General features: G+C 39.2%; 5 protein-coding genes across 8 annotated transcripts; 2 read left to right on the top strand and 3 right to left on the bottom strand.

The window, feature by feature from the left end:
* Window positions 1-35564: 35564 nt before the first annotated feature.
* LOC113306512 (factor of DNA methylation 1-like) lies at window positions 35565-37007 on the top strand. Its single transcript, XM_026555442.1, has 2 exons — window positions 35565-36462; window positions 36546-37007. Exons 1-2 carry the CDS (start codon window positions 35997-35999, stop codon window positions 36548-36550), a joined length of 471 nt encoding a protein of 156 aa, XP_026411227.1. The 5' UTR covers window positions 35565-35996; the 3' UTR covers window positions 36551-37007.
* A 186-nt stretch (window positions 37008-37193) lies between these two features.
* LOC113302867 (F-box/kelch-repeat protein At3g27150-like) lies at window positions 37194-39430 on the bottom strand. The gene is made up of 2 exons (XM_026551828.1): window positions 38970-39430; window positions 37194-38811 (listed from the first exon to the last, which is right to left on the bottom strand). The coding sequence occupies exon 2, from the start codon at window positions 38683-38685 to the stop codon at window positions 37441-37443; it is 1245 nt and encodes a 414-aa protein (XP_026407613.1). The 5' UTR covers window positions 38686-38811; window positions 38970-39430; the 3' UTR covers window positions 37194-37440.
* A 3861-nt stretch (window positions 39431-43291) lies between these two features.
* Window positions 43292-46931, bottom strand: LOC113302866 (UPF0235 protein At5g63440). 2 transcript variants are annotated; one of them, XM_026551826.1, is made up of 7 exons: window positions 46741-46931; window positions 45439-45553; window positions 45151-45304; window positions 44967-45063; window positions 44168-44256; window positions 43969-44037; window positions 43292-43680 (listed from the first exon to the last, which is right to left on the bottom strand). In XM_026551826.1, the coding sequence occupies exons 1-7, from the start codon at window positions 46853-46855 to the stop codon at window positions 43621-43623; spliced, it is 699 nt and encodes a 232-aa protein (XP_026407611.1). In that variant the 5' UTR covers window positions 46856-46931; the 3' UTR covers window positions 43292-43620. The 2 variants fall into 2 exon arrangements, with proteins under 2 accessions (XP_026407611.1, XP_026407612.1); XM_026551827.1 differs by having other exon boundaries at window positions 45439-45545; window positions 46741-46879.
* A 162-nt stretch (window positions 46932-47093) lies between these two features.
* LOC113302865 (probable signal peptidase complex subunit 1) lies at window positions 47094-47652 on the top strand. The gene is made up of 2 exons (XM_026551825.1): window positions 47094-47169; window positions 47268-47652. The coding sequence occupies exon 2, from the start codon at window positions 47268-47270 to the stop codon at window positions 47547-47549; it is 282 nt and encodes a 93-aa protein (XP_026407610.1). The 5' UTR covers window positions 47094-47169; the 3' UTR covers window positions 47550-47652.
* Window positions 47653-47779: 127 nt separating this feature from the next.
* Window positions 47780-49862, bottom strand: LOC113302864 (protein NRT1/ PTR FAMILY 5.6-like). 3 transcript variants are annotated; one of them, XM_026551824.1, is made up of 5 exons: window positions 49709-49862; window positions 49387-49604; window positions 48759-49276; window positions 48262-48672; window positions 47987-48166 (listed from the first exon to the last, which is right to left on the bottom strand). In XM_026551824.1, the coding sequence occupies exons 1-5, from the start codon at window positions 49785-49787 to the stop codon at window positions 48106-48108; spliced, it is 1287 nt and encodes a 428-aa protein (XP_026407609.1). In that variant the 5' UTR covers window positions 49788-49862; the 3' UTR covers window positions 47987-48105. The 3 variants fall into 3 exon arrangements, with proteins under 3 accessions (XP_026407607.1, XP_026407608.1, XP_026407609.1); XM_026551822.1 differs by having other exon boundaries at window positions 47780-48672; XM_026551823.1 differs by having other exon boundaries at window positions 47780-48672; window positions 49387-49587; window positions 49709-49756.
* Between the last annotated feature and the right edge of the window lie 22227 nt (window positions 49863-72089).

The raw sequence follows: 72089 nt of genomic DNA, 5'->3' as shown, positions 1-72089 counted from the left end.
AACCAGGTTAACGACTTAAAGACTTCATTGGGATTGTGAAGCCAGATCGATACTAATTTTCTTGTAGTTGTGTGATCTGATCTTGCTGTTTCTATCGTACGAGTACAATTGTAATAATTGTCTTGAGATTTATATCTTCGATAGGCAAGATAAAAATTAATCACAAACATCTTCATCTCATCGTTTGTGATCCCACAATATCTTTTTCTTTGCGTCGATTAAGACTATTATGAGGTGATTGATAATACTAGGCTGTTCTTCGGGAATATAATTCCGGATTATCAATTGGTTCATGTTCACCTTGATTTATCAAAAGACGGAACAAAACTCATAGGTATATTCGTGGGAGACGGATTTATCTATTATCATAGACTTTTCTGTGTGATACAAATTTATTTATTAAAGTCTTCGACTTTGGGTTGTAGCAACTCTTAGTTGTGGGTGAGATCAGCTAAGGGAATCAAGTACGTAGTATCCTGCTTGTTAGAGCATTACTCGGTTGAACCCACCAAGCGTTGGTATGTCAAGTTTGGTTGTCATATTTTAGTGAATCAAAACTCATGTTAAGAGTCGCTTGATTATGTACTAGAGTTAAACTTCGTATAGGTTAGCTTGAAAGTATTAGGATATGAGACATTACAAGTATTTCGAAGTATTGAAGATGTGAAGAAGCAAGGAGCTACAACGACAACAATCATCCTTCCACTTGAAGTTAGTGATATTTGACTTGAACTGTTTCATTCCCTAACGTATCTTTCAAGTCGTGCACATTGAAAACATAAATGCGAAGCATATATGAACTCTAGATAGACATATTATTAAGGAATACAATACGAGGTTTATTGCTTAACCATTAAACTTTGTAGATAAAACATCGCCATAATCATTTGAATGCTATTCTGATTATGTATGGTATGAGGTGAGGATTTCATCCTAGGGAACAATGTTTACATGTGTTCTAAGGAAGTAAGTTCATCAACTTGTTTGTGAACCGAAAAGGAAATTGCCAGGAGTTATTTGTTTTGTTATTCATTGCATATCTTATGAACAACCAATATGCATGATAAAGTATAACCGCTCACAACTTGTCATGTTCTTGGTAGAACTATTCACAAAGTCTTGACTTATGTATTGGTATTAGTAAACCCAATCTTAAGTAATCACCCATGGTATGATCGGATTATGTCTGACCTTGGGGAAAGAGAACCGATCTTAGTAAGGGAAAGGGAACCGATCCTGGTAAGGGAACCAATCCTTGTAAGGGGTGCACTACATCAAGGGGAACCGATCCTTGTATGGGGTGCATCAAGGTTTATAACAGAAAGGGGAACCGATCCTATGGACATGTGCAACACATATAAGTTAGATACCATATATATGTGGGGAACCGATCCTAGTACCTAGTCAACCGAATCTTTGGGAAGCTAGTGTGACCATGCGTAGTACTCACATGGAGGTAGAACCGAAACTTGTTTTGGTAGAACCGTTAAACCCATGATTGTTATTGAATGTTGGTTTGATCAATCACATAGTTCTTGAAAGTCAGATGAACCAATTCTAAACTTGTTTAGAAGTGTGGAAAATCGGTTTCAAGGTTGTAAGTGTGAAAGAGAACTTACAAAGTAAAGATGTCGACGAACTTTGAACACGTGCTATGAATGTTTATTTCTATAATTGTTCAAAGATATTCCTTAACGACTAAGGGAAGTAATCGCAGGATCGAAACATAAGTAAGTTAAGATCTTTTAATTAAGGTTATTAATTTCACTTTTGTAGGGAAATTACAGAATTAGTAATGTGCATTTTCTAATTAGATTTTCCGAGAGATTTCGACCGTTATTATTGGATAGAGCATTTCCAGGAATTATGGAAACCGAATTTGTGCTTTAATGAATATATTGAGAATATTTTCGGTTTTATAAATTCCTTGGTGTCCAAACTTCCTTGTCTATAAATACACCAAGTTTTCCTTTCTAGCAAACTAATCCTTCGTAACAACAAATTTACTCTTTTGTTGTTGTTACTAGTGTAGCCGCCCATCGGAGAGGAGAGTAATCTAATTAGGTGAAATCTCTTACGGCCGCTCATTTTAAAGTCTTCTTTTGGATTGAGAAGCTCTAGCGCGACTGTTGGTGGGAAACTAGATAATTGCGGTTTATCTTTGTTTTCGATTGATTTGATTGACTAATGGTGGTTGAAATATGATTGCACCTAGTTTGTTTATTCTTGAGAATCTTCTCTTCTGATATAAGATTCACTCAAACTAGTTCAGAGTTTCGACAAGGATATTTAGACTGTTGTTAGTTCTAAAGACGATCTTGTGATAATCCATTGTTAACAGACTCCGTTCTGTGCGTGATTGATCACAAGAGATTCAAGTGATTGTGTGCAGGTTTTTAGTGAAGATTTAAAGACAAAGAATATGTTGAATATCTGACTTGGGTTTTACAATCTTTGGTGTGCACAATACTTGTTTCGGTAAAAGAGGATCCAATTAATAATCGGTTTATCCTTGTGGTAGATTGGATTGATTAATTGAGTAGATCGGCATCAACACGGTTCTTCGGATTAAAGGTGTTGTTAGATTAATCTTAATCGATTACCTTTGGGTGATTGAACATAGGATAGATCTAGACCTGACGAAGGAGTTTATGTTGAGATAAACGGAAGAGCCTTTGTCCGAATCATATCACTTGGTTGAATAGAGTTGATACCAAACAGATTTCTTGTTCCTTTACTGTTTGGAATATGAACCAAAGGGATTGATCCAAGTACGTGACTTATTTATAAGTTGGAGGCGTGGGAATACAGACGGAACTAGGTGAACTATAGGGTTAGTTACTTGGTCTCAACTATACGAAGTTAGTGTAATTTTGTGTAGCGGCTTAATCCTGAGAGTATTCAATTCTGGACTAGGTCCCGGGGTTTTTCTGCATTTGCAGTTTCCTCGTCAACAAAATCTTGCTGTGTCATTTACTTTTATTTTTCGCATTATAATTGTTTTATTATAATTAAAGTAAATTACACAAACGTTAATTCCTATTTACTTGATAAGAAATCCTATTGTGTTTGGTTAAATCCGAACCCTTGTATCAAGTAAACATATTTCGTTGTTGTATTGTCTTGATCTCGTATCCATAGACGATCACACGAAGTGTGAACCAATTAGTTGTATTGTCTCGACTCAGTCCATAAACAATCACTTTCGGAGAAAGGACTTATAGTTAGGAAAAGTTTTAGCTTGAGGTATATTTGGGTACCCTCTCCTTTTCAATTGGTATCAGAGCAGGCAAACACGAAAAGATCTAACAATATGTGTTTGATGCGATCCAATCTATAAGATATGGGCCAAGGAAAATTTAAGCGAGAGCGAAGACTTAAGAAAGGCTCAGTTAACGTATCACAAGACTTTGAAAGTTTTGATTTTTAGAAATGTTTAAAAGGAGTTTCTTCAATAAGTTCTACTTTCTCTTCTGAGGATAAGTCTGAAGGTTCTCTAGAGGAAATTAAGTTAAGCGCTGTATTTGCAATCAATGATTCAGACTCCGAAAAATCTCTTTTTGATAACAAGATATCCTTAAGTTCTATACTGGAGATTTCTGACGAAAGATCAAGTGTAAAAACATCTGAACTAAAGGAATTGAACAAACAATTTATTATTTGTTCTAATGGTATTCATTAAACACTTGAAAGAGAACGAGATTTAACTTTAAAGTTTGAAAATCTCAATGAAGAGCATAACTTGCTGGAAGAAGAATACTCACAACAATTGCTTATTTACAAAAATATACTTGAAGAAAATCAGGATGATTTTAAAGCAATTAAAATTGAATATGAAAGGATGTATCAAATTCACAAGAAGTTTAGGGAAGATACTTCTAAACAAATACAGGGTGTTGAAGAAAAACTTGCTGATCTGATGCAAGTATTATCTCTCAACAAAAGAGTTTTGAAGAGAAAGAAGGTGTATATCTCTCACGAGGAAAACACCTTGAGGCTGATCTAGCCGGTGCTCTTGATAAGATCAAGATGTTGGAAGAATAAAATTTGGAACTGAAAAAATCCAATGAAAGCTCAAACAAGTTAACCTCAATGTTAGAAGCAAGTAGAAATCATCGTGATGCACGAGGATTGGGCTATAAGGGAATAGATGCTTCAAATATTAGCAAAGAGGTAAAATTTGTTAAAGCTACAAATTCTTCTCAATCAGAGGCTTCCACTGATGACAAAGATGCTCCTATTTATTGTAAAAAAGAAAAGTCTGTCAAGACTAAGAATAGTGTTCAACCAGCAGTAATCAAAGAGAGCACTTCTTCTAATGTCAAGAAAGCAACAACGTTGAACAAGGATAAGAAGAAGAAGAAGAAAACTCGTCGTGGTCCAATGAAAGAAGATCCACAAAAAGGTAACACTAAAACTCATACGTCGTATATTTATACTAAGCATTGTTATTATTGTGGTAATAAAGGACATTTGCAATGGGGATGCAAAGTTCGTAAGATGCAAGATGCACTTTCTTTTGCATCAAACGAATTGGATAAGATCGGTATAAGAATTATTACAATGATAGTTCAAATTTTGCGTATCACTCAACAAGGTCATTTCATAAAAGACCCAATTATCGAAAGACAGATAACTTTTTAAATGCAAAAACAAGATCTGATGTTCCAAATTGGAGAAAAGGTGTTTCGCAAAATATTCAAAAGGACAATGATCCTAATGGTATGAAGGAGAAAGCTGCTCCTGCGAAATTCGACTCTAAATGGGTCCCTAAGTCCTGCATAGCCAAGAAGGGACCAAAAGTTAGTCACAATAATGACTCTCAGCTGTTAATTTTTGGTGAAAATAATTACAAAAGTCTTCTTGAAAGGCTAAAGAATGACATTATGTCTGAAATCTCTTGTTCTAGTAAAGATTGTGATAATGACACTCTACATCACAAGTCAAATAAGAAAAACAAGAGATGGAACAAGAGAAAACAAACCAAGCAAGAGGTCAAGAATGATGATTCCGTCTTAGTCACTCGTGACGAATAAGACAAGGATCAACTCAACACAACCTAGTTGTATTAGAATGTGCATGCTCACCATTAGTGCTCAATATTTTTAAAAGGTGAGGAAGCACATGAAAAAATGAGTACATGATCTCTAGGTTATTATATGACTAATTAACATCTTTAGGAGATTTCTTTTCTTTTCTTCTATACTCATACTCTTTCTATCTCTATTTGAGGTTTTGATAAAAACGGTAATTGTGAGTTTATGATGTTTATATCTACTGATCATATATGTGTAGTTGTTGTTTTTATAGTTAAAACGAGCCAAAAATCACTGAATTCGGACATCGTATGCAAAAGATATGTCGAAAACAGTTTAGTGTTGTGATCTGTCACAAGTAACACTTGGGAACCGATCCTAGTACCCTGTCATAGTGAGGGAACCGATCCTAGTGGGAGGTCCCCTTACGAAGAAGTGTATAAACTGTTTTGCGCATAACTTCTTCGTCCGAACTCGGAATTACCTCATTATTTTTGCGTTGTTTTCGCAATTCAATTCTTTGCAAGATAGAGGTAATTGAAATACTTGATTTCATGTTGAATATTTATGGTGTATTGCAAATTGGTTTATAGGATGTTTGATCTCGGTTTTACTACCTTGATATTCTATCTCATATATTGTGAACCTTTATGGTTTGGGTGACTTTTTGATTTAGCGGGATTAATTTCTTGACCTAGTAGGTAGGCTTTATCAAAGGATCATGAGGGGTTATAATAGAAACAGTATGTGAAAAAGTCATAATATGTTGAATCGATTTTGGTTTAGCATAAAAGCATATGTGTTTCGACGGTTTTCAACTTTTGCTTGCAATTGTTAAAACCGGTTTTCAACCTTTCTCTGGTAAAGGTTGAGGTGTGTTGTTATTCTTTTGTTCATGCATAAGGATGACAACGTGGTGATATTTCTATATCAATTCTCCCTGGACGAAGATGCTATCATATTCGAGAAGTGGATGCGAAATCTGAGATAACAATCTTGTTAGTTAATTGTTTTCTTGTTTAAGAAAAGCCTGAGTTTATATTATATATATTTGTTGCTTTTGCTTAACAAAATTTAGGTTCAATTGATATTTATTCCATAATGTGTGTGTGGATGTGTGTTTCAATTGGTTCCTTCTAATAAAAACTATTGTTATCTTGCTTTATTGTGTGGTATCAATCGTTTAGGCTTACAAAATTTCGGTATAATTGATGTGTGTGTGATTCAATTGGTTCCAGTTAAGAAAAACTATTGTTATCTTGCTTTTGTATGGTATCAATTGTTTAGGCTTACAAAATTACGGTGCTTTTAATGTCTATGTTGTTTCAATTGCTTCCGGTTGAGGTGAATAATTATGCAAGTTGATTTATTTTGGTTTGTATGAATTATTTATGGCTTAACGAAATAATATGTGTACGGGATGAGTTGTTTAGTCCAATTCGATTCCGGATAAGAAACTAAGTTAATTCCGATCTTAACTTGTCTTATCAAAGTGAGGTTTCGGTTATTCAAGTATAATCGAATGACTAAACAAGGAAATGCTAGTTAGCTAACCTAGTGTTTGTCTTGTTTAAAATTGAAAGGTATAAATTTATGGATAATTAGAACCTGATGAGAAAAATGGAGTTTATCTTTATTTTGGTCTTATCGAATTAAGCGGTTGTTTTTGAACAATCGGTTTAGCAAAGGGACTAATGTGATTAGTTGTTTTTGGTTTGCTAAACTAAATGGGAAAAATTGTTTCGGACAATTGTTTCCTTGGTAACATATCAAAATAAGACTACTTGTAGTTTCGGTTTTGATAGTGGTTATCAGAACGTGATGTGTGGAACCCTCGTGCCTAACTCTACAGGTTTGCAAGTCTATTCTGAGATTTGTAAGATTCTTTTCGTGTTGTCCTTTATGTTTTCGTTTCTTTGTCATTTTTGTTACAAAAAGGGGGAGAAATATATGGAGTAAACAGGTGGTGCTGGTATTGATTTTATATTGATTGGCATCGCTAGGGAAAGAACATTGGTACTCGAATGTTTTATCTAACGAAAGAGTGAAAGCACAGACTAAGGGGGAGTAACATGTCATATTGACTGGCATAACAAAGACGTGCGAATTGAATATATACCTATCTTCCTTAGGGGGAGTATTTGATTTGTTATTATAATGTCAACAACGGCATTTTCAAGGATTGAATGTAAGCAGTTTTACTGTGCTGTTGAATCGGGAATCAAGCGGAGTGTAATGAATTCTTGTAATTTGTTTATCCATATGATGTAAGAGTTTTGTCACTAAAATTGACAAATGGGGAGATTGTTAGAGCATTGTTCGGTTGAACCCACCAAGCGTTCGTATGTCAAGTTTGGTTGTCATATTTTAGTGAATCAAAACTCATGTTAAGAGTCGCTTGATTATGTACTAGAGTTAAACTTCGTATAGGTTAGCTTGAAAGTATTAGGATATGAGACATTACAAGTATTGCGAAGTCTTGAAGATGTGAAGAAGCAAGGATCTACAACGACAACAATCATCCTTCCGCTTGAGGTTAGTGATATTTGACTTGAACTGTTTCATTCCCTAACGTATCTTTCAAGTCGTGCATATTGGAAACATAACTGCGAAGCATATATGAACTCTAGATAGACATAGTATTAAGGAATACAATACGAGATTTATTGCTTAACCATTAAACTTTGTAGATAAGACATCGCCATAATCATTTGAATGCTACTGTGATTATGTATGGGTATGAGGTGAGGATTTCATCCTAGGGAACAATGTTTACATGTGTTCTAAGGAAGTAAGTTCATAAACTTGTTTGTGAACTGAAAAGGAAATTGCCAGGAGTTATTGGTTTTGTTATTCATTGCATATCTTATGAACAACCAATATGTGTGATAGAGTATAACCGCTCACAACTTGTTGTGTTCTTGGTAGAACTATTCACAAAGTCCTGACTTATTGTGGTTACCGTCGAAATCAGTTAGGATCACTCAATATCCAAAATGGAAATACACAAGGAAATTATTATTATAGAAGTCGCCACCCAACTTAGGGAGTTGGGACTCAAAAGTAGCACTGATCCAATATTCAGAGAAAGGTCCAGAAATCAAGTTACGGGTTAGGAAGGTGTGAGGCACCCGGCCCGTCCAACCCGAAGATTGAACTCTACTTTATAATTGGGATTTTAGGTTTTGATTGCAAAAAAAAATATAAATAAAGAAACCAATTTTAATAACTTCATAAAATTATAACCTACAAAAATATCCAAAACATTAGATATCCCCAACTAAATAATTTAATCAAATCCTTAAAAAGAAATTATTATTATTATTAAAACTATTATGGAAATTCAATTATTATTATTATCGATTATAATTATGCGGAACAAAATTCTAGCCAACCAGTTTGAATGTCCTGATGCAGAAATCTGAGCTATCAACCAAACAAGCCTTACTGTGGCAATCAAAGTAAACTAAGCAACAACTAAACTCTTCTCTATTTATTCATGCAAACCACCCGACATCTAACTATAGAACCTTATGACTTGTAGCACATGATGAACACAGTGACTACCAAGAACTATGAATGGATCAAATTAATTATCAATTAATGAACACAATAAACACCAAAAGCTTGCCGTATCAGACCAGAGAAATAATCAAATTTTATTTGTCGTTCAAGCATTCAATACATCACATCAGTAAAATTAAAAGAAATTCTGTTTAGCCAAACCTGTTTCGCCTCCATTATTTGAAAATATTACTTACAGTAATTAATTAAGAAAACCAACAATAACGCAGCTGCCGCAAAACCGTATCCAATTGAATCCGATGACCTCTCTTGGTTCTTTAACAAATTTCTCTCCTAAAACTTGCTTCTCTATTTTTAGGATCGACCAGAATTTCCTCCCTACTGATTTTCTATTGAATTGTCCAACTTTTCTGATTTCTATCGGTTTTCCCTCCCCCTTTTGACACCAAAGCTAGCTCCCTATTTATATTGTTTCTCCATTAGCTACGACCCTAGGATTAAACGATTTTAATCGAACCGCTCATATTTAAAACCTAAATATAATTTCCAAATTAATAAATATTATTTTATATTTTAAAAATTATTTTATTTCATTTACTATAATTGCAAAATATATCATTTAGTCCTTGGATTTTGTCTAACATAGAAAGACTTGCGAACAAAGCTAGAAATGTGCCGACATACTACTCTTGGGAGAGAAGGCTAGCTTAATTATTAGTGCATAGGAAATGGACGGGACTTTGTGTACTAGTGGGCTAGAACATTTAGCTAGTGTATTACAAGCTCTGCTTACATTTTTGGACTTAATGGGTCTCGGCTTACTGGCCACTAGTTTAATCCACTAGTCGGACTTAGTGGACGTTTCATGAAATGGATTTGTTAAGTCCACTGGCTATCTAAAAACGGTGGTCACCTAGCATTGATCTTTAGGTCTGCAAAAGACTTACTTCTCATGACTATTTTGGATACGATTTGGCGGTATACTCTCGTGACCGTGTAAAATTGGGGTGTCTACAGTTGCCCCTCTTTGGCAGAGGTTTGCGTGCAACTGAATGTCAAAAACATACACACCAATTTTGCACATTTATTTTATCGGATTCCTCACTTATAATTATCCGGGATGACACTTGAAAGTTCACCCGAATTATTTCTAAGAATTTTGATTTTGCACGAGTACACATCCTCGTGATATAGAGATCACGACGAAGCGGTACTCGTGCCATACCAACTATTGCGAAAACAGGCGGCTTATTTATTTACAATGATTCTTCTAGCAAAATGCTACGTCATCTCGATTGCAATGTCTGAGTAGAATCTCCACAATCTGAAATCATCTCTGATCCTTGCTACGATCTATTAGGAGCTAGGGATATACGAATCGCCCCATGCATACTTGACTGCCACAATCCTTATGAAGAAATCACACTTTCACTTTCACTTCCTCTTTGAGCTTGGGTCCAAAATCTGGGGAAACCCTGTAATTGATGACCTCGTGAAAGAGCTATCAGTAGCACATGTTCCTTATAAATACTATTTTATTTATTTTTGATTATATTTTTGAGATTGGTTGGGTTCAACTACAGTCCAGACTGAAAAAGCGGGGGTCTAACAACCACACCCAATATTTCGTTTGGCAATCTGAATAGACAAACTCCAATATACTTTCAAGAGAATCAACTAGACAGTTAGACTCAATCTATAAAAAGTATATCAAAGAGTTTTATATCTTTATCTCTTGATTCAATCCGCAATCAGCAAATAGGGATTTGCGAGCCCGACTGAATATAAGAGGATTAACTTAGATGGTACCAAAGACCAATGTTTAAGTGTCAATCAATTCACTCAACAACCCTAAGGCCGGATACAAGAACTGATTTATCTTAACGTACAACCTGTGATATTTCTATTATATAAATAAAATATAATGCGGAAAAGAAATAACACATACAACAGAATTTTGTTAACGAGGAAACCGCAAATGCAGAAAAACCCCGAAACCTAGTCCAGAATAAACACACACTGATTATAAGCTTGTTGATGGTGGCTTTTAGATTAGGGTTAAAATCGTAAAAACCGTACATCTGACATGACGTCACTACGACCACTAGCGCATTTATTGAATCATTCAACATGCGTACGTAAGAATTACCAGGGTACCTTTTTTTTATACATGTGTCATGTTCCACGGCAGAACCCTTAGTATTGACCGACATCATCTTCGTATATACCAAACCCTAATTATCATACTACCGTGCCAATGGAAAACCATGCCATCCATGTCTCCGCGCCAAGGCAAGCCAACCATGCCGGCCGCGCCACCGTGCCAAGGCATGCAAACCATGCCAGCCGCGCCACCGTGCCAATGGAAAACCGTGCCAGCCACGTCTCCGCGCCAAGGCATGCCAACCATGCCAGCCGCGCCACCGTGTGAATGGAAAACCATGCCAGCCACGTCTTCGCGCCAAGGCATACCAACCATGCCAGCCGCGCCACCGTGCCAATGGCTAACCAGGCCAGCCGCGCCACCGTGCCAATGGAAAACCAGGCCAGCCACATCTCAGCGCCAAGGCATGCCAACCATGCCAGCCGCGCCCGTGCCAATGGAAAACCATGCCAGCCACGTCTCTGCGCCAAGGCATGCCAACCATGCAAGCCGCGCCACCGTGCCAATGACAAACCATGCCAGCCCCGTCTCCGCGCCAAGGCATGCCAACCATGCCAGCCGCGCCATCGCGCCAATGGAAAACCATGCCAGCCACGTCTCCGCACCAAGGAATGCCAACCATGCCAGCCGCGCCACCGTGCCAATGGCAAACCATGCCAGCCACGTCTCCGCGCCCAGGCATGCCAACCATGCCAGCCGCGCAACCGTGCCAATGGAAAACTATGCCAGCCACGTCTCCGCGCCAAGGCATGCCAACCATGCCATCCGCGCCACCGCGCCAATTGCAAACCATGCCAGCCACTTCTCCTCACCAAGGCATGCCAACCATGCCAGCCGCGCCACCGTGCCAATGGAAAACCATGCCAGCCACGTCTCCGTGCCAAGGCATGCCAACCATGCCAGCCGCGCCACCGTGCCAATGGCAAACCACGCCAGCCACGTCTCCGTGCCAAGGCATGTCGGCCATGCCAGCCGCGCCACCGTGCCAATGGCAACCCATGCCAGCCACGCCTTTATGCCAAAGCCATGCCGGTCCTACTACATGCCGATGGCTGCCAAAACGAAGGGTTGCAATGATCAACGGTCACCCTTCCATCTGAGATGCAGATCTTAGTCGTCCAAGGTCGCCAGCTAACGCATGGTAACCTTTGGCCCAACGCCAAACCCTAGTTCTTGGCCGCGCCTAAACTATGCCAAAATCCTAGCTTGGCCACGCCTAACCATGTTAAAGCCATGCCGGCCATGCTTTCATGCCGCTGGCTACCAAATGAAGGGGTGCAATAATCAACGGCCACCCTTCTTCTCTAGATGCAAAATCTCGACCGTCGAGGGTCACCACCGAGTCGGCAAGTCTCCCAAGCTCAACTTGCCAAACAGCAGCAACATGCTACAAGTTTTCCACGAAAACACTCGAGACATCAGCATATGTCACAAATTGGGGGATGCTCATTAGGGTATTGATTTGGCAGTTTACAACGTGCGGCGTACACTACGCCCGTTACAAGATAGTGTAATAAGAATGAGGCGGTTATTAAATACAGGGAGTAATGGTTAAACGCTTTCCTTCATTATGGAACATCAATTCCAGGCGTTACCGGTTACCACCTCCTCCCATTTACTCATCCGTTTATATTTCTTACGAGACCAGAGTACGTTTCACTTGGACTTGTATAAATAGGTCTTACCTATTTCCACCGAACAACAAGTTTTTGTTAGGAGCATACAACACTCAGAAATCACCTGTTAGCTTTCTCATCTGTTAGCTTACGCTTTCTGATACAAGTCAAAACAACTACTCTTCTAGAATCAACTATTCTGGTTTCAACATTCTCTTCGCTTCCCTCCCCAAAACCAACCCTTCTCCTTCACTTTGTGACCGAAGTAAGTCTGGAACGACCATTTCTTGGTTTAGGCCGGATCTATACAGATTGATCTTTCGAATCTAAAGTACTCCCTTGTAGTACATTGTTTAGGGTTTAGACTCGTTTCTCACCCACAACATACGAAATTACTGAAACCAGCAGAAACTGTTTTCACCCTCAAACAATTGGCGACTACAGTGGGAGATTAATCTCTCGGTTACAATATCAATTTTCAATTCCCGATTTCATTATTCAACCCAGTTTCTAAGATGGTGAAGGCAAACGATCCGCTCGGGGATCAATGGCTCAGTCACCAAACGACTCAGTTACCAGGCGGCCCAGTTACCAGTCATAACACGACAAGGGGTGATTGGGGACTTCCAAGATGGTCGAAGCAACAGATCCGCACAGGGATCAATGACTCGATTATCATATGACTCAGGGACGACTTGGGACTTTCCACGATCACGATGACGCTTCCCACAAAACTCAGATTTGCACCCGGAAGATCCATTTTTCGTTAGGAGATCCCAAAAACCGAGTAAGTATTGCTAGACAAAATACATGGTCAACTACTTCAAATCTTCACAGAGATGATAAAAACGATAGCCATATTGTTCCCATGTTTAATTTCATGCTTTCTACTGTAGCACAACATTCACAATTCCATGGCTTTCCTGAGATACTTATGCTACTTATAGTCATAACCAAAACAACATTATTCTAAAACAATTCATTCCAAAAGAATAATCCAAAACCCTCATAGATAACAATTATCTATCAATTCAAATCAAACAATAAACCAAGCGCTTTGTTTGCCTTAAAAAAAAAAACAGTCACCTACCCGTACGTGCCTAGTTTGCATAATAATGATTACCCGTCACTATTCATGAGGTAGCCGACGTTACTACAGTGATATTCGAAGAGGAATTGTTTATTATGAAGTATTTCTACAAGTATATGAAAGGCATACCCATGGCTAGGGTTTACACCAGTTCAGAAGAAAAATATTTCTACAGATTTATGGAAGGCATACCTATGGATATGGTTTGCGCCAACACAAGAAGACAAGAAAACAAATTGAAAGAGAAACGCTGGAGTACATAGCTGGAATATGCTTGCCCACTTTATTGCTACCACGCTACAGCTAACACCAGGACGTAATAACAAAGATACGAGATAAAAAGGAGAGCCAATCCCTTTCATAGGCATAACACTTTTGGAATTTGAATAAGGAAAGGATTTCCTGTTTGAGCTAAGTATGGAAAGAGGCAACTGGGCCCGCAAGAACAAGTCCGCTCCACGCCAAGCCAACGCCGTGCCAAGCCAACAGTCCGCGCCATGCCCAGCCAACAGTCCGCGCCATACCAAATCCAAGCCAGCGCCCATTCCAAGCCGATCCAGCGCTAACAACTTGCATCTTTCCAGCGCTAACATCTTCATCCTTCCAGCGCTAACAGCTTGCATCTTTACAGCAACTTGCATCTTTCCAGCGCCAGCACCTTGAATCCTTTCCAGCACTAACAGCTTGCATCCTTCCAGCGCTAACAACTTGCATCTTTATAGCAGCTTGCATCTTTCCAGCGCTAACAACTTGTATCTACCTAGCGCCAGCAGCTTGCATCCTTCCAGCGTTTCTCTTGAACACCCAGTAGAAAGGAAACAATAATATAATTTCATCACACATAAATATCAGGAACGACTTCTCCAAAATCGAAGCAAAGAAAATCAGCAACCCCCCTGAGTTCACAAAGACTCTTTTCCTGTCAGGAGATGCATGATTTCTGGGGACTTCACCCGCAAAATCATGCAGTCTATGATGAAACATTTATTTGAGATTCCATATTTACCCAAGGCATAACGTCAAGACATATTTGCAGCCCTCAACCACACTGCATCAGGAAAGCAGCCCTCAACCGCACTGCATCAAGAAAGCAGCTGTCTCCAGCCAGGAAGTCGTTCCCAAACCCCAACCTCTCTTGGAAAGCACGATTGATAGATGGAACTGGGGACTCATAACCACTGTTTGCTTGAAGGGTGTCCAGTTTGACATCACACTGATTGACGCAGCCTCTCCGCTTCAACGTCCTCCAGCAGCGGCTCCGCTTTAACGTTCGCTTCAGCATCCGCTCTGCTTTAACGTTCGCTACAGCAGCCGCTCCGCTTCAGCGTTCGCTCCGTAAGATGCTCCAGGATCCGAAGACGAAGCTTTAGCATTTTTCTCTATAAGTTTCAACGTCCTCTCCAAGAACCGAAGCCGCTTCAACGCCTCCTTCCCGCCAAAGCTCGTGGTCATGGACAGTTTTTCTCGCTTACGCATCTGTTGATGGTGGATTTTAGTTCAAGGCTAAAATTGTAAAACCAAATTTAATGCGCTGACATCCTGCAAAGGGTAAATTCGTTTGATAAGTGATGAGTACCTCTTCGCTTTATTCGAAGCGATTCAATAAGTACATGAAATTCACCCAGAATGGTGCATGTAGCAACAATCCCAAATATTCTGTGATTTTTTTTTTAACATTATTAATTAATGCATGATTAGCCTAGTATTTCATATGTTGTTCCTTGCCGAACTCTCATTACTAGCATGACATGATGACTGAGTGCTCACTCTCAGCAGAGTAGCATGAATCTCCGTGCCAATATTGAGACATGCATGAAATACCCACATAGGCTACACCACTCTCTGACAGAGAGAGTCTCGCATCGACGCGCTTTGGTTAGCCCAATCGAGCATGCTTAATTTCCTTAAGGGAAATATGGGCTGTCCATATTAGTCTCAGAAACGATCACGGCCATGCAGGTTGACCGCATGATTTAACCAGCCTAGACGAACCCTAGCAGGAGCAGGCTATCACCGTGATGACCACTGGCGGGCTTATTTATTCCCTAGTTGGTCGAACATTACACTCTACTTCCCAACAAGCTAAAACTACAGCCCCAAAGTAGGGTAGCCGCGCTGCTTTGGAAGAAGCTCGAATGAGAAATACTGCTTAAGACAGTCTCAAAATGATCGTGACCGTCCAACTTCACTAGCCTGATTGGACGGCTTAGATCGCACCATGAAAGATGGAGGAGGTACTAGCACACACATTAACGGGCTCACTCTATCCCTACCTGATCGGTTTGCTCACGGCGTGGTCATGCATCCACGATCGCATGCCCGAAACATGGCTGGTGTGATGCTTTGCAAGCGTTGCGAAAATTCCACTAATGTCTTAAATTAATCACAACCATCCAACTTCACCAGCATATTTGGATGGCTTAGATCGTACCTAAGACCGTTAGAGAAGTGCACGCGTGTTCACAATCATCCCAATGTGGGCCCCACACAATCGGTCCCTCCAAAAGAGGAGCATAACTTGCCAAACCGTTTGGTGGAAGTCGTGTGTGCGTGGCTGTTTTGAAACCCTAATTAGGGTTTGCGGCGCTGCATAACTGTCGTAGTTCGATCACGACCATCCATCTTCGCAAGCTTGGATGGAGGGTGTAGATATAGACTTAAAAGGTCCCAAGCATGTCAACATGATCACTGTGGGACCATCTTTGCATGGAGATGGTCGGCCTAGGTAGACTAGGACTCGACGACCTCGAAACGCGCTCCCGAAAGTGGCATGCTGAGCGGCTTCCAAATCCTATGCGGCAATGGATTTCTGCCGCAAATCGATCTCGAACACTCACCTTTGCCGGTCAAATTAAGTGGCGTAGATCGCACCTTCATGAGACAAAGAGGTATGGGCATATACACCGGCAGGCCGTCTACACGCATGCCTGGTCGACCCCACCAAAACGTGTGACCAAGATCGGGTTTGGTCAAGCATAGGAGTGATGCTCGCGCACCTCCTAATACCTTAAAAATCCATCAACGGTCTCAGATGAGGGTATTAAACCATCTCGTCCGTCCAACTTCACTAGCTTGGTCGAACAGCCAAGGTTGAAAGCTATACGACCAGTGAGGCATCCCGATGATCACCATATGCCACTCTTCCACAGGGAGTGATCAGCCAGGAGATGGCTCGCCCATGCATCCTCCAAACGATCACTCGAAGATGGTTGGATGTGATGCTATTTTAAGACGCTTGGTCCGCGACTTACCCGGTCAGGCTTTAAAACATCGATGCTTCATACATGCTGATTGTCTGCGATGCATTACATGCATTGAGCATACACGATATTTCATAAATATCAAATCCTTAGTTATTTTAGCATCACATGCTACTTCCTACAGTGGGTTCCACGATCCACTCATTCGAGACATCAAACATGTCACAAACTAGGGGATACTTACTGGGGTATCAGTCTGGCGGTTTACAGCGTGCAACGCGCCATTACAAGAACATGTTAGGAAAAGGTGGACAATTAGCAGTGATGAGGGAAGTGGGAAAAGGTGTGATCGTGTGACAATCACCACTCCTACACGACCCCTCTACTCCATCACTTCACCTCCTCCACTTCCTACGATATGAGAGGTTCCGCTCAATGACTTGTATAAATAGGTCCATCACCTATTTCCAAATAATACAGGAAAGCACATAAAACCAAGTGTTGTCATCCGTATCCAGAAAACACAAGAACTGATAGCTTATATTATTTCAAGCCAGTTCTTCTTTCTGATACAAGTCATAAACAACCAACATCTCCACAATCTCAACAACTTCTTTGATTCCCTCCCTAAGATCAACCCCATCTCCTTCACTTTGTGACCGAAGCAAGTCTGGAACGTCCATTTCTTGGTTTAGGCCAGAATTGTATAGATTGATCTCTCGAATCAAAAAGCACTCCCGTGCAGTGCATTTGTTTAAGGTTTACATTCGTTTGTCATCCAAACACACCCAAATTTACCAAAAACAGCAGAAACAGTTTTCACCCATAAACAACATCCAGCCAACCTACTTTCTTCCCATGACATGTTGTCTCTTTTGATCACATCTGCTGCCGAGAACCAGTGCCGCTCGTTTGTTGATACCAGCGAGAGCTTCACCAAAGCACGATCACTACAAAGATGGAAACATGTAAACCACATTTGGGGACTAAGGATATACACGGAACCCCTTCATTGTCAAAGCTCAGAAGACACGGTCAACCAAAAGGTTATAGTCACGACGAGGTCATTTACTCTTCAAAGGTGCAGCATAATAATATCATCACCTCTCTGTCTAAAAGACGCCTGCAACACTTTACAAGGCCGCGTGGATCCCAAGCCTGCTCAGAAGAAACAACTTCAGAAACTAAAGAAAAGTGCGACCGGGGACTGCTCATCGCAGTCCATCCCGATGACCATCAAAGATTCATGAGATAACCCCAGAGACGTAGCTGAAATATTTTTCTGAAGAAGCAGAGGGAGCAACGATAAACAACATAACTCTCTCATTTTTACCACTTTACAATCCAGAGTATTTCATCCATGTGATATTTTGAGCATCCCAGCGTCAAATATAGAAGCGTATAATTAGCTTGTATCAAATCCCGTAGACGTGGATTCAAGGCGATGCAATGAAAGTAGGCTACACATGGGGACTACCAGCACGGGGCGCTTTCACCCCCCTCAACCAGGTTATTTCTGATTTCAACATCATCACTGTCAAAGTTTTACGAGCCGCAGTAATTTCTCAACGCGAAGCCGTGCATGTGCATCGAAGACTCCAAAAGCACGCCACAGAGATACATTCACATGTTCGGCCGTGCCATCGGATCTAACAGAAATGTAACTGGGGACTGCTCACCGCATCCCATTCCATACGATAGTCCAAGATTCAGAAGATGGTTCAAAGGATGTCTCTTGTAACAAAGTCATTGAAGACTTGATAGCAGCACATCGACAACGAAACGTCTCCCAACTCATCTATTTCATCCAGTGGCTCCGGAAGATTTCGACCATACAAGCATCCACAACATACTGTCATCGCGATCAGAAGGTCCAGGCACTGAACAACCTAAAATCAAGGATGGACCGACAACGCAACCACATCCATCCGTCCCAAGAATGCATTGAAGTTTGGTAAATTTTGGAATCCACTGGAGAGACACTGCAGACAAAAGCACGGATCCAGACGAGCAACAGAAAACAGAAGAAGGTCAATACCTCTTTTCATATGGACGGAGTTTATAGAGTTTGCACAGAATAAAATTTTCTTTTTGCTCCATGAACGGGAGTAGATGACTCGGCGCGACTATGCTACCCCGGGCCCGCAACATCCCTCCTAAATTCTGTTTGAGTTTCACTGTCGGGCCGTTTTCATCTCCTAAACGAGCTCAAAACCTAAATATTCCCGCTTAGGAAAATAAGAAATTCTTTTCCGATTAAAATGGAGGGGAGGACCGTCAAAATCCGAGTTCGTACGAGAATTCTACAACGATTCTAGTAAGGGGCGCTAATTAGGGTTTCAGCATGCTAAACCCTAATTTAGACAAAGTTTCCATTATCCCATGGAACTGAAGCAAGTTGTTATCTTCCCAAAGCCGTCGTCACCTTCCCGCGGAACTGAAGAAAGTTGTTATCTTCCCGAAGCCAGTCGTCACCTTCCCACGGAACTGAAGCAAGTTGTTATCTTCCCGAAGCCGTCGTCACCTTCCCACGGAACTGAAGCAAGTTACTATCTTCCCGAAGCCAACGCTCACGCCATGTCAGGCCAACAGATCAGCGCCCGCTCCAAATTTACGCTAGCGGCTCCAATTCAAAGACGATCCAGTGCTAACGTCTCCTTTCCAAGCCGCACGATACATGCGACTCCCATTCCAAGACGACCAATGCTGACGGCTCGTTCCAAGCCAATCCAACGATCGCAGCTCCTTTCCAAGCCGCACGGTACCTGCGGCTCCCTGGTCCAAGCCGATACTACGCTGGCGGCTTCATTCCAAGCCGCACAATGCCTACGGCTCCTATTCCAATCCGACCATCGCCAACAACTCGCTAAGCCAGCACCTCCGCGTTCCCTAACCCAGCCAAGATGACGCGTGACCAAGCCAAGCCGACAGTCCACATCTCACCACTTCACGGTCTAACCAGCAACACCACGAGTAGAATTTATGCAAGGCCGCCAACATGAGAATCACGGACTCTCTTTACCTCTCGAAAAAGGTTAGCCGGGTCTTCTTCACCATTTCTTTCATGAATTTACATTTCGATTTCGTCCTTGCCTGTCATCATCTTATGCTTACCTCGCAAAAATGATCTTGTTCCGAGCTAAGCAGGGGACTTAATGTTGACGGTGGCTTTTAGCTTAGGGTTAAAATCGTAAAAACTGTGCATCTGACATGACGTCACTAAGACCACTAGCGCATTTATTGAATCATTCAACACGCCTACGTAATAATTACCAGGGTACCTTTTTTTTATACATGTGTCATGTTCCACGACAGAACCCTTAGTATTAACCGACATCATCTTCGTATATACCAAACCCTAATTCTCATACTACCGTGCCAATGTCAAACCATGCCAGCCACGTCTCCGCACCAAGGCATGCCAACCATGCCATCCGAGCCACCGTGCCAGCCACATCTCCGCCCCAAGGCATGCAAACCATACCAGACGCGCCACTGTGCCAATGGCAAACCATGCCATCCACGTCTCCGCGCCAAGGCATGCCAACCACGCCAGCCGCGCCACCGTGCCAATGGCAAACCATGCCAGCCACGTCTTCGCGCCAAGGCATGCCAACCATGCCAGCCGCGTCACCTTGCCAATAGAAAATCATGTCAGCCACGTCTCCGCGCCAAGGCATACCAACCATGCCAACCGCGCTACCGTGCCAATGGCAAACCATGCCAGCCCCGTCTCCGCGCCAAGGCATGCCAACCATGCCAGCCACGTCTCCGCACCAAGGCATTCCAATCATGCCAGCCGCGCCACCGTTCAAATGGAAAACCATGCCAGCCACGTCTCCGCGCCAAAGCATGCCAACCATGCCAGCCGCGCCACCGTGCCAATGGCAAACCATGCCATCCACGTCTCCGCGCCAAGGCATGCCAGCCTCGCCAACGTGCCAACGGCAAACCATGCCAGCCACGTCTCTGCACCAAGGCATGCCAACCATGCCAACCGCGCCACCGTGCCAATGGCAATCCATGCCAGCCACGTCTCCACACCAAGGCATGCCTACCATGCCAGCCGCGCCACCGTGCCAATGGAAAACCATGCCAGCCACGTCTCCGCGCCAAGGCATGCCAGCCGCGCCACCGTGCCAATGACAAACCATGCCAGCCACGTCTCCGCGCCAAGGAATGCCAACCATGCCAGCCGCGCCACCGTGCCAATGGAAAACCACGCCAGCCACGTCTCCGCGCCAAGGCATGTCAGCCATGCCAGCCGAGCCACTGTGCCAATGGAAAACCATGCCAGCCACGCCTTTATGCTAAAGCCATGCCGACCCTACTACATGCCGCTGGCTACCAAAACGAAGGGTTGCAACGATCAACGACCACCCTTCCATTTGAGATGCAGATCTTAGCCGTCCAAGGTCGCCAGCTAACGCGTGGTAACCTTTGGCCCAACGCCAAACCCTAGTTCTTGGTCGCGCCTAAAATATGCCAAAATCCTAGCTTGGCCACGCCTAACCATGTTAAAGCCATGCCGGCCATGCTTTCATGCCGCTGGCTACCAAACGAAGGGTTGCAATAATCAATGACCACCCTTCCTCTCCAGATACAAAATATCGACCGTCGAGGGTCATCACCGATTCGGCAAGTCTCCCAAGCTCAACTTGCGCAAACAGCAGCAACTTGCTACATGTTTTCCATGAAAACACTTGAGACATCAACACATGTCACAAACTGGGGGATGCTTATTAGGGTATTGGTTTGACGGTTTACAGCGTACGGTGTACACTACCCCCGTTACAAGACAGTGTAATAAGAATGAGGCGGTTAGTAAATACAAGGAGTAATGGTGAAATTCTTTCCTTCATTATGGAACATCAATTCCAGGCTTTACCGGTTACCACCTCCTCCCATTTACTCATCCGTTTATATTTCTTACGAGACCAGTGTACGTTTCACTTGGACTTGTGTAAATAGGTCTTACCTATTTCCACCGAACAACAAGTTTTGGTCAGGAGCATACAACACTCAGAAATCACCTGTTAGCTTTCCCATCTGTTAGCTTACGCTTTCTGATACAAGTCAAAACAACTACTCTTCTAGAATCAACTATTCTGGTCTCAACATTCTCTTCGCTTCCCTCCGCAAAACCAACCCTTCTCCTTCACTTTGTGACCGAAGCAAGTCTGGAATGGCCATTTCTTGGTTTAGGCCGGATTTGTACAGATTGATCTCTCGAATCTAAAGTACTCCCTTGTAGTACATTGTTTAGGGTTTAAACTCGTTTCTCACCCACAACACACGAAATTACCGAAACCAGCAGAAACTGTTTTCACCCTCAAACAAAGCTGTTACACCAATTTCCTACTACCGATTGGGACTAAATGTAATAACTTCTTCAGCACTTGTAGAACTCCTAGCAGAATACTGATTCTCTTTAGCAATTCTTCACACAAATCTTCTAGAAGAACCCGAGGCTCTCTTTAGAAGATACCACAACACGATTGATATGATTCGATATTTTGTTTGCACAAAACACCGGTTTGATTTCCCTTTAGATATGAATCAAGGTTTTGGAAATCTTGTGTTTGTTTTGATAAAAACAATTACTAGGTAAAAGTCATATCGAAACAAACTTGTAGATTAGGGATTATTATACTCTTCAATAAAAGGAAGAGAAACCGAATAACTCTACAACAAGAACGACTAGAATAAATCTAGAGATATCTTGTTTAAAACTTCTCAAGGATTTTTACGAGATGCCTCAATAGAAGTTTTTCTTTCTAGTCTCCGATTTCGACTAACAAGTGTTGGTATACGATCGGAAACTGAAATCTATCAAAACCTAGGGTTTATGATCAACAACTCTTGAATGATTTTATATCAGAAGAGAAAACCTTAGAATAGACAAGAGGTGAAAAACCTAGATTACAAGTTGTATAATCAATCACGAAGATTTAATTCAATTTGGCTTTGTGATCCCCAATACAAAGACTTTATCTCACTCTTGTTCACGAAGAACAGAAGACATGGAAACAACCTGCAAAGCTTACGCCTATTATCCAAAATGGATGAAAAACGTGTAAACTCGCGAACCCTTTATTTATAATGAACAATAGCATGAAAGATAATCAAAGCTATTTTCCCTTTTCAAGACTCTCCTAAATATGAGAGTCTTTCCTAAGTTACAAATATTATGCATAAATAATTAATTAGCAAATATTTATTTATGTGAATAAATCACATTCTAACTTAGGCAGGAATTAAAAGTTATCACAAACACTTTAATATGTTAATCAAATATGTTTGGATTAATAACCATCTTGCTTAGACAAGAAAACATCACCAACTTGACCAAAAATAGCTTTTAGTCACGTAATTGAGCCCAAGTCCATGAGCTATTACAAACAGCCCATGAATTGTTTCCTACTAACGAACTTTAATAAATCACTCATAACTTCATCGTTATAACTCGGAATTGAGTGATTCTTGGCTCGTTGGATTCATAAGCTCATTCACTATAACATGAGATTCTTTATAAGGATAAAGGTTATTGTCTCCAAGGTCATGAATCAAATAACCTCAAGTATATATACATAAATGTGCATTTACCGTCATTGGATTTCCATAGAGTGAGAATTTATCTTGATAGATTAGAAATGTAGAATTGAACAAGAATCCAAATGAAATCAATCACATACCTTTGTTGATGAAGTACTTGTTGATGTCTTCTTGTAGTCTTCAATCTTCAATCTTCATCCTTTAAGAATAGCTTCGATTCAACTTCTTATACCTAATCTAGTCCAAAACTATCTTTAGTATGCTAAATCAAGAATGCATTTTGGCAACAAAAATTAACAACTAACTTGACATACCAACGCTAGTGGGTTCAACCGAGCAGTGCTCTAACAATCTCCCCCTTTGTCAATTTTAGTGATAAAACTATTTTACATATGGCTTGTACTTGTTAAAAGCAAAATCGAAAATCTTGATTTCCTTGGTTCTTCAACTCTTCATGTGTTCATCCTGTACTTGTTGAAGATTCATCATAGTATTATTACACAACATCAAAGTTTCATTGTATCACAACTTTGACAATAATGCTACAGTGATATGTATCACTTCCCCTTAGTCAATATTCCATCTCAACATGAAAACCACTCCCCCTTACATTAATGATCTGTAAACCATATGTAGTTATAGTGTGAACTACACATTAATTCTCCCCCTTTTTGTCAATACAAATTGGCAAAGGCACGAAGACTAGTGGGATCCTCATGAAATTTTCACGGAGACACTTCATGACCAAAATAAAGAAACATATCAACTTTGTTTAGACGATATCACAGAGTTGAAACTTAATGACTTCATCAAGGAGTTTATTAAGATACAAGTTATTTCCTACATGTTCCAAACCCGCTTATCCCTACAACGATATGACAATTAAGCACAAGTTCATTTAAGAATACTCTCCCGCATTGGATGTCATTCCTGAAAGAACAACGAGAGTGACCTTACTACAAAGATAAGGATTTATATATTGGATTTTAAAGACCCACAAGGAGATACGAACTAAGAACCAATCATTGAAATTCTCTCATGAGATCAAGTTACTGAACAATAGAACTATCTCATGGTAATAATACACACTTATATAATCATGAAGATCAAATATTGTGATTATCTTTTCTAAGATACAAACTTGTATGAAAAAGAATTGATATGCTTAGAAGGAAGAATAATCTTTTCCATAAGGATTTACACCAAGAATGGTTACCATAAGAGTATGAAAAAGCTTCTTTGACAAGAAAAACCAACATCCATGGATTTGATAATTGCTTCTAACCTGTTATATTTAAGAATTCCAATCACAAATCAAGTTAGGTAATTAAGACTCATACACGTGGTATCTAACCATATTCATCTTAACCATAACTAGTTCAAATGACTCAAATGAACTAGTTAGAGAGTTTTTCAATTGCAAGGAAATCTTATGTAACTACACAAGACACAATTGAAGAAAAACGATTTTGATTCACTCGAAGCGATTCATGAACTTTATAGCCACCGTTTGCAAACTTGCATTCCTTAGTTTATATAAATATAAGTTCAAGAAAAATCGTCTTTAGATATAACCAACTCAAGTTCGCAGACTTAGTTCGCGGACTTAAGTTACCGGGCATAGTTTACAAACTCCAGCAGAAATTCTCGGATTTGAGAACTTCGGCAGTTCGCAGACTTGGCTAACGCCATTCTTCCGGTTCTCTTGATCAACAAAGTTCGCAAACTTTGGTTCAATGAATATGACTTGTACATAAATGTGTTTCCACAATAATGCTTATGTCCATCATTGGTTATGTAATCTAAACTCTCATTCCAATCATTGAAACATTCTTAGAGGACGTCATATAGTTGTTACACCATTTCTCGTCAAAGCAATTTTCAAAGTGATTGAAACATATCATGACTTTCGTCACTGGGTAAAGATGAACTTAGTTGAAGCGAAGGCTTACCAACACATATTTTGAGAAATATGTAAGCGAGTTAGACTCAACTCGAAACAATAAATTGTTCCACATATTCAAAAATTACCCAACACAAGATGTGCGCCCCAATTCTTTTGCAATCCTCACCGCATTTAATAGGGCTTCATGGTGAGGATGCACTTTCAACACAATCAGGTTGTGTTGAGGTGAGCAAAATCTTGCTCACGACAGGTATTCGAAACAAAATCAAACATGGAATCTAGGAATTTAACAACTTCCTTGAAACTTTCAATAACTGTTCCATACCTTTTTAAGATGTTATCCCTTGTTGAACTCTTGTATGGGAGATTCTTCTTAATAGTACTAGTTGCTTTATTGGTCTTCTTTGGTACCCATTTCTGAGCAACTTTTGGAGCAACATATTTCTTTTTCTCCCCAATATAATTATGGAACTTCTTGGGGGGAATTACTGAAAAAAATGATATTATGAGACTCAGTTTTTCTCCAGTTTGGAACATCAGATCTTGTCTTCTTAACAGAATAAGATCTGGTTTTATTTCTAATCTCTTCCTTAGATAGATACAAATCTTTGGGAAGGTTTACAACTTTTAATCTCTCTAAAATTCCCTAAAACAGGTCACACACGTGACTTTCCATATTTTCTTATTGTGAGAAAAATCCGTCGATTGAGCCCAATCTAATCGATTTAAACACCCATACCAGATTCCTAGACCCATAGGGAGTCCATCCTATGAAAAACAGAGGTTTAATCGACCTCAAACTCCTCCAAATCACGATTGCCAAAACTGCTCTTTAACTACACTTTTTTCCCGCCAAAATCCTTTTTTTTGAATGTTGAAGATGGATGCCCCTTATCCATAGTAGGGGTGCGATTAGCAGATGCCTGGGAATGGGATGCCCCTTAGTAATTAGGTTACCCCTTATCCAAAGTGAGGGTCCGAATAGCAAATGTCCTCCCATGAACGCAAAAAACACTTTTCGAGCCAATTTCTCCGCAAAATCTTATTTTTCCAAAAACACCTACAAAGACATAAAAAGCCAAAATAAATACAAAATCGAGCACTGACAATATATACAATTGAGATTATATCAGACACAAAAATGTGTCTATCAAATACCCCCAAACATATTATTTGCTAGTCCTCGAGCAAAAATAAAATAGAAATAAAATCCTAACTCACTGTCGCAGGCATCGTCGATTGCATTTAGCGTATGCAATAAGCCTTTAAACCCCTAGGTGTCCCTAGTGGCGGAGTGTTGTCTCCGGAGGGCTTACCAGAGGTATACCCACAAAATCTTTATACTCCAGACCCTAACTATCTACACAGAACCTTGGAAGGCACTAAAGAATCTCCTTGGTTGGCATACTTATTGACTACAGGAGGAAGTACCCTGATGCGAAATTCCAATTGTTGTACACGAGTTTGCACTCAAGCATACTAAAATTCATATGAAGTGACAGAGCTCTACTCAGATAGTTGCACTATGGACATCAATATCCGGAGTCGAAACTAATCACATGGATAGATCAAGAAGATGGATATAGAAAAACATAGATGGTTTTGATGTTTACTAAGTGAACGGTGTTTCTCATATCTGTCTGAAGGCCTCCGCCAAAATGAACCTATCCTAATGGACTGAGATACTAGTCTGACTAATATCAACACACTGGCATATACAAGGGGACCAGTGATTGATAATCCTAACTCTAGGTCAACACAACTGGCATATACAAGGGTTCCAGTGGTCGACTTTATTGAATTTATTCCAGTTGGTCTGATGGTCTGGTCTGGTCTCTTTTTTTTTCAACTCTTTTTTTTTTCTTTTTCAACTATATATATATATATATATTTTTTTTTTATATCTCAATCACTCTAATTCACCCTAGCATTGGTAACAACTTGAATCGTGAGCCCCACCTAATCACTTAGAGAAACATAGTTTAAAAACAAAACAAAATAAAAACAGAAGTGAAAAGGACTCAACGAGATATGGTGAAACTATCATGTTATTTCTAACACCTGAGCTCTGTGCTTTTATGAATAGACTCTTTAGATGTTGCCATCTAGTCAGATTGGTTCCTCAACTCCTACAACCAAAATGCTTCCATCCACTTAGATTTGTTAGTGTCATCCTTAATACGGATAAATTTCTAGGCTCTGGAGTTTAATTGTGCAACTAAAAAGTTTCTCCTATACCCCCAAACTTAAATCTAACATTGTCCTCAATGTTCTAAAGATCAAATTAAAAGCATGAACAAGGAGAAACTGTTACCATTTGAAGCAAAAGAGATAAGGAAAGATATTACCGTGTTGCATGAGAATGGGTTACCTCACAAGAAGTGCTAAGTTTAATGTCTTCAGCCAGACTAAGAAGGATTAGTCACCTCATAAAATCATAAAGTAACAGCCGAAATATCTGTGGGTCATCAAAACCAAATAGAGCTATCACAAGTAAAAGGAATCTGCAACATGCCAAGAAAATGAACAAATAAAGCACACCCTTGTCTAGTTTCCTGTTTAAGACAGCTACATCTAGTTGTGGTTCCGGTTCAGGATCTATAACTGGGTCCAAATAAAATATTTTTATAGGTTGCATTTCCTCATAGGTTAGATCCAAATGTTCAGGTTCTAGAGTCTGGAAAAACTCAAATAAAAACTTAGAAGCACATAATAATAACCCGAATAATTGAGGATCCTCTAAGTCAATCAGATTTGACTTACACAGCTGACCAAAATGAGAGTGGTGATCTTCCTTAAACAAGTATGTCGACTCTAATCTCCTAAAGTAATTAGGTTTAGTCTCAAAACTTAATATTCGACACATTTGAAAATCAAACATTCCCACATTTGGAAGAAATATATTTGGTGGGAAAACAAAGTCAATCTGGGTATCATAGCCTGGGTAAACCACATCAACCAGAGGATGGGTTTCTAATAACTGAAATTTCTTGTAGACATCACTAGGTTCAGGAAAACGTGTATGAAGATAATCTTGTAAAATGGTTGAGGCACATATGTCAAGTCCCAAGTGAGGGATCTTTCTAAGAGTTAAATCACATGGAGAATGATGATCACCCCCAAACCTAGAGTTTTCAGTGTCTCTAGAAAGACTAGTCACAACTTCCCTAATTTCAAGGTCATCTAATTCATGAAAATGGTCAATTGATTCTTCTAAGTCGGGTACATCCTCACTCATCTCGACGAGTTCATTTTCTTTTTCTAAGTCTATTATTTCTAAATCGCTAGACTCAAAATATACTCGTTCCTCTAAACCATTATTAGCTTCGTAATCAAGGTCATCTAGACTCAAAGAAATACTACATCATCTAAAACGGGGGTATCTCTAGTCAAATCCTCGTCCTTTTGAATAGGTGAATAATTATTAAAATTATTTGGATTTGAACTAGAAATAATATTATTATTAAGCTCAATTGGAGTAGCAAATTCCTGATCACTATGCCTATTTATTTCAAATTCTTCATCAACACTATCCTCATCATAATCATTATAATAACATGAAAATGGTTGAACCTCATCTAAACAATTAGTGTAACCAATTTTATCCTCGTCATCCTGTTTATGCAAATAACTATCCTCATTTTCAAGGGTATTATTAGAGACACTATATTGAAAACTAAGATTATTTCGAGCAATTCTTTCGTTCGTCTCAGCTATCAGCTTGAGGGATTCCTCTAAAGAAAGTGTTCTTTCGTCATAAACTAAGTTATTCATCTCAGCTATCTTACGTGTCGAATCTTCTAATTTCCTGAGAGACTCTTCTAAAGGAGAAATATAAGAATTTTGCTCATATGATCGGTACTTATGTGGATAGTAATTTGGCTCACCATGGTATGGACCATAATCTTCAAAAGGCTTATGTTTCCAACCACTATTCACACTATGGTCAAAGTAGTAACGTCCATTTTGAAACTCAGTCGGATATTCGTTGTATTGGCTATTGTAATACCAGTTCGACATTCTACTGCAGGGGTGTGAGTTGTCACACAAAATAAAACCCACTGACAGGGGATTCGTGGGTGGGTAGAGTCTTACCTCCCGTACCAGACGGGCGATGAACCGTTGAAGTCGACTCAGGCCACCGACTCCTATGTCAGTGTACGAACCCGAGGGGCCGAGACAGTATCGTAATTGTCGTCCTTCCCTGCAAACAGTTTATATTTAATTTTAACCCTTCCTTAGGGTTTAAAAATAAAAATGTCCAAGTCCAAAAATAAAAATGTCCAAAAAGGAAAAGAAAAATTACAAAAATAAAACCCTATTTACAGTTTCTAAAAATAAAAAAAAATAACTATATACAAAATCTTCTCCTTCACTCATTTCAGATTCCTCTTTTCTTTTCTTCTGTGGCGATGCTTTCCTTTTATAGTACTTTTCTTTCCTTGTAGCTTCGCTCCAAATCTGAAAATAATCGAAAAATACCAAAACGCGTAAAAAAGAACAAGAAAAATAAATAAAATAAAAATAAAAATAAAAATAAAAATAAAAATAAACCTAAAACAAATCTAAATACAAATCCGCGTCGGCGGCGCCAAAAATTGATGTAGTTTTTTAAGTGGTAAATAAAGTTAGTTCAACTCGGACTTGTGTAGACTCAATTTCAGACTTAATAATAGAAAACAATAAAAATAAAGAAAATATATAAACAAGATTTGTCACAATGTCGAGAGATTACTGAGACTCAGGATTCCACCAAACCTCATACCATGTGGTTCAAAAATCAATTCTTAGACAATTATAGCTCTTGTTTATTGACTCTAATTCTTAGACAATTATAGCTCTTGCAAACAGTCTGTGAATTAGAGTCAATAAACAATTAATATTTCAACACTGGGATGACGGAGGAAGCTATATTTCATACGTGTGGTAATTATATTGATATGAGGAGCTAGACAATTATAGCTCTTGTTTATTGGCTCTAATTCTTTGCCAGGGTAGATTTTAAAAAGATTAACTTTAAATCACTAGCATGATGCATCAAAAGCACTTAGACCAAGCATACATCATCATACGACTTCACAACTAATTAAGAAAAATCATAAAACGATTAAATTAATGCAAAAAGTCATAAAAAGAATTAAATATAATTACCACACGTATGAAATATGGCTTCCTCCGTCATCCCAGTGTTGGGGTTTAGTTCCTCATATCAATCATGATCTCAAAATATGTGTTTGTTGCTCAAAAGATGATTAAAAGAGGGAAAAGTAATAACACAGACTGTTTGCAACAGTATATTGGTGTTGCAAAACAGCTGTTACAATGGAACTGTTACAGAAAAACTATTGCTTTGTAACTGATTTTAAGACCGCCCTTAAATAAGACTGCCCTGAACACCCTATGTTGTTCAGCTGTTAAACAGCGACACTTTTCTGCGACTGTCTAGCGAGGGTCAACGTTCTTCAGCTGTTCTTCTTCTTCAACAGCAGCAACAGCAGAAACAGAGTTTGGTAAAGCTCTGATTTCTTCTTCTCTGGCTCTCCTTAGGTTCCCAAACTCTCGACACCTCTTCTATATGACCCAAGACATCTATATATATCAAAAATACCGATTAAACCTCTCTCAAATCTTCCAAAATCTCTTTCCTTCTCTTCACGGCCAAGTTGCGACAATTTCTTGTTTTAGGATTTCTACGCGTTTCTGAGCTTTCCTTTTTATTCTAAACTCTTCCTTAGATAGATACAAATCTTTGGGAAGGTTTACAGCGTTTTAATCTCTCTAAAATTCCCTAAAACAGGGCACACACGTGACTTTCCATATTTTCTTATTGTGAGAAAAATCCGTCGATTGAGCCCAATCTAATCGATTTAAACACCCATATCAGATTCCTAGACCCATAAGGAGTCTATCCTATGAAAAACAGAGGTTTAATCGACCTCAAACTCCTCCAAATCACGATTGCCAAAACTGCTCTTTAACTACACTTTTTTCCCGCCAAAATCCTTTTTTTGAATGTTGAAGATGGATGCCCCTTATCCAGAGTAGGTGTGCGATTAGCAGATGCCTGGAATGGGATTCCCCTTAGTAATTAGGTTACCCCTTATCCAAAGTGAGGGTCGAATAGCAAATGTCCTCCCATGAACGCAAAAAACACTTTTCGAGCCAATTTCGCCGCAAAATCTTATTTTTCCAAAAACACCTACAAAGACATAAAAAGCCAAAATAAATACAAAATCGAGCACTAACAATATATACAATTGAGATTATATCAGACACAAAAATGTGTCTATCAGTAACCACTCTTATTATCGCAAGAAGTTAATCAGAGATATTCAATCTGAGTTCAAAATGAATCTTCCGTTTAATCTAATAAACTCCTTTGTCAGGTAAAATATAGTTTAGCAAGTTAATCAAATCTAGGTATAAAAACTATCAGATTCAGATAATGAAGAATACCACCAAATAATAGTTTGGCGATCTAATAAGATTAGCAATAAAAAGTCTATCAAAGATAAACCAGACCTAGTAGTATCCCATCCGATCAATTTAGTGCACGAAGAAAATCACAAAGATACAAAACCAATAAGAAATTTGTCTTCAAATCTTCAATCTTTTTTTGTATCTGCACAACCAAATTTGATTCCAATTTATGATCAATCACGCACAGAACAGAGTCTTTGACAATGGATGATCACAAGTCAACGTCGTATCTAAAGACAGATCTGAGCTACCGCTAATACCTTGATCTAGTTTGAGTAAACTTATGTCAGAAGAGAAGGATCTCAAGAATAATAAAACTAGGTGCAATCAAGAGTTAACAACCGTTAGTCAATCAAATTAACAATCAAAAATTAAAATAACAATGCAATTCCTATTTCCCACGAAAGGACGCCATCTAGGGGAATCATGTTGCATAGGGTCTTGCGAGATCCAAGAGACGTAAAAGAGCGTAACTGAAGCTGAATTACTTATAGGTTTGATTCGGTTTCAACTATATTTCAGTCGGAAGTATGATTGTAGGTTAATGTCTATAGTGGCTTATACAATGTGGTGCTCAAGTTATGGACTAGGTCCCGGGGGTTTTATGCTTTGCAGTTTTCCTCGTTAACAAAGTTTCTGGTGTCTTTTGTTCTTTTCAACATTATATTGTTTATCTTTGTAATAGAAATTTTACAAGTGTTATGCTAAAATAACCTAGACAGTTTTTAATCCTAAAAGACTATATGGAACCTATAATATTCATTCTTGAGACTTCGTATCTTGAAAGAAATATTACAAGACTTTTTATTGTTGGAATTCGGTTCGTGTTATAGTTCAGATACATACTAGGTTATTATTTATCTCTATAATCAGGTATCAGATCTTTACTGTTGATCTATGCTACTGACCGTGATAAGTTTCTCCATACCGGTTTTTGAATTTAAATTTCGTGGTGTACTTGGTACTTCCTCCTTTTCACTCTTGATTCTCACAAAGTAGTACGCACTTGATTTCCCTAGTCGATGTTCTTTACAGCCCTATGAGTTTCTCCATGGTCCATCGCGAAGACTACCGTTACCCTGCCCCAACATGACGTTCGGTGATTTCTTTTCAATACTAGATCAAGGATAAAAATTGATTCCCTAAATTTAGATGAGTTTAAATCCAAAATATTCTCATCATAGTATATAGAGAAACCTGATCTTATATATGTACAAGAATCAACTAGAACTTAATTTAAGATGAATTTTTATGCAGAACTCAAAACACGATTTCGAAAGATAAAAATATAACTCAATCATGTTTGTAGTTTTCTATCATAAGAGAATGACCTTATAATAAACAAGAATTATAAACAACATAATTACAGATCCAGGTTTTGGAACTATATTTTTTTTCAAATTTGGTGAACCTGTGCTTCACGAATCCCAAGTGAAGTCTTTGAAAGTGGAACCTTAAATTTTGAAGATCCTTTAGTTTTTGGAATGATAACTTTCCAACAAGAAACACAAGAGTATAAGGATTGGGTTTTACGTATTACCAGTGTCTTCTATTTATAACGATCAATCAAGGTTGGGTTGCAGAGATATGTAAGCAATGAATTTTTTACAACACATTTTATTTTAATTAATAAACCAAAGTCGTTTTCTAAAATTGTTTTATTGGAAAGGACTGGTCGGTCTTGCAATGACCTTATCTTTATGGTTCGAAGTTTGTAGATAATTTTCAGCCAAATAAATTCTTGTGAAAAGAATTACTACTAAAAATAATTTCAAACTTTCAAGAAAAAAAAAACCTTCTAAATAAAGGAATTAGCTAAAGAATATCAGTTCGTAAGAGTGTCGAAAGTTCTCCTTGAAATACAAAGAAGAACGAATAAGCCCGAAGATACACGCGTTATGGGTTTGGATCATTAATCTTTCACGTCCATGAACTCACAGTTAAGTATTTTGATCGAAAAAGATAATATATAATTTATTTGGTCCATGAACTCATTAATCTTTCACAACCTCGAATAGGTAGGTTCACGAACTCAAATGTTACAGGAGAAATCAAAACTTGTTAGGTTTGTGAACTCAAATGCAGATAAATCTGAGGAGCATTATTTCTTTATTAGGTTTTCGAACTCACCATATTCGGTTCGCGAACTCAAATATTATTTAAGTCCCATGTGAAGTTCATGAATTCACTATATAGGTTCGCGAACTTAAATACATTAAAATCTCATGAGAAGTTTTTATTCTTATGTTTTCAAACATACCGTAATAGGTCAATAAACAAAATTTCTCCAAAATAAGTTCATGAACTCTCTGTAATAGGTTCTCAAAAACCTTATTTTCCTTGAGCTTTGAGTTCAATAAGCTTTAGGTTCACAAACTCAATTCTTAGGTTTTTAAACTCCACTGAATGAAATTGTTAGTGTTAAACTACCAAAACAAAATCTTACAAACTTAAGAACGGTTTTGCAAGTCTTGAAACTTTCAATAGCCCTTGTGCTTTTCTTTCAGGCTTAGTTTTCAGTTCTAGACAAGAAAGTGCTTGGAAGTCGAAACATTGCTAGACTTAGCAAAAACCTAATCCGTGATATGATCTTCTTTAAATTATGATCAAATACTAAAGTCCTCGACTTTTCTACGATTGATTGATAGATAGATGGAAAAGAGTTTAATAGGAAAATACTAGTCTCCATTACTTACCACGATGGAGCTTCCTCAAACTAATGTCTTCGTTTGATCTTCAATTTTCATTTACCTTAAGTAACTCGGAAAATACTAAGACTCTACTACCTAATTTGTTCTAAACTGAAGATGACTTTAGTAGACTAATATTAAGAGATAGTTTTGGCACCTAAAATATGACAACATACTTGACATACAAAAGTATGTAGGTTCAACCGAGCATTCTCTAATAGTTTGTACTGCTATTAGCTTTTCATTTTCCTCATCAATGATAATCTTTGGAATCAATTTCATAAGCTCCTGATAATTCCTAGTTGTGTATAATCTAGTAGTTGTACTTGGGTTTATATTGTGTTAGTAATTTAGAAATTAAATCGACAGTTTTGGTTCGGTTTATGACTAATCGGTTCGGTTTCCCTGTCTGGAACGATTTACTTGTATCCCTAGTTATTTCCACGAGCCTCAAATATACCAAGAATGAATGAAACGTTCCGTATAGCTGCACCGATCATAAAAGAATCTTTAGGTGGGATATCTTTTATCTTCGTTCTTGTCATTCACCGTAAAACATACTTCTTACTTTCCCTATATTTTTGGGTGTTAACTTAACTCTAGATTAAGTAATTGAGTTGTTAATAACTTGGTTAAAGAAGCTAAAACTTATAGTAACATTGTAAATAAAGTTAAAGTTTCTCTACACTGTATTATACGATGGATCCAATACGAGGGAAGGGTGGAATATTCGTTATTAGATAGCTCCGTTAATGTTCTATAAAAAACTAAAATCTAATTCCTATACTAGCGCTACCACACACTCGAATGTACCACAAAAACAAACTCACGAATTTCATTTAGATAAGGCTGGAAGTTCATTGATTAGCTAGGTTGTCGAAGGTCCTGACGTTTTTTCTTCTTTTTTTAAACGAGGCATAATTAATGGATAACTCGTGTCTAGTATCGACTAACTCAATTACTAATTCACTCGATCCTAACACATATGTGCACTATTAAGCTTGATTAGTTTTAATCATCTGAAACAAACTTGTATTGGATGAACCTAATTCTGGTTAAGCGCAATGTATTCAAGAAAAAAAGAAAAAAAAAAGACGGGTGGGGGTGGGTGCCAAATGAAGGGCCGGGCTGGAGCCTGAGCTAGCCCCTTCACAGGCCCATCCCATGTGCATACATCTTTGAATCGTCAGATTTGCTAAAATATAGATGTGGAGTCTAACGGTTTGGAAGTCATGGTCATTGTGTCGTAGGGTTATTACGCGCTGATAACAGGACCCTCTGTATCCTACTCACAAGAAACAAACAAAATCTCTGCAAATACTAGCCGTACACACCCAAACATAAACCAGTTGAACTGCGATCAAGTGATCTAGTCATGATCCCGTCCTTTCTGATCAATAATATTACCGTTGGTGTTCAATAAACGCGTTTCTTCACAAGTTGTTTGAAACCAGCCATTCGCCTCATCTTTTTCCTACTTCCTCTTTTTCACACTGCAACTACACGCCGTTTCTGTTTCTATTTCTTCCCATAGTCTTTCCTTTTTGTCTACTTCCCTAAATTTTTTTCTCAGATCAAGTTATATAGCTAGCTTGAATCACTTAATAGAACTGTTTCAGAATTCTGTTTAAATGTTAGATTTCAAGCTTCTTACAGACTATTAAACAAACCTAGGGCTTCATTCTTCACTTAGGCTCTTCATCATCAAATTTTTCCAGAGCTATTATTACAGATATGGGGAAATTTTTGAGCCAGGTGATTCACATTGCTTTCGATTATCTCCGTGGATCACCACAAAATCAAACTGATGGAAATAAACTTGAGATGCGCGAGAAAGAATTTGAGAAGCGCGAGAAAGAGTTGGAAGCCAGTCTAGATGAACTGAAATTACAAGTTAAAGCATCAAAATGTCAGATAGAGGAACTGACTCAGAAATTGGAGGACAAGGAGGATGAATTGGAAAGTCTGGAAGATCTTAATCAGACTCTTATTGTCAAAGAACGCAGAAGTAATGATGAGTTGCAGGAAGCCCGTAAGGAATTGGTCAATCAACTGAAAGCAACTGGTAATACCCGTGCTAGCATCCGCTATAAGAGAATGGGAGAACTTGATTCTAAACCTTTCCGGAAGGAATGCAAGAAGCGATTCAGGGGCGAAGAAGCAGATGTCAAAGCTACTGAGCTTTGCAGCTTATGGGAAGGTAATCTTAGAGACTCAAATTGGTTTCCATTCGTAAACATTGAGGTTTAGAGTAATAACTATAAGGAAATTATAAATGAGAAGGATGACAAGCTGAATAGTCTAAAGAACGACCTGGGTGATGACGTTTTTAAAGCTGTGGCAACTGCACTAACAGAGATGAATGATTATAATGGGAGTGGGAGGTATATAGTTCCGGAACTATGGAACTTCAAAGAGGAAAGAAGGGCAACCCTAAAGGAGGGTATTCAAAGATTGAGCAAGTACAAACGGAGGAAGTATTCATAGGTATACCTTCACATAAATGAACTGAAATTAGTTGGTTGAGGAGTTGGAATTGAATGCTGAAACCAGGTTGCAGATTTTGGTGCTCCGAAGCTGTTACCGGCACCGATCAAGATTTGAAGCTACGCTTTGCCATTAACTCACTGTGAAACCGCCAGAAACATAAAAAATTGTATACAGAATTCAAGTCACAGTAGCTTATGAGATTTTTTTTTTCTGTTGGGCAACATTTGTAAGGCAATTGATAACTGTGCTTGTAAGAATGCATCATCTGTGATTCATAAGCAATTACTGTTGAGATTAATCAAGTAACGAATGAAAGTGCTCAACTGGCATTAGCATCATCCAATACTGTCACTGTTAAACACATTAGTTCCCACAAAGTAAAGAATTTTTGTGACTCAACCACAACCAAAAAGTATGAAAAAACTCAGACCAGAGAGCATATAAACCAATAACAAAGATCTGCAAATGCATTAAGACAATTAAAGTATCCAACCATGTGTTTGCTTTTCTGAGTAAAAACCTAGTTTCTTACAAATAAAAGAAGTATATCATATATGTAATCCAGCAGCAAATGCAAGCTTGCAGTCATTTCGGATCCATCCCCAGTGCTTCCCCAAGACTGTTTTTATTTCCACTAAGCTATTATGTCATCTATAAGCTATTTCCGGGGGAGAAAAACCCTCAAACTTCAAGCTATCATAACAGAACAATTTAAAATGAAGTGGCTCATTCTATTACGACCTGCGCCAACATTCCTCCAATTCAAATCCTTAACTTCAGGATCTGGCGAACAAGTGCATATAATCATCCTTTGTCCTGCCGTTGAAGTTCCACCAATAACAAGCAATTCATTCCCCAAAGTCTTAAAAGCTACCCCCCATCCTCTACTATGATCAGCTCTTACCGGTACTGTCCCCAACTCTTTCCAACAATTACTCTTCTTCATGTAAACTTTTAGCTTGTTTGAAGACGCTTCGAGTGTGTAGAGTTCATTATTTACTACAGCAACAAGAGGAGGAGATCTTGACGCTGGAATTGGAACATCTTTAATCATGTCTGGTATCAACTCCCATGTGTTCTTTTCAGCATCAAAACACTCCCCACAAGTTAGATCACCACCATCTACACCTTGCCCCCCAATGACATAAAACTTGTTATCAAGATAACAGCCAGCACATAGCTTTCTCCGTTTTTGCATCCTCGGCAGTGGCTCCCATGACTTAGTTTCCGGGTTATAAAGCTCAGCTGTATTTAAAATCTCCATATTATTCCTCAACCCAATCCCACCAGCAACATAAGCAACATCGCCTCCACTAGCCGAGGCAAATAAGCATCTAGGATTATTCATCGAAGGACCTTTGTACCATCTATTCATTGCTAACTCGTACCTCCAAATAACAACACCATCAATCTCTTTACCGGAAACAAGAAGATGAGTTCCAGCACAAAGTGATTCCTTATCTCCAGCTGCAAAACACGAGTCTGACGGTAATACAGGTAGTTTCCTACAAGACCTGAATTTCTGATCAAGTGACCACCATTGAGGATCCCCAGTCGCTAATGGCAGTATAAAAACAGATGGCTCTGTTGCTCTATATTCTTTCCTTAACTTGTATAGCTCCCCGCTTTTCAGTAACGATAAAAACCATTTGTTTACGAAACTAAGTTTCCAGTATTCTGATCTTGGAAACCTAGCTAGTATATGAAGAACAAGCTCATCACTGAGGGACGGAACATAAGTATAATCTACATCATCTTGAGGTACTACATTTGAAGAACCACCAATTTCACCCTCATTTGAAACTGCGATTTCTGATAAGTTCTTGTTGAAACCCAAAGGATTCTCACTATACCTAATCAATTTAGATGGATTACTACAACGCACATCATCAACATTCTTCCTACTACTACTAAATTTCTCCTCTTTAGACATACTAAAGCAAAATCCAAGATTTTAAAACTCAGATTTAGAAATGGATAAAAATCAAAACTTTAGTTTACAGACTAATCAATTTCCTCAATGATAGCGGGATTCTTGTCAATCCTCAATCAATAAAAGCTTCAAAAATCAAGACCCCCAATTCACAGTATACCCAAATCACCAAATACAAAAATAAATCAAACCAGAAGAAGATTAGATTTTCGATTTGTAGGTTGTTCTAAAATGAAGATACAAAGAAACCCATTTTACAATCAGAGACAGAAAAAGAAGCTTACCAAATAAGCAATGAATGATTGAGAATAATGTTCATAGAGGTTGATTAATACGGCTGTTGACTCTTGTTGTTATTCCAAATGTATATGGGGAGATTCTTTTCTAGTGAGAAATGAAAAACCTTAGATTTAAACATAAGGAGGAGGCGGCCATGAAAGGAAGAAGAAGAAGAAGAAATAGTGAGAAGAGGAGGAGAGAATTGAAATGAGTTTTGTGGAAATGTAATAACAGTTCTGAGGGTTTGAATTTGATTTCCCATGGATTTTATTTATCGCTGAATAAATTAGTCTCTGCAATTTGTGGATTAAAATATATGTTAAAGTTTAATTAAATTATATTAATTGAAGGAGAAGACATTTTTAGATTCAGAAAAGGTTCACAATAGAGAGAAAGAGAGAAGAACTCTACTGTGTCACTCTTTGTAATCATTTTTTCGTATTAAAAGAATTTAGGAAATCGTTGAGTAACCAACAAATATCCTTTTCACGAGCTGCAATGCAAAGTTGGTTACTGGAATTTGGCTTTCTGTTAACAATGCAAGTAGATGTTGTGGCCAACTAATAACGAGAATTTCTTGAAAGGTACCGTTACTGGATGTCGACAGACGGGAAAAAATAAACTTCCAGAGTGCATATACACTCACCTGCACTCTTGACCATTTGTAATCGCAACTACCGGACTGAAGTGCTCCAACATAGAACATTCGAGCCCAGCGATTTATTTGAGGTGAATATTATAATTCAAGATTTACGAGCAACCGGTGACTGTCTTAACATATTTCATGTTTTGTGTTTCTAATAAAACTATTACTTCCCAGCCAATAAAACACTTGTTCTATTAATAATCACAAGTGGTGTCATTATTCCATGTGCTTAAATTTTTTAAGTCCGGATTCAATCGATTGATTACAGTCCTGCATCATGTGGAAATGTTTTAGAGCTGTCTTAAAAAATAGCACTCGAAAAATTGCAAGCACCTAATTTACATTCGACAAGCATAACTTCAACGGGCACGGTTTCATCACCAACTTTGCTGGTATGCAACTGGAATCATTTAAATGGATCATTTGTCCAAATATTTTTAAAACATGGTTCAAATGGACAAGTAAAAATTAATATGGGTGATATGGACAAATTTTTTTTAGCAATGATGAAATTGGATTCATCCTAGCTTAAACTTAAAAAATAGTGAGGATGAAACTGGATGCATCATGTGTAAATTAAAAAATAAGAAAAAATATTTGAAAATTGGCAGAATAAAACTGCCTGACTATTTTTACATTTTTGTCTATCTAAACAGTATCAAAATTTAAGTGTCCTTTTCACCCAGGAATTATTGGTTTTGGTCTTTTTAACCAATTTTGTGAATTTTAAACTATCTCACTTCTAATGAAGAGATATTATCATATTTTCATTTCCGCCTAAAAACATACCAAAATTTTGTTCCAAATAGAGTAAACCAAGTATTCTCCACATTTTTGTAGCTTATAACCAAAATGGGTGCATAAAGCAATCTTCACACACATTTTAGGTCTAAAGAAACAAGATTTGAAGCACCAACTGGTACCATTACTTAGTAGTTGGTAATGTAGGGCAAAAAAACAACTGTTGTTTTTCATAATCACTTCCAAAGGAAAAGATGTTTTGAGACTTTGCATTCCAATGGAATGTATTAACCTAATCGATGGATTACAATCCTGTCCCTGTTGCAATTTGGTATCTTTCCAGCATATGCATTGTTTCTGTTTCTTTTGCTTGGAGTTAATGAAATTGGCTTTGCCAGAAAACAACTATCCGAAAAATTAGTGCAAAACGACAAAGTAATGTCGAATTAGTGGCTACTTGCAAATATTTTAACAAGGAAACAGGGCCAGAAACTTTGCATTCCAATGGGTTGTAACTTGCATTACCCCCAAAGTAATCTTAATCAAAGAAAAACATACTAGTAGTATATGACAAATACAATCAAATCTGTCCTAATTCATTTTTAATCAAAATTAGTTGTTTAATACAAGTGCTATCATCGTATGGTGTGGCGACGTTTGGCGTAGACCTAGTGGACTATGTGTAGCTCCTAGGGTATGGTAACCAATTAAGAATTGCCACTAGTTTGAAGCTCATAAACCTATATCTAATCCAATCTATGTGATCATAATAGATTCATAGATCACAACAACCCACATCTTAATCAAACCATTTTTAACTAATTTCATGGTTAAAAGAAAAGCTTAATTAAGCACAGACAAATGACAAAGGAAGCTCAAACCTAGAAAGTGCTTTGTCTATTGGATAAGACCTTCTTAACTTAACCATTTTTCTTTGCTTAGAAAAAGAGTGAAAGTATGGTGCACACATGTCTGTCTCTCCACTGATTTGTGGTGGTGGTGTTATTCTTTAAACTAGTATAAAACCCAAGCTTCAATGTCATAGAGTCACCAAACCTTTTTCTTGAACAATCTGCCAATCACACAAAAGTGTTGTCTTAAAATTTGTGAGAAAACAGATTAAGGGTGTGATTAGGTATCTACTTAGGGTTTGATTAGTTTACTTTTATATCTCCAATTAAGGGTTTGATTAGTTTAATTAAGAAAACTTGACACTCTAGGATGTAGTGCTGCTCTAAATTTGTGATCCAAATAAAGAGTAAAGACAGAATTAGTGGCCGAATGGTTATTTATGGTAATGGTTTTTCATTTTCTGATTTTCCATACCACGGTTTGCTTTAAGACACTCTAATTAAGGGTTGTATTCTGTAGTTAAGAATTTCAAAACTGTGTGCTAAGTGTTGTTAACTATCAACTTTTTTACAAATTTGAGTTTTGTAGCATGACTTTTGTTAACTTGTATACCCATACCTAGTTAGTAATTCGGGATTCGGCAAACGTACGGAACGGTAAACGTACGAGTATTATACGGTTTTGTAAAATTCAGATTCAGACCAAAATTCGGTCAATGGGACGTGATTCGTCAGTAATTCGGAACGGCATACGTACGTGTATGATTCGATTTATAAATGTGAGTTCGGCTCTGAAAATTCGGTATCTATATATAACAAATAATTTGTATTTATAAGGTCATAGACCAATTTTTATGCATATGTGTGAGTTATTTAAAGAAAAAATAAACTTAATATGATGATATTAATAATATATACAACATTAGTTATCCAAGAGGACGTCGTATGGTGGTTTAGATGCTTGGTTAGTGAGTTTGAGATCTCTCTCACCTTCACCTTCAAATCTCTTCAGTCGTTTTTGTTTCATAAAAATCACAACACGTCTAATATTCGGTCGTGTATGCTCGGGAGGCAGTAAAGCCCAAAAAATGGAGTCTTTGAAAAGTAAAAGCTAAAGAATTTATGGCGAATTAAACGGACGTATCATTCGGGATACGTAAAATTCGTGAACGGTTCGCGAATAATTCGGAAATGCCACATAATACGCGACTTGGGTTCGGAGTTGCAAACGTACGCGAATAAGACGGTAAAATTCGTGATACGGAAAAATTCGCGAATGATTCGCGAATCATTCGCGAACTTACTAACTAAGTACCCATATACATGTTAAGATTAAATAAAGAATTATTTTATTTTATTGGAAATTGTGTTTTTTTTTTTGTCTTATTCTACTAGAAATTGATTTTTCTTGCATTAAAAACAACAAATCTTGTTCCCAATACAAAGAATTGTTTTCATTCCAATAAAACAAAGAAATTATGTTCCCAATGCAAAGAATTGTTTCTTTAATGAACCTTAACATGTATACGGGTATACAAGTTAACAAGACCTTTGTAGTACTACAACCTCAAGTTTGCTTTTCAACTTCTGGTTTTGCTATTTCAAAGGACTTTCCTGAAAGTTGCTTTAGAGATTTTCACCCCATCCATGAAGATTTTCATGACATAATGTTTCTTGCCTGCTAGTATCCAATTGCATGCGGCATACCTACTACCAATCTTCTTATTATGTGTGTTAGATGCTGCTAGTACAGCAACTTAGAGATACGGCATACCTACTACCAAAGATCAACATGGAAATCCCTCTTGGATATCTCCAGAAGCCAAGCTCTATGGTCATTCCAGGAAAATAACCATTCGGGTTTATTTGCCCGCCTCCCTGGAACCAAGGCTTGGATATCTCCAGAAGCCAAGGCTTTGGTAGCTCTTGGATACCTACCAAAGCCAGCCTCCCTGGAACCAAGCATGAAAAGTTCTCTAGACGGGTGTTTTTGCCATCCTACTACTTGCTTCTCAGGGATTTACGCCATTCATGGAAGACTTCCACAGTACCCCCTGCCATTGTAAGTTTCTTAACGGAAAGCAACTTGTCAGGAACATACCAAAAATTAGGTGATTCGCCTCACTCGAGTAATTGTTACCCGTCTTTAAACCTTGAAAAGTAAATATTGCATACAAAGTGCTTCTTCAGATCAAATGAATTATCATGTCTGTTGGTTACAAATTAGGGTCATTATCAAAATACAATTTCAGCAGAGCTCTGATAGACCGCATGCTACACACGATAAATTGGTGTTGTAGAACCAAGTTGACGGCATGACCACAAGTAGCAGTAGAGTAGGGAATAATGTAGAAGGTTGATACCCGTCATATTCCACAAGCAAGGTTGTATGCTGTACTGATTATGTAGAGAAAAGCTTCAAGGTTGCACAGCCTCGAGAAGCTTCTCATATACCTCTCTGGCAGACAAGTCCTCCACCTGATTCAAGCATCAAGTATTAACTCTACTTAGCCATAATACTAGGACAAATTTCATGAAATAGACACTACCTTAAAACAGGCACTTAGGACTCCACATGTGGTTCACGACTCAAAGTCTGAAACCAGTCATTTATGTACTATAAATTAAAGACTGTAAATAGACACTTAGTTTGCTCGAAACTTGATAATCAATGACATGGTACAGGTATAATGTTGACTCTGTGTCTAAGTGGTAAAAACAAAGAAACAGTTAAAAAACTCAAAGAGTTTATGAAGGCAAACTCACCACAAGAAGTTTGGATTTACTATTCCATCCTCTCTGAAGAGTCATCTGGCTTAACCTAAGACTTAGCACCTGTTCCATCATAGCGCATGGAGGATCACAGTTAAGTTAGAAGCTTTTGAACAATAAATGATACTACCTTCGTTCCTAAAAAAGAGGTACTATCAACATTAAAACCACACAGTGACAGACTGTAACGTACCTTGCCCATAAATTCTAACAGCTCGTTGTTTGCTTCTCCACGAGCAGCTGGTGCAGCAACAGCTACCCGAACATCATCAGCATTTACCCCTGAGATACGAATTACAACCATTAAGTTGCATTGTTCAAGAAACATTCAAATCCTACAATTGTATATTCAATTTAGACAATAATGGGGAATAAAGCTAATAAAAAAATTAACGGACAATATCTATAATGATCAATTTAATTCATTTTTGATAACCAGGGTGTCCAGGAATAATCACTATTTAACATTCAACATCCGCAATGATCAAGAAGAAGGAACTTTCGACCATACTCTTTTGGACAGGAGTGAAATTACCGGCTAATCCTTCCATAAAGCAAGCTTAAAATCCTATTCAAGTTAGCATTTTACGGGGTCAACATCTCAATCTCTACTATTAAGATAAACCACACCTATCATTTTAATATGTTTATTTTTACAGTACGACTAGGTATCAAATTTTACTATGTTATCTTAGCATCATACTTTTATGTTCTTAAACAGCTCTAGAGGTTACTCATCTGTGGCATCAGCATCCACTGGATCAAACACGCAGAAGTAAAAGGAGGAACTAGAAATAACACAAGTTTCTCCATGGGTCTCAAAACATTATGTGGATAGGATCACTGTAGCAAAACTACTTATATCAAATTAAGGTTGGAAATTCTTGAAATGCTTTGATCAGACGAGCAACGGGTGCAACTAGCTAGTATACATCAAGTGAACTGAAGTAAGAGTTGATTTTGTAAATTTAATAAACAATTAAACGATTTACTTGTAATGGCAGAACGTTGAGCACGGTCTTCTACTTCTATTGCCACTTGAACAAGACCACCTTCTAATTGTGATATGCAGGGTGGAACAGGAGCATCCTACATCATACATCAGATTAAGATAATGAATTTCTAATCACTTTGTGGTAAAAGAAAGATACATGAATAAAGAAAAGTACAACGTACCTGTGGATTGGTTTCAGCTGCAACTGAACTAAGTGCAGCATCAACCACATAAATGAAAGTAGCTGATTCCAAATCTTCTTCTGAGCGATAGCAAACAAAAAGTCCGCAACCAATACAAGCCATACGGAATTGCTTTTCCAATTTTCCTTCGCCACTGGACAAGATAAGATACAGTATTTATACATGAGTTTGAAAACAATTAGTTAAAGTGACATTCTATAAAATATAATTACACTGGTTGTATCAGGGAAGAGCTGTGATAAAGTGTATAAAAGTGAATAGCCTTACCGCTTCAAAAGAACTTTTCCTGCCTCACTAATGTTGAGCCTAGCGAGATATTTCTGTTTATCCAACACAGATGATCTGTCAGTCTTCCGCCTTGGCATCTTCTGTAACTGCGTATCTTAGAGCAAACACATTTCAGTACGAAGAACAACTAAAAAGCAGATAACTCTTCTTGTAGATAAAATGTTAATCCAATCAAAAGCATACTGACTAAATTCAATTAAAGGGTCAATTATGAAAGGGTATAGATTGTAATGCTTATCAAAATGAAGACATTATTATAAGAAAAAATACTCTTTCAAACATCAGTGAGTGATGGTTGCACAATGAAACTATTAATTTGTGAATTCGTCAGTGATTCCAGTTAGACAACCATCTCAAGGTTGTGCCACTAACAAATCACTATAAGCTAGAGATCAAACAATCGAATCAGCTTGACTTAAAAAGCACACCAAATTTAGCAGAATATTAAAAGATGAAATGTTGGGTGTATTCTAATAATCATCCATCTAAGCAACAAGATCCAAAAGCTCTCTAGCTGAAGCACCAGCTGTATGATTAGCCCTCAAATAGTGATTCTGTTAGGTTTCCCATTATGATCCAAACACTTAATCCAACTCAAACAACTGAATCATATTATCCAATCAGCACATTCATTCATACGTTGTGGAGCACCTATGATTTGAGAAAAAGCTTGAATACTAGCAGATGGAGCTTAAAGTACATCTAATGCATGTAAAGATTGACCAAAACCTTAGTTTGGCTTAGGGGTAACATTTTTCTAATCGCCATGTAGGTATATAGTGGCCTACCTAATGGAGATGATGTTCAGGACGAGTTTTCAGATATATTGTGGTTCTTGTGAATGGAAGGTTTAGGGTTTTAACAAGGTTAGTGAACAACAACGACAACAACATCCGAAACCATGCACTAAGATAAGAAAATCCAGAATTACGGTCTTAGCTAGCTTAGCCAGATAGAACTCAAGACCATCCAAGACCACATGGAGAATTACTCAAGAACCTGAACAACAAGACTAAAACTTGAACAATCTACAAACCTTAACGAAAGGGCTTTTACCCACTTTTTAAAAAAAAAATGATAAACCAAAGCAACCCAATCGAAAACAATAAAACAAACTAAAATCCCCAATTTATCTGATCAATCTGAAATATCATCAAATTGACAAAAGGAAGCAAATTTATTTGAAAATCACAATAACAGTTGATAAAAAATCGAATTTACAGCTATAACAAAGAGAAGAAAATAAACAAAACCCTAATAATAAACAGAGAGAGAGATCACCAGTGATTAGAACATGAGAACCACAATGTTTACAATAATAAACAAAGAGATCAGATTCTGGACCATCTGGTGCTGCATCTTCACTTGAGTACGTGTGTGTTGTTCTCTTCGGCATCTCTTTTTTCTCTACACCTCCAATTCACTTCTCAGTTAAACTCCAGAAGAAGATAGAAAACACACTCAAGAGCCCTTTTCTGCTTAGCAGTTGAACAGGATGATTCCACACAACACGTACATATGAATCCTAGCGTACTCCCACTAAACGGGTCCCACAGCTTAACTTCTTTTCCGGTTCGATGACTTTTAGATACAGGTGGCGCGTTCTTATTAGTTGAAAAAGAGAGACAGAAAGATTTACTTCGCGTTTTTCACTTTTCTCACCTCTCACAGCTCTCTCACTTTCTCTTTCGGACATCGAACTCCAACAGCGTAAGTAACTAGTCTTGACTGGAATTAGAGTATTTGGGGTTCAGTTGGTTTTGTCTGATTACATGAATTTTATTGTTTTTGTTTGTTTGTTTGTGTAGATGGATTGGCAAGGGCAAAAACTGTGCGAGCAATTGATGATGATCATGTTATTAGGTTTCTCAATTTTGGGGTTCATTGCTGGTTATTCAACAGGTTCTTATCAAATGATGCTTATTGTTTATGCTGCTGGTGTTGTTATTACTACTTTGATTTCAGTTCCTAATTGGGGTTTTTATAATCGCCATCCTTTGAAATGGTTGGATCCAATTGAATTTGAAAACAGCCCTAATCCTGAGATCTTAGTTTCCAAGAAAAAGGTCACTAAATCTGTTAAGAAATAGTAGAAATTTGTTAGCTTTTGATGCTTTAATAATGTTGTTAGACTGAAAATTCAGATAATTCTCGTTCATTTCTATATTTTGAAATCTGAGGTTTTTTTTTGTTGGTTTTGAATTTTTAATACATTTTCAATACTCTGTATTGATTTTTGGTTAACTGGATTGTTAAAATTGAATGATACAGGATAATTTATGAATTTTGTAATGTAGGAGACGTTATAGAAGGAAGAATGAATTGAGAAAGGGTTTCTCTAGATGATTTGGATGTTAAAAACTCATTGTATCGATGACGCCAGAATCTGGGTCATCTTCAGAAACAGCTTTCTTGTAGGTATATTTACGTGCTAGAAAACCATAGAAAACTAGGTTGATACAGCTTAATATCACTAGTGATAGATAGAAAATATCTAGACGACTCTTATTGATGGAATCAGCAAACCAACTTGTTCGTCCTCCTTGTTTACTTGCTTTATCTGTTGCAGCTATGTCAATTACACCGAGTAGACTTCCGAATCCAATCACACTTAAGGTAAACGAAGGTCCAAACGACCACATTGACTTAGGAACTTGGTTGTAATAGAAATCTTTGATGCCAGAATAAGTGAATCCATCCATAGCACCTAATAACATGAACTGAGGAGTTAGCCAAAAGACATTGATGGGTAGAGTCTCTTTAGGTCTGTCTTGTAAATCATGTCTCTTAATGATATCCAACCTTTTAGCCTCCAGTGATGAGGCGATACTGCAACAAAGTATGCCAAAGATCAACCCTATTCCTATTCTTACCAGCGGTGTGATCACTTGTTCCAATTCTGGGTATGCTTTTGATAGTCTCTTATTTAGCCAAATTATTTGTCCACTTACATATCTGGTAAATATTAAGAGGAATGGAAGTGGAACGTTTCCTAGGCTGTATTTTCGGTCCATGTTGCTTCCTTGCTGAAGAAAGAAAGTGCTCCCCAGGGATTTCACTAAGCCATAGTTAAGGAAGGTAGTCCATATTGGAAACATCCTCAAGAGAAGCTTAGTTTCTTCTACTTCCATAACTGTGCAAAGTCTCCTTTTGGTTCTGTCTTCGTTGAGTTCAGAACTCTGTGATTCTACAATGGCAGCCTTGTCCAAGAACCTGCAGTACATGTAAACTTAGGGTTTTACAGTAGAGGCCCATATAGTGACACACACAGACACGGAAACAAAAACCCTTACACATACCTTAAGCTATCTGTGTGAAGTAACTGATTACTGTCTCCATGGTACAGCTGACTGGCATCTGTAGGAACATCAAGATGTCTTTTGAAGAATGCAGCCACCAAAACACGTGATGCACGTGAGAGAAGACTCCCACGTGGTTCAACACATTTGTATAACGGTTTGCCAAGAACAAATATACAGAAGGCGATGCACATTGTCAGTGTCAATACACCATAACCAGCTACCCAGTACTGCCTACCTTCAACAATGGCAAGTAGCAGAATGCCACAAAACGCACCAGCATTCACACCTATGCACCACCAACAGTTTAACCTAGCATGAACTTTATCATCATCTTCTGCTCCTCTAGACTTCAGCTGACAAGCTCCAAAGGCTTTTAACATTGGTGTATGGCCAGCTTTGCCAAGTGCCACTAGTAACAATGCCATTCGGAAAACCCAGAGCCTATCCGAGCTTCCATATGCACTTGTGGCTTCCGAATGTAGTTTAAAAGCTGAAATTGTTAATAGCAACAATCCCTTTATGCAAAGGCATTCAAAGGGAACAATACATATGTCAGAGACCAAACTAGAGAACTCAAAGTTCAGTTGTAGAGAAGGTTGAGTTATTCCTGAGATTGGGAACTTACTGTTATATATATTATTGTTGAGTAAAATATCAATCGGTAGAACCCAGTATAAGCGTCAGAAAGATGGGCTCCAAAGATCGCCATTATGGCTGTGATTCCTGTTCTTAAGTTTGCAGTTGCTGCAGCTAGTGGGAGCTTCTCTTCCAATACATTTATAAGGTAGGGCATCAAGTTGGAGATGGCTACGATATGAGATAGACTCTGAGAAAATACTAAACCTGTTGGAAAACAAACACACTATTACGAATAGATATGTTACATCAGGTTACTTGTATATATAGATTTAAAATTTTCATTGTTCTTTATCAGCGAAATTAGTTACCTAAGACAAAGGAAGCAACTTTCCATCCTTGGAACAACCGAAAAAATTTCCAGCATATGTAGAAAAATGGAAGTCTCATTGGTATCAGACCATTTACAATCCTGAATGTGTAGTTGGCTAACAACTAGTCTGTAATCATCGTGTATTGACAGGATTGCTGTTGTTTGTACAGATTGTTGTAATAAGCAAAGCAGCTTGGAAGGAAGGCCCATCATTACTTGAAAGAAAGAACACCATAGATAAGCAGAGATCTTTTGTGAAGAAGGAGAACCAACTTGTCAAAAGCAAGTACCTCTTAGATTCCAATTTTGTATTTGAAGCAACCTATAAAGAGCTCAAACAGTTTTTATATAGACCAAATTGGCCATGTGAATAGTGTTCTTATTTCTTGGTTAGCTTAAACTGCCTTGCAACTGGTCAAGAAGCAACCGAGTAAAGTTTGGGCATACAGCTAAAAGTGCCTTATAACTGCTCGAGAAGCAACTGAATAAAGTTTGGGCATCTAAAGACTGATTTTATTCTTTACCTTATTTTGCAACAAAGCCTATTGAACCGACAAACTTAGAAAGAAGTGTAGAATAGAAAGAGTTATGGACCCTTAATAAAATGCCTTAATTTTTCAGAAAGAAGTGCAGAATAGGAGTCATGGACCCTTAATAAAATGCCATAAAACCTTTCGAGTGTGGGGTCTAGTGATTTGGGGCATGGTACTAAAAGATAAAAATGGTAGTTAAGAATTAATCTCTAGAAATCCTTTATCTATTTATTTTAGTGGTTAATATGTCTTTATTCATTAATGATGATTAATTAAGTTAGTATTAAACTAATTTAATTAGTGTTTGATTATGATTATAGTGTTAGATTTAGAATAGAAATTCATTTCCTCTTCTAAGATTTGGAGAAGAAGAAGAAATAGTGGAGAAAAAAAAGGGGTTTGTGATTTTCTTAACAAAAATGAAATTTTATAGTGACGATGAAGATTCTAGTAGTAATGAAGAAGTGAGTGCATCAGATAATCTTGATTTCAATCTTGCCGATTTGGATTATTTGTTGAATAAAGAAGAGCATGTCAACCAAATCATGCTTGAGGATATTATTGTAGTACAAGAACAATATCGTCGGGAAGAAGAAGGTGATAATGCTTCCAATGGGCAGGTATGAGTTGTAATGATCTACAAACATGTATTTGCATGTCACAATCGCCCAAAAAGGGAAAAAAATTCAAAATTTCAACCCAGAATCGGTTTATTCAGTAGCACCACGTAAACCGATTCTGGGTTTAATCCCTTAATTGAGAACGACAATAGTTTGTTGTTTATCACCATACAAACTAGCTGTACTACAATTTTGGCGCGATAGGTACGTGACAAAAATCATTTTTTATTGGTGATGCACATATGCCGATTCCTTTACTTGGATATTCACGTAAATACATAAAGCTCACAATCAGGTTATTTACGTGTATATGTAATCCGATTGTGCATATGAAATGTTAAAGGAAAATGAGGAGATAAATCGGATTACATGTTACGCAACGTGAACCGATTGTGAACTTTGGGAATTTTTCTCTGAAATCATCAAGTCCTTAATCGGATTTTATAATTGTACATATAAATCGATTTTTGATAATCGGTTGTCTCGATTGTGACACATAAACCGATTATAAATCCTTAACTTGTCGCTATATTGTGTACAGTGTTGTGGTGCTCGACGAAGATCAGCCCGAACCCGTATCTCTGCTGGGTCCTGATGCCTCTGCCCACTATTACACCGATTTGAAATGGGAAGATAGGAACGATGCAAAGCAATAGTTAACAAGGTCATAGACATCAAATGCATATTAGTTTTAGGTCGTCATTCAAATCGTGACAGTTTGGAATTTGTTTGTGAGAGAAGTGGAAATCAAGAAAGTCAATGGGCAAAGGACAGACCGTACGTGAAGAAGACAACAAGGGAATATATGAGTGAATCAAAGAAGTTCGGATGCCCGTTTAAGATTATAGTATGTCTTCAAATGAACTGGTAGTTGATGATGATGGAGTAGTTCGTTTGCATCTTCTAAGTATGTGTTCAAATGAGTTGGTAGTTGATGATGGTGGATGGAGAAAAATTTCTTTAATAAGGTAGTGTATGGTAAAGAATAGGTTGTCACCTTTATATACATAAGGGACCAACGACTGTAATTTCAAAAAAAATAAATAGCTGTTTGCGATAATAATCGGATTATATAGACGCACGAACAGTCCGATTGTGAATTTGGAATAACGGGAAATAGTTATTTTTCCATAATCGGTTTATATGTGAGGCATATAAACACCGATTCTAGATTTCTCTAAAAATCCAAACTTGAACCCATAATCAGTTTATGTGTGCATTAGCATAAGCCGATTATTGTTGATGTTCATCACTGTTGATGGTGGTTTTTAGCTTAGGGTCAAAATCGTAAAACTGTACATCTGACATGACGTCACTGTGACCATTAGCACATTTATTGAATCAATCAGCATGCCTATGTAAGAATTACCGGGGTACCCTTTTTTTTACATGGGTCATGTTCCACGGCAGAACCCTTAACACTGACGGACATCATCTATGCCAAACCCTAATTCTCATGCTACCGCGCCAAGGCATGCCAACCATGCCACATGTGTCAATGGCATGCCACGCCATCGACCTTGCCGCGCCTAAGCCATGCCATGTCGGCATTCCCTTCACGGCTGCCAAAACGAAGGAATGTGACAATCAACGGCCACCCTTCCATCTTAGATGTAAACTCAACCGTCCAAGGTCACCAACCAACGCATGGTAACCTTTGGCCCAACTCCAAAACCCTAGTTTGGCCGCGCCTAAACCACGCCAAAGCATGCCAACCATGCCAGCCACACCACTGTGCCAATGACATACCATGCCAGCCACATCTCCGCGCCAAGGCATGCCAACCATGCCATCCGCACCGCTGCGCCAATGGCATGCCATGCCAGCCGCACCTCCGCGCCAAGGCATGCCAACCATGCCAGCCGCACCACATGTGCCAATGGCATGCCAACCACCTTGCTGCGCCATACCATGCCGGCCTTCCCTATGCGGCTACCAAAAAGAAGGTGTGCGGTGATCAACAGTCACCCTTCCATCTTAGATGCAAATCTTAGCCGTCCAAGTCGCCAAACAACACATGGTAACTTTTGGCCCAACGCCAAAACCCTAGTTTGGTCGCGCCTAAACCGCGTCAAGGCATGCCAACCATGCCAGCCGCACCACTGTGCCAATGGCAGACCATGCCAGCCACGTCACCGCGCCAAGGCATTCCAACCATGCCATCCACACCACTGTGCCAATGACATACCATGCCAGCCACATCTCCACACCAAGGCATGCAAACCATGCCAGCCGCACCTCCGCGCCAAGGCATGCCAACCATGCCATCCGCACCGCTGCGCCAATGGCATGCCATGCCAGCCGCACCTCCGCGCCAAGGCATGCCAACCATGCCAGCCGCACCACATGTGCCAATGGCATGCCAACCACCTTGCTGCGCCATACCATGCCGGCCTTCCCTATGCGGCTACCAAAAAGAAGGCGTGCGGTGATCAACAGTCATCCTTCCATCTTAGATGCAAATCTTAGCCGTCCAAGGTCGCCAAACAACACATGGTAACTTTTGGCCCAACGCCAAAACCCTAGTTTGGTCGCGCCTAAACCACGCCAAGGCATGCCGACCATGCCACATGTGCCAATGGCATGCCGCGCCATCCACCTTTCCGCGCCTAAGCTATGCCATGCCGGCCTTCCCTTCACGGCTTCCAAAACGAAGGAATGTGACAATCAACGGCCACCCTTCCATCTTAGATGCAAACTCAACCGTCCAATGTCACCAACCAACGCATGGTAACCTTTGGCCCAACGCCAAAACCCTAGTTTGGTCGCGCCTAAACCACGCCAAGGCATGCCGACCATGCCACATGTGCCAACGGCATGCCGACCATGCCACATGTGCCAACGGCATGCCGCGCCATCCACCTTGCCATGCCTAATCCATGCCATGCCGGCCTTCCCTTCGCGGCTACCAAAACGAAGGAGTGCGATGATCAACGACCACCCTTCCATCTTAGATGCAAATCTTAGACGTCCAAGGTCGCCAAACAACGCATGGTAACCTTTGGCCCAACGCAAAAACCCAAGTTTGGCCGCGCCTAAACCACGCCAAGGCATGCCGACCATGCCACATGTGTCAATGGCATGTCGCGCCATCAACCTTGCCGCGCCTAAGCCATGCCATGCCGGCCTTCCCTTCACGGCTGCCAAAACGAAGGTGTGCGACAATCAACGTCCACCCTTCAATCTTAGATGCAAATATCAGCCATCCAAGGTCACCAACCAACACATGGTAACCTTTGGCCCAATGCCAAAACCCTAGTTTTGGTCACACCCAAACCGCGCCAAGGCATGCCGGCCATGCCACATGTGCCAATGGCATGCCGGCCTCCTTGCCACGCCATACCATGCCGGCCTTCCCTATGTGGTTACCAAAACAAAGGCTTGCGACGATCAATGGTCATCCTTCCATCTAAGATGCAAATCTTAGTCGTCCAAGGTCGCCAACCAACGCATGGTAAGCTTTGGCCCAAAACCCTAGTTTTGGTCACGCCCAAACCGCGCCAAATCATGCCGGCCATGCCACATGTGCCAATGGCATGCCAGCCACCTTGCCGCGCCATACCATGCCGGCCTTCCCTATGCGGTTACCAAAACAAAGGCTGGCGACGATCAACGACCAAACAACGCATGGTAACTTAGCCACCTATGCGGTTTCCATCTAAGATGCAAATTTTAGCCGTCCAAAGTCGCCAACCAACGCATGGTAACTTTTGGCCCAACGCCAAAACCTTTGTTTTGGCCACGCCCAAACCGCGCCAAGGCATGCCACATGTGCCAATGGCATGCCAACCACCTTGCCGCGCCATACCATGCCGGCCTTTCCTATGCGGCTACCAAAACAAATGCTTGCGAAGATCAACGGCCACTTTTCCATATAAGATGCAGATCTTAGCCGTCCAAGGTTACCAGCTAACGCATGGCAACCTTTGGCCCGACGCCAGGCCCTAGTTTGGTCGCGCCCAAACAAAGCCAAAACCCTAACTTTTGGCCGCGCCTAAACTAGGCCATATTAAAGCCGTACCAGCCATGCTTTCATTCCACTGGATACCAAACGAAGGGTTGCAATAATCAACGGCTACCCTTCCTCTCAAAATGCAAAATCTCGACCGTCGAAGGTCACCACCGAGACGGCAAGTCTCCCAATCTCAACTTGCCGAACAAAAACATGTTACATGTTTTCCACGAAAACACTCGAGACATCAACACATGTCACAAACTGGGGGATGCTCATTGGGTATTGGTTTGGCGGTTTACAGCGTGCGGCGTACACTATGCAAGTTCTAAGACAGTGTCATAAGGATGAGGCGGTTACTAAATACAAGGAGTAATGGTGAAACGCTTTCTTTTATGGAACATCAATTCCAAGCGTTACCGGTTACCACCTCCTCCCATTTACTCATATGTTTTCCATTTCTTATGATACCAGAGTACGTTTCACTTCGACTTGTATAAATAGGTCTTACCTATTTCCACCGAACAACAAGTTCTGGTCAGGAGAATACAACACTCAGAAAAACATTTGCTAGCTTTCCCATATGTTATCTTCCCACTTTCTGATACAAGTCGTAAAACAACTACTCTTCCAGAATCAACTATTCTGGTCTTAACACTCTCTTCGCTTCCCTCCCAAAAACCAACCCTTCTCCTTCACTTTGTGACCGAAGCAAGTATGGAATGTCCATTTCTTGGTTTAGGCCGGATTTATATAGATTGATCTCTCGAATCTAAAGTACTCCCTTGCAGTACATTGTTTAGGGTTTAGATTTGTTTTTCACCCACACACCCGAAATTACCAAAATCAGTAGAAACCATTTTCATCCTCAAACAATTGGCGACCACAGTGGGAGGTTGATCATTCGGTCACGATGTCAATTTTGAATACTTGATCTCATACTGATTAATGATTTTTCGTGGGATGTAGTAATGAAGGTTCGAACTCTAAGACTTGTGAAGGTGAAGGTGAAGGATTTTTAGATTTATAAAAATTATATACAAGAATATTGACAAATTGGTAGAGAGGTACTGGGACTAATGATTCGGCCAATCTTCATAACATAGGGCTCAATGATTTATTCTCAACAATAATCGCTCAAAACATATATGGACTCTTATTTTGCCAAAGTAGATTCTCAAAACATTGATTGTAAATGTTAAGCATGGAACATCAAATCACCTAAGCTAAGCATGACCCATCTAATCAAATAACACCCAATTTAATCAAATCATATTTCAATTAATTTTTAATGCAAAAGTCTTAAAAAGAATTAATAAAATTACCCATGTATGAAGCTCGACCTCCTCCGTCGTCCCAGTGTTGGGGTTTAACTCATCATAGTAAAAATGCTCTCAAAATAATTTATTATGGCTCAAAAATGGTTTACAAATGATGAGAATATGAGAAATACAATAAAACCAGAGACCTACGACCCTCAGTGACAAAATAAGACTGTTGCAGCTGTGTCGCAAACGCTGTGAAAAATAAGACTGCCTGATGTACGACCCACAGGTGTGAGTCGTTATTACTGTAGAGAAACGACTGCTGTTGCAGGTCCGTTCTTCGTGATCTTCATGTTCATCAGCAGCAGCAGCAACAGCAGAAACCGAGTTTGGGAAAACTCGAATTTCTTCTTCTCTGGCTCTCCTCAGCCCCCTGACTCTCGACAACCTTTCTCTGACCTCCAAGGACTCTATTTAAACCCAAAGCATGCATCGAATCTCCTCCATAACTCCACAAATCCTCGGCAGTGAAAGAAAATATTTTCAGATATTTTCTTTCCTGTTTTAGCTTTTCACGCGTTTTCTCTGGTCCAGCACGCTCCAATTCGACTTATTCACGCCTCAACACTCTTCCAACGCCAGCAGAACTCCCCCATGTACACAAGAACTTCAATTTTGCTCGTGTTACAGTCCACGTGCTCTGTTTTGGGTGTGTGAATCATACCGAAAATTCCATCCAAATTTGATCGATCATGTCACCCATACTATGTTCCTTAACCTATATCACATCTCTATACCAAATTTCAGCCATTGAATCGACCCATAACCCCTTCATTTTGACGATCGAAATTCTGCCAGAACTGTTTAGAAATTTCCCGCCAAAATCGTTTCAAATGAGGAAGAAACTGGTATCCCCCTATCCAGAGTAGGGGTGCGAATAGCAGCTGCCTTGGGGGTGACCTGGGGGTGCCCCTTAGTAATTAGGTTACCCCTTATCCAAAAGCGAGAGTCCGAATAACACTTGTCCTCCGGGTGCCAAAATCAACTTTTCGGGCCGAATTTTCCAAAAATGTTTATTTCCTAAAAATACATAAAAACACAATATTAGTACAAAAATAGAGTTCCAACAATACGAACATTGAGGACAAATTAGACACAAAAATGTGTCTATCAAATACCCCCAAACTTATTATTTGCTAGTCCTCGAGCAAAACTAATAAAAATAAATAAATAAAACCGAGTTAATCTCGGGAGGGTTTACCAGAGGTGTGCCCACAAAACTATTACTCCAGACCCTAGCTTATCTATGCAGAACCTTGGAAGGCACTAAAGAATCTCCTTGGTTGGCTTACAATCACTGACTACAGGAGGAAGTACCCTGATGCGAAATTCCAATTGTTGTACACGAGTTTGCACTCAAGCATACTAAAATTCATATAAAGTGACAGAGCTCTACTAAGATAGTTGCACTATGGACATCATATTCGGAGTCAAACTAATCATATGGATAGAAAAAGGAGATGGAAATAGAAAAATGTAGATGGTTTTGATGTTAACCAAATGATCGATGTTTCACATATCTGTCTGAAGGCCACTGCCAGAATGAACCTATCCTAATGGACTGAGATACCGGTCTGACTAATATCAACACAACTGGAATATACAAGGGAACCAGTGGTTAATAACTTAAATCTAGATCAACAAACTGGCAAATACAAGGGAACCAGCAGTTGACTACACAGAACAATAACCATTTTTTTTAACTTAACGGCATGAATAGATCTTTTTGATCCAAGCGCATGCTTCTTGTCAGCAGATTACACGATAGTTCCCACGGGTCCTGCATTCCACGCTTGCTTAGGCGACGGAAACAGCGAGAACACACGCATATTGCTATCCAAGTGTTAATACTTATTCCGATTGGTCTAACTGGTCCGGTTTTTTTTTTTTTATCAGTCACTCTAATTCACCTTAGCAGTGGTAACAACTTGAATCGTGTGCCCCACCTAATCACTTAGAGAAACATAGTTTAAAATGAAAAAATAAAATGAAAAAAAGAAATGAAAATGACTCAACGAGATATGGTGCAACTATCATGTTATTTCTAACACCTGAGCTCTGTGCTTTTATGAATAGACTCTATAGATGTTTCCATCTAATCAGATTGGTTCCTCAACTCCTACAACCAAGATGTTCCCATCCACTTAGATTGGTTAGTGCAAACCTTAATAGGCATAAATTTCTAGGCTCTGGAGTTTACTAATTGCAACTAAAAAGTTTCTCCCATACCCCCAAACTTAAATCTAACATTGTCCTCAATGTTCTAAAGATGAAACTAAAAGCATGAATAAGGAGAAACTGTTACCATTTGAAGCGAAATAGTTAAGGAAAGATATTACCGTGTTGCATGAGCATGGGATACCTCCCAAGAAGTGCTAAGTTTAAAGTCTTCAGCCAGACTTAGGAAAGGATTAGTCAACTCGAACCATAAAGTAACAGTCGAAATAACTGTGGGTCTTCAAAACTAAATAGAGCTGACCAAAGGAAACTGCAATGAACCAAGAAAGTGGACAAGAATAGCATGCCCTTACCTAGTTTCCTGAAAACTATCGCTAATTGCGGTTCAGGTTCAGGTTCTATGAAAGGGTCTAACTAGAATATTTTCATTTGTTGCGTTTCTTCATAGATGGGATCCGAATCACTAGGTTTTAGAGTCTGTAAAAACTCAAATACGAACTTAGAATCACGAAGTAATAACCTAAATAATTGCGGATCCTCTAAGTCAATCAGATATGACTTACATAGTTGACCACAGTGAGAGTAGTGGTCATTCTTAGGAAAATGTGTCGATTCTATTAACCTAAAGTACTTAGGCTTAGTCTCAGAACTTAATATTCGACTCATTTGAAACGTTCCCACAGTTGGAAGAAAACTATTTGGTGGGAAAACAAAGTCAATCTGGGTATCATAGCCTGGGCAAACCACATCAACCAGAGGATGGGTTTCTAATAACTGAACTCCTTCATGGACATCATTAGGCTCGGGAAAACGAGTATGAAGGTAATCTTGTAAAATGGTCGAGGCACAGATATCAAGTCCTAAGTGTGGGGACTTTCTGAGAGTTAAAGGTAAGGCACTAGGGAAGTGATAATCACCCCCAAACTTAGAGTTTTCAGTGTCTCTAGATAGACCTCTAATTATTTCTTGAATTTCCGTATCTTCAGAGTCCTTAAAATATTCAAGAGATTCTTCTAAGTTATTATCAGGTAGTGCATCTTTACTCATCTCTACGGGTCTATCTTCTTCTTCCAAGACTATTGTTTCTAAGTCGCTAGACTCTAAAACAGTATTTTCGAAATGAACCCGTTCCTCTAAACCACTATCGGCTTCGTAATCAAAAGGAAAATCTACATCGTCTAAAACGGTGGTATCCCTAATCAAATCCTCGTCCTTTTGAATAGGTGAATAATCATAAAAATTATTTGGATTTGAACTAGAAATAATATAATCACTATAAGCTCAATTGGATTACTAGACTCCTGATCACTATGCCTACATATTTCAGATTCTTCATTACTGCTATCCTCATCATCATAGTACGAAGATGATTGAACCTTATCTAAATAGTAGTGTCTTTTATTCTAACCTCGTCCTCTAAATTAGGCAAATATTCACTATTTACATCAAGGGTAAAATTGGAAACACTATTTTGGAATGTAAGATTATTTCGAGCAAGTCTTTCGTTCGTCTCAGCCATCAGCTTGAGGGATTCCTCTATAGAAAGTTCACTCATTATTGTAGTTCTTTCGTCTAGAATTACACTATTCATCTCAGCTAACTTACGCGTCGACTCAGCTAACTCCCTGAGGGACTCTTCTAAAGGAGGAATAGGAACAGAGGGATCATAAAAAGGACTACTTTTCAATAGTTTGATTGTATCCTCTAGAGACGAAGAACTAGTACTATAATCTTCTTGCTCGTAAGACTGATGCATGTGTGGATAGTAATTGGGCTCACCAGGGTATGACCCATATCCTTCCAAATGATGGCGTTCCCAACCACTATTCCCAACATGGTCATAGAAAGGATGATGTCCATATTCAAATTCAGGTCGATATTCATTGTATTGGCTTCTATCATACCAGCTCGACATTTAATTGCAAGGGAATTCTACACAACCACAAACAAGGCCGACTCGACTCCACCAAAGCAAACCTAAAGATTTCTAGCAAACAAAAAGCATGATGGCTCCACTTAGATTGTTTTCTAGACCAGCTTCTATTCCTTCGAAAAGGAATTCGTTACAATTTGAGCACACCCCTCTGGAATCAATCCGAGCTAATGTAAGTTGAATCGAGGCGAGGGAAGCTTAGTAGAGCTTTGATACCCAAGGCCTCACCGCATTAGAAGGCGGCGCAGTCACGCATTCAACTCACAGAAACCATCATGAACTTTGAAGTGTGCTTAAAGAGAACCAATATTTTTCGAACGAGTTTCCTATTAAGCTCGTTACCCTATCGGTCTCGTTCTATTCCAAATTTTAAAGCTTGGGTTCGCGTTAGGTTTCGTTTTCCTAAGGCGGGCAAGAAGGGAGCGGTGATGAAATCCGAACCCTTATCTTGTATTGGCCAGGCCTTGCCCTTTACTAGGAATTTAAAAACAGTCCAAATTCGTCCTCAATCAATGAATCACCTTAAGGAATACAGTAACTCGCTTACAGGAGATTCGCGAGTGTTTCGATGGACTTACCTCCCGTACCAGACGGGGGATGAACCGTTGAAGTCGACTCGGGCCACGACTCCTATGTCATGTACGAACCCGAGGGGCCGAGACGATATAGTAATCGTCGTCCTTCCCTGCACACAGTTTATATAAATTTTTTTTTTTAATAATACCCTTCCGTAGGGTTAAAAAAAAGAATAAAGTCCAATTGTCCAGAATAAAGTCCAAATAAAAAGTCCAAAAATTACAAAAATTATGAAAATAAAGCCTATTTACAAATCCTAAAAAAAAATATGTCTTTTTTTCTTCTCTTTTAGCTTTAAGCTTTTTGTTCCCAAGTCCTTAGTATTCCACTTCGAACCTGTAAATCAAAGACACAAAAAGAAACGTAAAAAGGAACAAATAATAGTAAAAAAAAATAATAAAACCTAAAAATTCTACCTAAGCAAATCCGCGTCGGCGGCGCCAAATGATTAATGATTATGATTTTCGTGGGTTGTAGTAATGAAGGTTCGAACTCTAAGACTTGTGAAGGTGAAGGATTTTTAGATTTATAAAAATTATATACAAAAATATTGACAAATTGGTAGAGAGGTACTGGGACTAATGATTCGGCCAATCTTCATAACATAGGGCTCAATGATTTATTCTCAACAATAATCGCTCAAAACATATATGGACTCTTATTTTGCCAAAGTAGATTCTCAAAACATTGATTGTAAATGTTAAGCATGGAACATCAAATCACCTAAGCTAAGCATGACCCATCTAATCAAATAACACCAATTTAATCAAATCATATTTCAATTAATTTTTAATGCAAAAGTCTTAAAAAGAATTAATAAAATTACCCATGTATGAAGCTCGGCCTCCTCCGTCGTCCCAGTGTTGGGGTTTAACTCATCATAGTAAAATGCTCTCAAAATAATTTATTATGGCTCAAAAATGGTTTACAAATGATGAGAATATGAGAAATACAATAAAACCAGAGAACTACGACCCTCAGTGAAAATAAGACTGTGAAGCTGTGTCGCAAACGCTGTGGAAAATAAGACTGCCTGATGTACGACCCACAGGTGTGAGTCGTTATTACTGTATAGAAACGACTGTTGTTGCAGGTCCGTTCTTCGTGTTCTTCATGTTCATCATCAGCAGCAGCAGCAGCAGCAGAAACCGAGTTTGGGAAAACTCGAATTTCTTCTTCTCTGGCTCTCCTCAGCCCCCCTGACTCTCGACAACCTTTCTCTGACCTCCAAGGACTCTATTTAAACCCGAAGCATGAATCGAATCTCCTCCATAACTCTACAAATCCTCGGCAGTGAAAGAAAATATTTTCGGATATTTTCTTTCCTGTTTTAGCTTTTCACGCGTTTTCTCTGGTCCATCACGCTCCAATTCGACTTATTCACGCCTCAACACTCTTCCAACGCCAGCAGAACTCCCCCATGCACACAAGAACTTCAATTTTGCTCGTGTTACAGTCCACGTGCTCTGTTTTGCGTGTGTGAATCATACCAAAAATTCCAGCCAAATTTGATCGATCATGTCACCCATATTATGTTCCTTAACCTATATCACATCTCTATACCAAATTTCAGCCATTTAATCGACCCATAACCCCTTCATTTTGACGATCGAAATTCTGCCAGAACTGTTTATAAATTTCCCGCCAAAATCGTTTCAAATGGGGAAGAAACTGGTATCACCCTATCCAGAGTAGGGGTGCTAATAGAAGCTGCCTTGGGGATGACCTGGGGGTGCCCCTCAGTAATTAGGTTACCCCTTATCCAAAAGCGAGAGTCCGAATAACACTTGTCCTCCGGGTGCCAAAATCAACTTTTCGAGCCGAATTTTCCAAAAATGTTTATTAGTACAAAAATAGAGTTCCAACAATACGGTTATTGAGGACAAATTAGACACAAAAATGTGTCTATCACATACCTCGACCGAGACGTCTATACAGTAAAATTAAACGATCCGTTCAGGAATCGACGACTCAGATACTAGGCGGCTCGATTACCAGTCGTGACACGGCAAGGGAAAACTGGGGACTTCCGAGGGGTTAGAAGCAAAAGATCCGCCCAGAGATCGTCAACACGACAAGGAATGACTTGGGACTTTCCACATTCACGGCGATGTTCCCCACAAAACTCGGTCTTATATCCGGGAGATTCCTTTTTCACCAGAAGATCCAAAAACCGAGTAAGTCTTGCCTAGACAAAATACGTGGTTTGCTACTTCAGGTTTTCACGGGAATGATGAAACCAATAGCCATGTTATGTTTCATCTCATGCTCTCTGTCCACAAGCAATGCTCACGATTCAGTAGTTTTCTTGGGATGTTTGCACCATTCGCAATCGTAACCAAAAAGCATCGTTATTCTAAAAACAGTTCGTTCCAAATAATAATCCAAAACCCTCAAGGTAACATTTGTCTGTCAAATCAAAAATCCAGGAAATCAAAACCGTAAACTAGGAGTTTTATTTGCCTTTCAAAAAAAAAAAACCTAAAATAAGAAGTTCAGAAGACAAAAATGCGTTCAAGGAAAGTTTTTCAACAATGGCTTACTCTTCTTGGCAAAAGCCTCTTTCGTTATTTGGAGAGCCGCCTTCTTCAACTTCAGCTTCTTGGACAACTTTTTGACTTCCGCTTCCTGCTTCTTCACCATATCCGCAAAAGGACTTTCGACTGTTTCGGCCAGCAACTTTTCAACCTCAGAGAAACCTTCAACGAACCAAGGAATATTGAACTCGAATTATGCACACGTGTCACGATAGAACCTCCAACTCGAGACTACATCCTCAGAAACAATATTACCAGTCACATTGCACATGTCGTCAATCGAAGACAAAGCTTCCTCCACACGCTTAACCAACACAAATCGACTAGTAATTTTCTTGGTCGTGGCGATATGTCTGTAGCTTTCCCATATCCTGGTGTATAGCGCCGCGTGTTTGGCTGGCATGCTAAATCCCCCGATCAACACATGATCCGGATGAGGAACCAGATATGGAGGGTTGAAAGTGGCGCCCGCGATTGCATCAGCAACCGGCAAGGGATTCCTAACGACAATTGCACATGCGGCCAATGGAGTACTCTCCATTGTCTGAGTCACAACGACGTTTTCATCTCGATCAACATCCATTTCAAGGTCGCCCGGTGCGGCTGTCACAGTTGGAGACAAAGCTGTATCTCCGCCAGTCTCCCTCTCAGGGCCATCTTCAGAAACGGCTTCCCCATATGATACCACAGATTAGATATTTTCCAAAGAGAAAGGAAGATAGGAAAGAAGAAAAAACGTGCGGGAGACTCATTGATTCGCTTTCAGACCGACTAGAGGAAGATTCAGCACTGCTGTCGGAAGAACTACTCTCGCCATCACAAGACTCTGAACTTTCATCCTTCTCGGGTTCCCCATCACCATGGATAGGCTCAGCACTGCCACCATCCGTCTCGAGAAACGATGTTTTCTGATTACTTGCAAGTTTGGTAAAGGTGTTCACGCTGCTAAGACCCTGGGCAAGATACAAAGACGGATACTCAGAAAAGAAACAAGGATATACGCGATCCAACTAAAATCAAGAGGAAAAGCATATGTACCCGCATATTAGACGAACTGAAAGTCGGTAGGGCTGTCGAATCTGACTGGGAACCGTCTGCACGGCTTTTAGACCTTCACTCCTTCACTTGTGGACTATCTGCATTCGGGCTAACGGATTTTCGCTTGGTCGAAGAACGATCCCTCAGCAGTGGGTGCTCCGCTAAAACCACATGAGAAGGCTTACCGCGAGGTTTTCTACCACACATTCACGAATCCATAGATAGCGAGAAACTCATCCTTCCAAAATATGTTATATTTGGAGGTTGTTGATGGATTTTGTTCCGTGAGCGGAAAAGGGAGACTTTTACCCGACACAAGAACACTAGCATCGAGAACAGTTGGCAACGAGTCTTCTGGAACAACCGACTGACGAACGAGTGGGACCCCTTGGTCAAAACCCATATGACGATCCGCCCTATCGATATTGTAAGAAACTACTTTGCAATATCCTCGAAAGAAAGACGGCACATGACCGGGCGTGCAGCTTCGCATGAACACCATCTCTCCAACACTCATATCCTCTTTATCAGAAGACAAAGACATGCTCGGAGCAGGAGCAAAGGTATTGATCTGATTTATGGACGCATGCGCCGGATCCCATGGACGAAAAATGACCGTGTGCGAGTTTTCAAGGAATCCAACCAGGTTCGAACCAATCTTTGGGCGCCTATTCGACTAGCGCAGTATCCTAGAACCACCCCAAGACTCGGGAAGTACGACCAACGGTTTTGGAGCATACCTTTCGAAGTGCTCCCACAACCACGCTTAGAGAAAGGCGGCATGAATATACTAATCCACTTTCATGTAGCCATTTGAAGCGCACATGTCCGCGACCAGATGATCCAAGTGTGTGTACAGAGAACCAAGAAACAAGCCGCCAATAGGGAGAACGACACCTTTTGCCAATTTTATGGAAAACTTGATAAGTTCCTGTCTTATCTCCTTCTTACCAGAGCCGTCATCAAAAATATCTCTGGATAACCAAAGAGCCAAGAACGCTGCGACATGAAGTGTACTATTTTTCTGATTTGGCTCCAACTCATCAGGAAACCACATGTGCCAATGGCATGCCAGCTACCTTGCCGCGCCATACCATGCCGGTGATAGACACATTTTTGTGTCTAATTTGATCTCAATACTATATATTGTTGGCACTCGATTTTGTACTAATTTTGTTATTTTATGTATTTGTAGGTATTTTTTGGAAATAAACATTTTTGGAAAATTCTGCTCGAAAAGTTGATTTTGTCACCCGGAGGACAAGTGTTGTTCGGACTCTCGCTTTTGGATAAGGGGTAACCTAATTACTAAGGGGCACCCCCAGGTCACCCCAAGGCAGCTGCTATTCGCACCCAAGTTCTGGTTAGGGGGAGGACACCTTCTTCCCAAATTCAAAAAAAACAAAATTGGCGGGAAAAAATTGTTATCAACTGGCAGATTTAGGGTTGGAAGTTTGGACGGGATTAAAGGAGATTCAATGGCCCAAATTAAATGGGTTTGTTCCTAGGGCCTAGATAGAGCTGGTATGGGTGTTGGATTCGGTCAAAATTGGTTAGATAACCGGTGGTAATCAAATCAGGGAAGATATTCTAAAATAAGAAAAATATTCTATTCTTGGAATTCTTAGATGGAAGAGACGTGCATGGGTTGATTTTATTGGCTGGAAACAATCCCTACAGCTCAAGGATGACGCGTGAGAAGAGATAAAACATGGAACAATCCGTAACAAATCAGAGAATTAAAGAAAAAAATATCGGGAATATTTTCATTCACTGCCGAGTAATGGGAAGATTTTTTGGATTAATGGAGGAGATTCAATGGTTCAATTACGTATAAATATGTTCCTAATGTGCTACAGAGAGGCTGTCGAGAGTTGGGAGAAGAGAGGAGAGCCACAGACGCAGAAATCAAGAGTTGATCAAACTCTTCTGCTGCTGCTGCTGCTGATGAAGAACACCAAGAACACGAAGAACGGACTCGCAGCAGCAGTCGTTTATCAACAGTGAAAATGACTCACGTCCGTGGGTCGTAGGTGTGGGTCGTAGCATTTCAGCGACAACAGCACCTCAGCTTTGTCGTTAATTTTGGACGCCTTCTGTGGGTCGCATAATCCTGTTTTAGAACATTTACTTATCTTTCTCTTTATTGTAAACATCAATTGAGCTTAATAAAATATTTTGAGAGGTTTTCCAACATGATGAGTTAATTCCCTCGTAACCAAGGCAATGGAGGAAGCTATTCACGCAACATAAATGGGTAACTATTTCATTTAATTATATAATTCACCTAATCGCTGCTTTTGCAGAGTTTTAAATTGTTTGAATGATTGTCTTAATTATTTGTTATTCAGTTTGATAGGTTATGCTTGGTTTAATCTCTTGATAATCTATGCTTAAGGTTTACAAATAATGTTTGAGAATTTGTATGATTGATAGTGAATTAAAGATAAAAGAGGACTTAAGAATTGAATAGAGTTTTGAAATATTTATCATTCAATCTTGCGTAGTAGTGGAATCTAGTGTCTTGGTTACCTCTCGCCCAAAATTGTTAATATTTTGTATATATATTTTTATAAGTCTAAAAAAATCCTTTACCTTCACAAGTCTTAGAGTTCGAACCTTTATTACTACAACCCACGAAAAATCTTAATCATTTTGGCGCCGCCGACGGGATTTGTGCTTAGGTAGAATTTTTAGGTTTATTTTTTTTTTTTATTTGTTCCTTTTTACTTTGTCTTTTTGTCTTTGATTTACAGGTTCGAAGTGGAGCACTAAGGACTTGGAGAGGAAAAAGCTTAAAGCGAAAAGCAAGAAAAAAGGACAATTTTAGGATTTAATTTTTAATTTTTTTTTTTAGAGTGTGTGAGGAAAACTGTAATTTTTTTTTTATTTTTTTTTTGGACTTTATTCTGGACTTTGGACATTATTTTTTAAAACCCTACGGAAGGGTTATAATTAAAAAAAAAAAATTAAATACAAACTGTTGCAGGGAAGGACGACGATTACTATATCGTCTCGGCCCCTCGGGTTCGCACACGGCATAGGAGTCGTGGCCCGAGTCGACGACAACGGTTCATCGCCCGTCTGGTACGGGAGGTAAGTCCAATCGAAACACCCGCGAATCTCCTGCAAGCGGGTTACTGTCTGCCTTAAGGTGATAATTGTTTGAGGACGAACCGGACTGTTTTATTTTCCTAGTAAAGGGCAAGGCCTGGCCTAAACAAGATAAGGGTTCGGATTTCATCACCGTTCTCTTCTTGCCCGCCTTAGGAAAACGAAACCGAACGCGAACCTAAGCTTTAAAATTTGGAATAGAACGAGACCGATAGGGTAACGAGCTTAATAGGAAACTCGTTCGAAAAATATTGGTTGCTCTTTAAGCACACTCCAAAGTTCATGACGGTTTCTGTGAGTTGAATGCGTGACTGCGCCGCCTTGTGATAGCGGTGAGGCCTTGGGTATCAAAGCTCCACTGAGCTTCCCTCGCCTCAATTCAACTTACTTTGACTCGGATTGATTCCAGAGGGGTTTGCTCAAATTGCAACGAATTCCCTTTCGAAAGATAGAAGCTGGTCTAGAAACAATCTAAGTGGAGCCATCATGCTTTTTGTTTGCTAGAAATCTTTAGGTTTGCTTTGGTGGAGTCGAGTCGGCCTTGTTTGTGGTTGTGTAGAATTCCCTTGCAATTAAGAATGTCGAACTGGTATGATAGAAGCCAATACAATGAGTATCGACCTGATTTTGATTATGGACATCATCCTTTTTATGACCATGTTGGGAATAGTGGTTGGGAACGCCATCCTTTGGAAGGATATGGGTCATACCCTGGTGAGCCCAATTACTATCCACACATGCATCAGTCTTACGAGCAAGAAGATTATAGTACTAGTTCTTCGTCTCTAGAGGATACAATCAAACTATTGAAAAGTAGTCCTTTTTATGATCCTTCTGATAATTCCTCTTTATTAGAGTCAACACGTAAGTTAGCTGAGTCGACGCGTAAGTTAGCTGAGATGAATAGTATAATTATAGACGAAAGAACTACAATAATGAGTGAACCTTCTTTAGAAGACCACCTCAAGCGGATAGCTGAGACGAATGAAAGAATTGCTCGAAATTACTTGAATTGCCAATATAGTGTATCCAATAATACCCTTGAGAATGAAGATAGTTATTTACACAATCAAGAGAACGAGGTTATAATTGGTAACACTACTTATTTAGATAAGGTTCAATCATCTTCGTACTATTATGATGATGAGGATAGTAGTGATGAAGAATCTGAAATATGTAGGCATAGTGATCAGGAATCTAGTAATCCAATTGAGCTTTATAGTGATTATATTATTTCTACTTCAAATCCAAATAATTTTTATGATTATTCACCTATTCAAGAGGACGAGGATTTGATTATGAATACCACCGTTTTAGACGATGTAGTATTTCCTTTTGATTACGAAGCCGATAGTGGTTTAGAAACGGGTTTTATTCTGAAAATGCTGTTTTAGAGTCTAGCGACTTAGAAACAATAATCTTGAATGAAGAACATAGACTCGTAGATGAGTAAAGATGCACTACCTGATAATAAATTAGAAGAATCAATTGACCATTTTCAAGAATCTAATGATCCAGAAATTAGGGAGATTGTAACTAGTCTATCTAGAGACACTAAAAACTCTAAGTTTGGGGGTGATTATCACCTTTATAGTGCCTTACCTTTAACTCTCAGAAAGTCCCTTCACTTAGGACTTGATATCTCTGCCTCGACAATTTTACAAGATTACCTTCATACTCGTTTTCCCGAACCTAATGATGTCCTGAAAAAGGTTCAGTCGTTAGAAACCCATCCTCTGGTCGATGTGGTTTGCCCAGGCTATGATACCCAGATTGACTTTGTTTTCCCACCAAATAGTTTTCTTCCAATTGTGGGAACGTATAGATTTCAAATGTGTCACTTATTAAGTTCTGAGACTAAGCCTAAGTACTTTAGGAAATTAGAATCGACACATTTGCTTCAGAATGACCACTACTCTGACTGTGGTCAACTTTGTAAGTCATACCTAATTGACTTAGAGGATACTAAATTATTTAGGTTATTTTGTGACTCCAAGTTCTTATCTGAGTTTTTCCAAGCTCTAGGACCTAATAATTTGGATCCTACCTATGAGGAAATGCATCCGAGGAAAATAGTTTATTTAGACCCCTTCATAGAACCTGAACCTGAACCGCAATTAGCGATAGTTATCAGGAAACTAGGTAAGGGCATGCTAGTCTTGTACATTTTCTTGGTTCACTGCAGTTTCCTTTTGTCAGCTCTTTTTGGTTTTAAAGACCCACAGTTATTCCGGCTACTTTTATACGGTTCGAGTTGACTAAACCTTTCCTACGTCTGGCTGAAGACTTTAAACTTAGCACTTCTTGGGAGGTAACCCAATATTCTTGCGACATGGTAATATCCTTCCTTATCTCTTTTGCTTCAAGTGGTAACAATTTCTCCTTGTTCATGCTTTTAGTTTCATCTTTAGAACATTGAGGACAATGTTAGATTTAAGTTTGGGGGTATGGGAGAAACTTTTTAGTTGCAATAAATAAACTCCAGAGCCTAGAAATTTATGCGTATTAAGGATAGCACTAACCAATCTAAGTGGATGGAAACATTTTTGTTTTAGGAGTTGAGGAACCAATCTGACTAGATGGAAACATCTATAGAGTCTATTCATAAAAGCACAGAGCTCAGGTGTTAGAAATAACATGATAGTTTCGCCATATCTTGTCGAGTCCTTTTCACTTTCTATTTTTCTTTTTTTCAAGTGATTTGGTGGGGCACACGATTCAAGTTGTTACCTTTGCTAGGGTGAAATAGAGTGACTGAGTTACCTTTTCAAAAAAAAAAAAAAAAAAAAAAAAAAAAAGACCGGACCAGTTAGACCAATCGGAATAAGTATTAACACTTGGATAGCAATATGCGTGTGTTCTCCCTGTTTCCGTCGCCTAAGCAAGCGTGGAATGCAGGACCCGTGGGAACTATCGTGTAATCTGCTGACAAGAAGCATGCGCTTGGATCCAAAAGATCTATTCATGCCGTTAAGTTAAAAAAAAAAAAAAAAAAAAATTATTGTTATGTGTAGTCAACTGCTGGTTCCCTTGTATTTGCCAGTTTGTTGATCTAGATTTAAGTTATTGACCACTGGTTCCCTTGTATATGCCAGTGTGTTAATATTAGTCAGACCGGTATCTCAGTCATTTAGGTTAGGTTCACCTTGGCAGAGGCCTTCAGACAGATATGGGAAACACCGTTCACTTTTCAACCATCTACATTTTTCTTTTTCCATCTTCTTAATCTTTTCATGTGATTAGTCTGACTCCGAGTATGATGTCCATCGTGAAACTATCTTAGTAGAGCTCTGTCACTTATATGAATTTTAGTATGCTTGAGTGCAAACTCGTGTACAACAATTGGAATTTCGCATCAGGGTTCTTCCTCTTAGAGTCAATAATTGTATGCCAACCAAGGAGGTTCTTTAGTGCTTTCCAAGGTTCTGCGTAGATAGCTAGGGTCTGGAGTATTGGTTTTTGTGGGTACACCTCTGATAAACCCACCCGAGATTAACTCGGTCACTTTTCAAGAATAAATTTTGCTCGAGGACTAGCAAATAATAAGTTTGGGGGTATTTGATAGACACATTTTTGTGTCTAATTTGATCTCAACTATATATTGTTGGCACTCGATTTTGTACTAATTTTGTTATTTTATGTATTTGTAGGTATTTTTTGGAAATAAACATTTTTGGAAAATTTGGAGCTCGAAAAGTTGATTTTGTCACCCGGAGGACAAGTGTTGTTCGGACTCTCGCTTTTGGATAAGGGGTAACCTATTACTAAGGGGCACCCCCAGGTCACCCCAAGGCAGCTGCTATTCGCACCCAAGTTCTGGTTAGGGGGAGGACACCTTCTTCCCAAATTCAAAAAAACAAAATTGGCGGGAAAAAATTGTTATCAACTGGCAGATTTAGGGTTGGAAGTTTGGACGGGATTAAAGGAGATTCAATGGCCCAAATTAAATGGGTTTGTTCCTAGGGCCTAGATAGAGCTGGTATGGGTGTTGGATTCGGTCAAAATTGGTTAGATAACCGGTGGTAATCAAATCAGGGAAGATATTCTAAAATAAGAAAAATATTCTATTCTTGGAATTCTTAGATGGAAGAGACGTGCATGGGTTGATTTTATTGGCTGGAAACAATCCCTACAGCTCAAGGATGACGCGTGAGAAGAGATAAAACATGGAACAATCCGTAACAAATCAAGAATTAAAGAAAAAAATATCGGGAATATTTTCATTCACTGCCGAGTAATGGGAAGATTTTTTGGATTAATGGAGGAGATTCAATGGTTCAATTACGTATAAAATGTTCCTAATGTGCTACAGAGAGGCTGTCGAGAGTTGGGAGAAGAGAGGAGAGCCACAGACGCAGAAATCAAGAGTTGATCAAACTCTTCTGCTGCTGCTGCTGCTGATGAAGAACACCAAGAACACGAAGAACGGACTCGCAGCAGCAGTCGTTTATCAACAGTGAAAATGACTCACGTCCGTGGGTCGTAGGTGTGGGTCGTAGCATTTCAGCGACAACAGCACCTCAGCTTTGTCGTTAATTTTGGACGCCTTCTGTGGGTCGCATAATCCTGTTTT

Source organism: Papaver somniferum, chromosome 8 (assembly GCF_003573695.1).
Source record: "Papaver somniferum cultivar HN1 chromosome 8, ASM357369v1, whole genome shotgun sequence".
NCBI classification, from domain to species: domain Eukaryota; kingdom Viridiplantae; phylum Streptophyta; class Magnoliopsida; order Ranunculales; family Papaveraceae; genus Papaver; species Papaver somniferum.
This window is presented reverse-complemented; position numbering and strand designations above follow the sequence as displayed.

Excerpts from the sequence above, each read along its gene's own strand:
- LOC113302866 (XM_026551826.1), bottom strand. The coding sequence starts at position 46,855 with ATGCCGAAGAGAACAACACACACGTACTCAAGTGAAGATGCAGCACCA. Across the intron at positions 45,064-45,150 it reads CAGCTGAAACCAATCCACAG|GATGCTCCTGTTCCACCCTG; the intron begins GTACGTTGTACT and ends TGTATGATGTAG. Across the intron at positions 44,038-44,167 it reads TGTTAGAATTTATGGGCAAG|GTGCTAAGTCTTAGGTTAAG; the intron begins GTACGTTACAGT and ends ATGATGGAACAG.
- LOC113306512 (XM_026555442.1), top strand. The coding sequence starts at position 35,997 with ATGGGGAAATTTTTGAGCCAGGTGATTCACATTGCTTTCGATTATCTC.
- LOC113302867 (XM_026551828.1), bottom strand. The coding sequence starts at position 38,685 with ATGTCTAAAGAGGAGAAATTTAGTAGTAGTAGGAAGAATGTTGATGAT.
- LOC113302864 (XM_026551822.1), bottom strand. The coding sequence starts at position 49,787 with ATGAGACTTCCATTTTTCTACATATGCTGGAAATTTTTTCGGTTGTTC. Across the intron at positions 49,277-49,386 it reads CAACAATAATATATATAACA|GGATTGTTGCTATTAACAAT; the intron begins GTAAGTTCCCAA and ends CTTTGCATAAAG. Across the intron at positions 48,673-48,758 it reads CTTCACACAGATAGCTTAAG|GTTCTTGGACAAGGCTGCCA; the intron begins GTATGTGTAAGG and ends CATGTACTGCAG.
- LOC113302865 (XM_026551825.1), top strand. The coding sequence starts at position 47,268 with ATGGATTGGCAAGGGCAAAAACTGTGCGAGCAATTGATGATGATCATG.